This window comes from Lycium barbarum, chromosome 9, assembly GCF_019175385.1.
Source record: "Lycium barbarum isolate Lr01 chromosome 9, ASM1917538v2, whole genome shotgun sequence".
NCBI classification, from domain to species: Eukaryota; Viridiplantae; Streptophyta; class Magnoliopsida; order Solanales; family Solanaceae; genus Lycium; species Lycium barbarum.
This window is the reverse complement of record NC_083345.1, coordinates 6921516-6993604: the sequence shown is the minus strand read 5'-3', so window position 1 is coordinate 6993604 and position 72089 is coordinate 6921516. Positions and strand designations below refer to the sequence as shown.

Sequence of the window (72089 nt, the reverse complement as noted above, 5' to 3'; positions counted from 1 at the left end):
ATTCTCTTCAAACCTCAATCCATAAGCCAACAACACCAACACAACAAACTATAACTTTTATTCTTGCAATTATTCCTTAATCAATGTTGATAAAGAAAAAGATTCAAGGATTCATACCTTATATTTACTAAAGTAGCAAGATCTTCAATATTTACTTGTTCCCAAGCTAACTCTAACACAAAACGAAATTATAATCGTGACTACACGTTGTCCGGGCCTCGATTAATATTCCGTAGCTTGAAATTTGCTCAAAATCCTCACTTCTATGTGATATAAGAGCCCCTTTTGTGTGCTGAATTTTCTGGAAGGTTTTGGAGAATTTTGATGATGAAAAATGGGGTTTTAACCCCTTTTATAGTGGCTGAGGCGGCAGTATGTAGCAGCACTGTAGCAGCACTGTTTCTGCTTTGTCAGCTCAGTTTGTAACGTCCATAATTCTCTACTCCGAAGTCCTATCGACGAGCGGTTTGTTACATTGGAAACTAGACTCGACGAACTTCATTTTAGGATTTTGAAACACCTTAAAACTCCTAATATACATGGAGATATACCCCTCCAAAGTTGACTCAAAATTCAAATTTCAAATTTTCGACAAACTTATTTTCCTTGATTTGCTTGGTCCCAGAGTCTTCCATAGCTTATTATATGAACTTAAACCCTCGTAACCATGAGATAGATGCATACAATCTCCCATATCCTAGGAAATGCCCCTCGTCCAGACTCAACGACTAACGCCTAATAGATTTCACGTACAAGACTACGAGGTGTAATAACTTTTGAGCACCAATTAATGTTTGACCAAGCTTATCAAAAGTGTTTCTAAGTGTATTTTTCTCAAAAGTACTTTTCAAAATAGTGCTTTTGGGCAAAAGATATTTTTTTTAGCTTCTGAAAAACTGCTTCTACTGCTCGTCAAAAACACTTATTTTCTCCCAAAAGCTTGGCCAAACACCTCACTTTTTTAAAATAAGTACTTTTGGGGGAAAAATAAGCTTGGCTACCAAAAAAAGTGTTTGACAACTGCGTGATTTTTTTTGGTTACAAAAAATTAATAGAATCCAATGACAGAATATTTATTCGGATATCTCCCGAGGGTGAGTTATACTTCCTCATTTCAAGGATAAAATAAGATTTCAAAAAGTTATTTAGTGACGTTCTGATATTAAGTCAAATTTAAGAGATTTTTGTCAATATGAAAAATAGCTTAGTAGTAATTGAAAAGTTTGAGGGTATGAAATTAAAATTCATTAATGATCTTATTTTGGGCTTAAGCAGTTCATTAGCCAATATTGCGGCCACTGAAAATCAAGAACATGCAGAGCCTAAAGTTACGTACTCTTGGAATAGCAAGCATAACTGCCCAGTAGTAAGTAATAACTTTTTCAAGTGAACTAACCAAACAAACTTGGCAAATTATTACAAGACCTTTGGGAATGAACATGATTGGAAACACTGTCCAAGCAATCATATGGCAATGGTGGAGACAACAACCAAGAAATATAGTGCACAAATTCCTTCTACTAATCACACCAGTGATAGTATGTTGGGAGATTTGGAAAGCAAGATGTACAATAAAATTTGAAAAGAAAAAGATCACTGCCTCTAATATATGCTTTCAATCTCTGTTTCAGATCAAGGTGGCCATTGGAAAGAAGTTCAAATTCATTGATTACACATGGAATTGGAGCAAAGTCTGTCTTATGACAGAAAATTTCAAGGCAGTCATTACAAGCAAGATGATCAGATGGGTCAAACCAACCGGCAACACTTGGAAACTCAACACTCATGGAAGCTATATGAAGAATCAAAACAAAGCTGGTGCAGGTGGTATTGTTAGGAACAGAATTGGGAACATGATAATGGCTTTCTCATATCCTTCTCAATTCTACACTAACAATTACAGTGAAGTCTATGCAGCTCTAATTGAAATATCTTGGTGTGTTAATCATCAATTCGAGGCTCTTGAAGTAGAATTGGATTCCATGCTAGTGGTTCAAATGTTAAATGGTACTCTTAAACCTCCATGGAGGATACAAAGCATCATTGATGAAATAAAGACAAAGATGAATCATAGAAACATCTCTATCAAGCATTGCTACAGGAAAGGAAATGAGGTGGCGGATGCTCTAGCCAAACATGCTACACAAATTCAAGTCCCAATGATATTTTTGAACGAAAGAGGCCTACCCACTGAGGTTAGAGGTGCCTTAAGGATGTATAAACTCGACTTCCCATCCTTCAGAAGAAGAGTAAAGAAGAATACCAATTGGTACTTTGAACCTCCTTAAGGCATTCACCTGTAGGATGCATTAGCTTATGATAAGTTTCAATGCATTAGCATAGGATCTATTTGTAAGATCTTCGGATGGCAAAATGGATGCTTAGGCTGTCCTAAAATTCAAAGGAGGTAAGGTATTACGTCCCCCTCCAACATGGTGTAACTGTTTTTTAAATTTATGGACGAGGTTTTTGTTAAAAAAAAAAAACACTTTTTCAAGTGATTACTTTAATTGTAAGCTTCTTACGTTTGGCAAGGTTCTCTAAAAGGAAGCCAAAAATGAAACGAATCCGTGCTGATTTCACAGCTAAAAATCCTACTCTTAAAGATCGAGACTCTGCAAATTGGGAGTTGGGATAATCAACATGTATTTCTTGATTTCACTAATGAAGAGGATTTTGACACTGTTTTGTCCAAGGAAAGTATCATTAATGTTGCTGGTGCATTCATGCAAGTTTCAGGATGGACCTATGAATGGCACGATCAGTTTGTGAGTGCCTTTTAATTTATGGTCTTTGATTACACAGTCATGATATCAGGAAGTAGCTTTTATAATTTGATTGATCAGTCTGTTTAAGTGGGCGTTTGGACATTAGAATTGTGAACTTTGGAAAAAAGTAGTACCTCCTCTATTTCAATTTGTTTGTTTGTTTTGACTTGACACAGAGTTTAAGAAAGTAAAGAAAACGTTTGAACCTCGTGGTCTTAAATTAATGATATGTGAATTGTACCAAAATGTCCTTCAATCTTGTGATCTAAAACACGCCATGCGGAAAAATGGAAAAGAATTGCCCCAAAAGAAAGATGCATTTTTTTTTAAACGGACTAAAAGTGAAAGTAAGAAAAACAAATTGAAACAGAGAGAGTATTTGTTTTTACATTGGAAATGATATTTGAAAATTGGAGTTGCGTTTGGACATGAATAAAAATTGGAGTTGTTTTTGTATTTTTGTTAGTGAAAATTGTGAAAACGGGTTTTTGGAGTTTTTCGAATTCCAAAAAATTGTAACAATTCTATATCCAAACAGTTTCCCGAAACTGATATTCCGGAAAAAGGTGCAAGCTATCCATGGCCAAACGGGTGCTAAGTGACTAAGCAAAAATAATTCCTATATCCTTACTTTGCCTTTGTTACTTGTTACACATTGATGATTTTTCATATGGAATTTCAATTGCTTTGTCACACTGAGAATTACTCGGGCATTTCATAATCATAAAGGAGACCCTCTTTTTCAAAATTAATTTTTGGTGGTCTAAAATTCAAACCAGACCTAATCCTGTTCACTTTAATTTCCACGTAAGCAGTACGGTAATCAAGCAAGCTCCTATATCTGCCAAAGTCAGCAAATAATTTTTTTTTTATTACACTAGTATTCGTACCCGCGCGATGCGCGCATTATATTGGAGGAAACTAATCACATTAAGTTGCAATGGTTGCTTGTTTAAGCATTTTAGATAGAACTTTATAATAAAATTTCTACTGTTATTTTGCTTGTGAGCAGTATATCCCAAAAATGAAAACTATGAAATTAAAAAATACGAATCATATAATCATCGAATAACTATTGACATAATTAGCGATATAAATAGCTTGAAATATAACATGATTCAACAACAAACGGTAAATCATAATAGTCTTCTTCTACTTTTGGGAGAAGTAAAACAACACTCGCATAGTTACGATCATATGCAGAAATCTAAAATTTAGATTGACGTATTTTTCAAGTGACCTACTATATTATATTATATTAAGTGTGAAAATCTTTTTGTCCCTTTAACTATATAAAAGCAAATTAACTACCCCCTACCCCAACTTTTTACAATTGCATTTTCCCCCTTTTTACCATTAAGGTCTATTTCACCCATGTATTATTTTTGTCTTTCCTCTTTATGTAATTTGTTTAGTACTCCGTATGATATTTTAAGCAATTTCTTATCGTTAATTGTTGTACGGTTAATCCAAATGATATCATTTTTTATTCTAAATTGTGATGTTAATTATTATGATATTTAATTATTATAAATAGTAATATTTTAATTATAATGCTAAAATAATTAAATATTTTTTAAAAAAATTGATATGTTTTTATTAACAGAAGAAAGCTCAAATTTTACCAGATTATCTCAAAATTAATTTATACTTATATATTTCATTTTATTTTATATATCTATATCCTTAGATTTAATTTATTAAATTGAGTATCTCTAAAAACCAAGTAATATAGAAGGTAAGTAACCTAACTATACTTACATTCATTTTAGATACATATAGATCTAAAATCAAATATGGATCTACAGTATGGGGTTCTTATTTATTCTCTCTATGGTTCAAGTTGAAAAACATAATCAGATCGGTGAATATAAAAACATTTTTTTTGTGATGAATAGAACTAATCTACACAAAAATTCTTGATTTGCCATCGTTATCCCTTTATTTAAGATCAATAACGGTAATTAATGGTCCTAAAACACGTCATAACCTCATGAAACATAAGAACAACCATCACTTATCAATTAACTCAACGAGCATGTCAAGCAAACTTAGTTTAGAATTCTCCTCACTTTTTTTTATCACGATAATTTTTCTTGGATATTATTCGCCTTGTTAATCGATTCTTTCCCTCGTTATTTTTGTCCTGGACACAACCACATTTTTAAGCTTCAAATTCATTTTTAAATCATATTTTATTACCAAGAAAAATTAAAAGATGTCTCCTCAAAGGATGGGAAAAAAATAACAGATAACTAATTAGTGCATAAATCAAATTAGAAAATACTTGTTTAGTACAAATTTTAAGACTTTGATTTGAAGTAGAATTCAAAGAGATAAAATAAGAAATCTAAACACGAGGGAGAAAAGAAAAATTTACCATCTGATTTTATTAAAGAAAATTCACCATTTGATTTTATTTTTCGTGAAGCATTTATCATTTTTTCAGATTTATTTCTAGAAGTATTTTATTGGGAATTGCTTTCTCATTGTCCTTAGCTTTACTCTCTTTTGACTTGGTAGAAATGAGTTGTACAATTTCTTTAATTTCTTTCGAAAGTGATGGAACTACCAGGATATGGTGTAGCAGATGGGTCTACTCCTCCCTTAATCAGAGATCTCAGTTTTGAGCCCTGGATATGAAAAAATCCTTAGTAGGGAGTGCTTCCCCAAATGAGTCGTGGCACAAATTCGAATTAGTCAAACTCCAATACGGGTACCAGATATCAGATGAGAACAAAAAATAAAAAAAAAGTGATGGAACTAAAAGAAGAAAGCTAATATGTATTTTTGAGAGGGTTCAAATGAAATAATCCATAATTGATTTTTTTATCCTTACTATAAATGAGAATAAGTAATTTACTATCATCTGTATGTAAAAATAATGAAGTAATTAGATACAATGGCAAAAAAAGAGCACTTAATCCATGTGAATAATGTAGCAATTATGTTTGCTTATGAAAGAAAACACCCTTATTACCTGATTATTTTTGGTAGATCCACTTTGTTGTAAGCTTGTATTTCATTTCAGTTTCCTCATATATACAAACTTGATACCTTTTACAATGAAATTAAAAAAATAAAAATAAACAATCAATTAGTTAAAAAAAATAACAAAGAAGAGAAGACAAATAATATGAAGAAATTTAAATACCGAAGTGATGACATGCAATAACAAACGGAGATCCAGTAATGAAATAAAAAAATTATCTCAATCTAAGCCTACCATCCTTCTTTCTCTATATATAGAAGAAAAGATTCGAATAATTTTATCTTTCAAATTCAAATTCAAAAATTTAAATTTTATCTTTTTAATTAGTTCAGATAGGGTAGTAATTTTTGTTTTGGAAAATGTATTTATCCGTAAAACCTAATTCGGATAACTGATAAGTATGAATAACAGAGTAGATTTTAATTTAAAATCTAAAACTATCAATATTTACTTAAAAGCTTTATCTTTTAGTTAAAATTAAATCACATTTCAAAATGTGTAACGATATTCAAACTTTTCCAGATCTTTTTATTAATTGACTTTCATTAGTTAAAAGCTTTATCTTTTAGTTAATAAATCATATTACAACATATGTCATGATCTTCAAACTAATTGTCCATATCCTTTTTTTTTTAATTGATTTTCATCATTATCTTTTTAACGGTTAAGAAGAGAAAAATAACATTTATCTTTCATAATATTTAATTGATGAATGGTCATACCAAAATTGATTACATGTGCTCCACGTTTAATATTTTTGAAAATCTAATTGCTTACTGATAAGTTGGTATTTTACCAACTTATTTCTTCTTTAAGCTTAGACTTTTGCAATGTTTGATTGAGAAAATAGTGTATTTAATATCGTTTACATCTATTTTACAGGTTTTATGTGATTTAGAAGTGATCGGAAGAAACCAAGTGAAAATTAAATCAAAAAGAGGCCAAATGGGACAGTTTTGCAAAACTGTCAAAACTGGACAGTTTTGCAAAAACGGGACAGATTTGCAAATCTGAAAATATGGGCAGTTTTGGTCATATTTTAATGTGGGAATATTGGGAGCTATAAGAGGATGACTTGGGAGAAAATATCATTATCTTTGGCCATTCAACACAAGCTTTGGAGCTAGGGTTTACACCACACCTTTGGAGGAGAAGATTGGAGCTCTTTAATGATAAATTTCTCAACCCTTTCTTTAATTCCTTGCTTTGTATTGCTTATTTAAGGGTGTTGTATTTTATTCCATAACTTTAATCTTGTTTATGAAAATATTCATTTGCAAAGTTGGATGAAACCTCTTGTTATGCTTATGTATTGAATGATTGTTATTTCTAATGAAGTGAGTTTATTGTTTCTCTACTAACTCTTCAAGCTTTAATGTCATTTAATGGTGTACAACATTATTTGTGCCTAAATACTCATACTTTGCTTGGAAAAGAAAGTAGAGGTTAGGAAAAGAGTTAATAGCAAGAATTTGGGTCATTAAACCCATTTAATAACTTGAGCTCGGAAGAGGATAGTTACTTGAGGTTAAATTGATTGTGCCTAATATCACACTCTAAGGCTTGGAAAAGCTTAGAGTGAAATTCATTGATTTGGTTGGAAGACTTTCAATGAGATTTTAGAAATCATTATCTATTAACATAAACCCGTTCTTAGTTGTAAAATCGTGAAATACATTGGATCGTTACTTGAGTGTAATTTCCTTTGTATCCAAACTTGTGGCCATTGATCATTTTACTCGCTTTCTAGGTTAGTTTATATTTTTGCATTAGTTATAATTGTAATAAAAAACCAAATATTATTATCAAGTGTTTGGCTCAGCGTAGAAAGTGATAATTCCTTACTTGTTTAAATCGCCTAGCATATTGTTCCCTGTGGGATCGACCCCTACTCATAGTTGGGTAAATTATATTGCATACGACCGTGTACACTTTCTCTTTGAGAAGTGGATTTGGACGTTATCACTTACCGGCTTAATTTATGAAGGATAATGTTTGATTAGTTTTGAAAAGATAAGTATCTTTCAATTATTGTGCAGATGCTGGGAGATATTTTCAATTCAAATTAAAAAAATACACTTTTAAAAAAAAAAGATATATTTTCAATTCAAATTGGAAAATTTATCTATAAATCCAAAAATCCTATCTTTAATTCAGATTCATTTTTATTATGTTAAAAAAATACACTTTGTTCGGGAATGTTAGTTCACAATACCTTAAAATGTTAGTTCACAATACCTTAAAAAAGTTTAACTGCCATATTGTTTCTCAATGAAATGTATCTCCCACCCCCAAATAATCAAATCTATATGAAAATAAAGACAACGAATTAATAACTAACTATCAAATAACATTTATGTTCTGTATTTTTTATTACATTGTTTACTATTTTAAATTATTAAATTAATAATATAAATTGTCTACTCATGAACCTTTTTATTTTTGAATATTTATTCTATTGTTCACATCTCTTCAATTATGAATAATTATATCTACTATATTTCTACATTTTTTTTTATTGGAATTCTTTTCCCCATTTAGGATTTTTAATTGTAGTGAAAATAAATATTTAAACTAAACTATGACTTTGAGTTCAATCAAGATATGAATGTAGAAGTTATTTTAATGTTTTATCGTAAATCTATTGATATTTTTACTAATAATTGTTTTTCGTTTTACACGCCATGAACAATTGAGTTTTCTTCTCTTTTATTTCAGTTTAAATTTAAGTTATTTAGATTTCTATATTTTGATGTTTTACTGTGTTCAGTGATAGCGTTTCATTATTGAATATTTTTGGCTTTTAACTTTGTTTATTGAGATTTTATTTATGTTGTATTATACCATATTAAGACTTTTCTCATCAAAATTAAATGACATATGAATAATTATTTATGTATTATTTAATTACTTCATTATATTCTCAAAATTAGTTCAAAATATCATATGTAACCCCCACCCTCTTTCTCGTCTATTATTACTACTATTAATAAGTGACAATGTAAATATTTTGTCGTCCATAGTTCCCTTAGAACTGTTTGGTTGTGAGTTTGCCAACCAAAAAGGTTGTATTTACTATTTATCTCTTTACATACCAAAGCATGGTCAAGAAACTTCCTAAGTCATTTTGGGTAATACATGGCATGCCTTTACTATAAGAGCAAATATGGGGACTTTTGTAGTCCTCACAATAATTTTTAAAATTTTTTAAAATTTTTTAATTAATTATTTTTAGGTCCTAATCTTATTTATTTAAGTCAATTTTTTTGTTTTTTATTTTTAAGGTCTACTTTTCAAATGTGGGGACTTTTGTAGTCCTCACAATAATTTCCAAATTTTTTAAAAAACATTTAATTAATTACTTTTAGATCCTAATCTTATTTATTTAGGTCAATTTTTTTGCTTTTTGTTTTTAAGGTCTACTTTTCAAAAGTTATCGAACCTCCTACCTCATTTTTCATGTTCTTTGGTTTTCTGGTTGGTGCTTGATATCCGTATTTGAGCCCAATTAATCCAGATAATTCGCACTGTATCGCGCCTATTCGGTGGGAGCGCTTCCTCCAAAGATTTTTCCGTAAAGACAATCCACCTGGGCCATTGTATAATTGGTGTGATTTGTTGTGAATTTTTTCTCATCTATTTAGATAACACCCATTTTTTTAGTGTGTCTCAAAAAGAATGTTATATTTTTATAATTTAAAACAATTTAACTTTAAAATTTTCATTTTGCCCTTAATGAAGTGACTTATAGCTACACAAATTTTTAAGGTTTATTTTAAACCACAAAATTCAAAAGTATTTCTTTATTACTTAAACTTTATGCCAAGTCAAACAGTGCCATACAAATTAGGACGGAGAGAATAATAGAGAAACATTTATTACAATTATCGTTTTGAAGAAGTTAAAACTTTCTTGAATTTTGGTGATCGAATGATGACCTATTTTAATTGTGTTGAATAAGTGTGATTCTCATGTAATTATTTTTTTTCCTAACTAATTTTCTTAATCTGCATAAAAAGATTTTGTGAACAATTTTATCCATCGCCTTTGAAGAATCTAAGATGTTTTACAAATACTAAAAGTAAAATTTACTAATTGATATCATATAATGTGGAAAATTAATTATTTTTAGGTCCTTTTTTATTTTATACGATAATTTTTTCAAGTACGTAATTTTAGCAGAATAAAAAAGTGATGGACAATTTTATACGTCGGCTTTGAAATATCTATGATTTATTATAAATACATAAACTATTTTTTTTTAAATGATGTCATATAGTGTTGAAAATGAAGACAATGTCATCCATTGAGATCGGGTTATCTTTAAAAATCTCTTATTTGGTTAACTAATTTTTTTTTAGTGTAGAGAATACATGAAGAACTAAATTTTATTGAATCTTGAGGTTCAATTTAATAAATATAAGTTATTTCTTGAATTTCGTCTGAGACTAAGGTGAAAAATCACATTTAACTATCATAAACCCTTGAGGCAAGATAATAAATGAAAATTTAATAAATGTCAAAACAAATCGATTTTTATCTATGAATAAAATTACATGCTCACAAATTCACAAAAAGACGAAAATATTTTTTGATTTATGAGCTTTGCAAGTTGTAATTATCAGACGAAGAAACTTTAATAATTATAAAACTTATCAATAAGATATCATTAACCTGCAAATACATTAAATTAATTGTGAGGTAGAAAATGTGTCACGTTATATGTATTTAATAAGAATTTCTACTTTTATATTTTAAATCTATGCACTTATTTGTGTATTATTTATTACTTAATTATATTATGAAATTAGTTTAAAATATTATCTCAACGCCCCCCCACCCCCACGCCCACCCCCCACCCCAACACGCCCACCCCCTATTTATAGTCAATAAACTCGATTTATAAGTCGTATAATGATTAACATAATTGTGCCATTGCATGTAGTATGTTTTAAAGTTATCCGTATACTCATATTTATAACGAAAATCATGTCTTATTTAGTAGAGACTAATACATCATATGTTCACTTTATTAGTTACTGAAAATGGCTAATATTTATCTAAATTTTAGTTTCTCCTTTTTTGGACCCTTCAGTATTTTGTTTTTTCTAAAGAATAAAATAACAGTTCCTATCTTTATAAGTGCATAGATCTAGAACTTAGACTTAATAAATTTTCTATTATTATTATTATTATTATTATTATTATACTAATTAATATTGGTGAAGCCTTTCATGAATTTATTTTAGCATTAATTTTGATAATTGTTATTTTAGTAGTACGCACAATTAGCAATTTGATATTTCTCTCTATTCTATTTTCAACATAGTATGTTGTGTTTTAATTTTATTATTAAAGTGACATATGTTAGAAATTTATTTTATTTCTAAAATTTAATGACTTGCTTGGAATTCTTTCATTTAAACTTTTCTTATCATAATTCAAAAAAACCTTCTCATCTCAAATTTAAATAAGCTTTATAATTTATCTTTAAGCTGGTTTTTTTTAAAAGACCCCCCCTCATTTTGTCCTTATTTGTCGTTGTTGCCCTGTTCTTTACTTAATATTGTTACATCGTCTTGCGACTTTAAGTAAGAATTCTTCTTACTCATTCAATTTATTTTTAACACTTTTATTCTATTGCTAAAATTCTTTTGGTATTATTTATTTTCAAATTAAGTCAAAGTATAATTAGTCTCATGTCTAACATTATCTCTATTTTCCTCCCTTTATACATTATTGTGTGCCTACTATGACATATCAGGTAGATTTTTCCATTTAGTATTTTACCTATAATTCAAAAAAATGGCATATTTTATCCTAAATCATAAGGATTAATAATTCAGTTTAGTTGAATAAAACATAAGAACTCATCAAAATTAGTTCAGGATTCTTCCTAACCATCTTATCAAGCAAGATCCAAGTACCTCCTTAATGTTCTTCAATATCTGCATGATTAATAGAACTCATTCAACGGCTCCTTTAATTTCCTATCAAGCTCTAATCTTTTTCTATTCCATTCACACAACCTCCTCCTAAGATTTTCTACCATTTTCTTTGCTACTCAATGTATTGTTTGAACCCTTAATTTATTCTTTTTTTTTTTTTTACCTCAACATGAGTGTAAAACAAAAATCCTATCTATAAATACTGTGAAACTATCCTACTCACCCGTCACAATTAATCCATCCAAAAACCCGGCAAGCAATATTGTCAACTCCATCATGAAGTTTATTCGACGGATTTATTATATTGAGTAGATTAATGCTTTAAACCACCGAGGCTAATTTGTTTTGCAACACAAAGTGTACTTGGAGTCTGCAACTTTAATTTCAGAGACAAATTAAAAGTCAAAAAACAAAAAACAAAAACAAATACTACTAAGATCGAGAAACAAAGCTAAAATGAATAAGGCACGGAATAAATTTTATAGGTGAGATTTAATTCCTACAAAAGATGTGTTGTAAATGATAATGAATTTTGAATTCTAAAAACATTCATATATTTGAGGCACATTTGATGATGAAATGGCTTACGTGCATTCTAGTATGCATGGATAGGTTTCAATTGCATCCAAGCCACCTTCTTCTGCGTTCTTTATTAAAGAAGCTCACGCCTAGCAAAACAAATAATTCCATTAATAATGTTTAGAAAATTGCTCACTTATTACAATAATAAAATAGCAAAAAATAATTTTAAAAAAATGCATGCAAGTTAAAAGCCAAGACAATGAAACAACAAGAAAATAGACTAATACTACTTTCCCAAAATAGCGAAAGAAGGCACGGTGGCAGTGGAAGGAGTATCACTTTTAGAGAAGAAAGAAATTGTCATAGCCGGGACTCGGGAGTAACTCACAGAGAAAAAAAATATAATGTTAATTTATGTGTCATTGGAGGGCTATATATATAAGAGGTTAAGACGTTAGAACTTCATTCCAACTCAAATTTCTTTTACATTCAAATTCGAAAATTTTATCAGTTACTAATAAATTGTTAAATTGTTAAGAATAGATATTTTTTGAAAGAAAATGCACATTTGAAAGATAGGAGATCCCATTTATCCTTATCCTACAATGATATCTCTATCTAGATAATCCTACAAAATAAATTATTATAAAAAGGAGCAATTGAAAATTGGAGATCAAACTTATCCGTTTACAAACAACTCATTTTCGTTCATTATAATAACAGATCTGATTCATATGCTATTTTTTATTTTACATTTCGAAATATTTTACACTAATCTAAAAGGTATTACTCATTTGACGAAATCTTATTGCTTTCAATTGGATGTCTGGAAAATATATTGATATTATATTTTCACTTAACTAATTTTGAGAGTCTTAATTATATAGCTACATCTATTACTTTTGTACAAATCAGATCAATATAATCAATTATATTTCATCATTAAGAGGTAAAAATCATATATAAAACTTTATTTAGATGTTTCCAAAAAGTAAAAAGTTACAGCAACTAATTAAATTGCAAAAACAAATATGTAAAGTTACACTATTAGTGCACTAAAAAAAAATCTTCTTTTCATTCAAATAAGTTTTTATAACATAATGTAATGAATATTGTTTTAAAATTGTCAAGTGGCTTGTTATTAGCTTGTCACTTGGCTTGATCATATTGCTAACACCTCTCAATATATATATATATATATATATATATATATATATATATATATATATATATATATATATATATATATATATATAGAGAGAGAGAGAGAGAGAGAGAGAGAGAGAGAGAGAGAGAGAGAGAGAGAGAGAGAGAGAGACACACACAAATTTTACAATTAATTAAAACATAATTAAAAGATAAAATATTACGGTATTGTTAAGGACAAGTCTAACACATTTTTATTTTTTAATTATATTTTAATTAAATGTGAAATTTGGTTCATAAAGAAATCTTTCTTAACAAAGCTTTAAAAATGCGGATAAATATGGTTTTTTAACTTTTTTTTTATAGCAAATTTGGATGATACCAACGAAAGGAAAATGATTGTACGTTTAAGATTTGAATTCTTCATTTTTGACTATAAAATGACAAAGCAATCCATGATCATGCAGAATTCAAATTCAAATTTAACCAAATCTAATTCAATGAATTTATCTTCTCATTCAAATTTGAAACTTTATCTCACCATTATCAATTGAACACTCGTATTACAATTATTATTAACTTTGTCCTAAAATTGCCAAGTGGCTTGTTATTAGCTTGCCACTTGGCTTAACCACATTGTTTATACCTCTCATTTTTTATATACTAGTATCCGTACCCGCGCGATGCGCGGTTGATGTCAAAAGAACTAACCATAGCAAAGTTTATATATGTAAAGCTATAATTGTTAAGTCTTCATCTGAATTATTTACCTATAACATGTCTTTAATTGATATTTCTAATTGTTATGCGTGATTGCAACAAACTATAGTAATAGTCATATCTTATTTATAATATCACATTAAATCTAATTGCTTCAATATTTAATTGACATTTTTGCTTAATTCGTTTATTTTTTCTTTATAAATTCAATTTTTAATACTCCTATACGTGAAATCTAAATCAAATGTTATATAAGATAACTCGTTAATAAGATTTTAAGTTAGAGAAGAAAAACTTTGATTCTATTTTTTAATTATTTACCCTTCATATCAATATTAATAATTTTTTTAAAAAGTTTATATTAGTACTTTAGTCATTCCAAATTATTACTCGTATCTTAGTTTCTCTATGTACTAAAAATATTCTTTTTTATCTTTCAATTAAATAAAAATCTAACAATACTCAATTTTAAAAAGTTTATAGTTCAAATCAAATTCAAAATATAGACTCACTCAATTTAAAATTAACTATACTCCATGTTATTCCATTGCCCGTCAAGATTATGCAAAACTTGCCATGTGATTTTCTAATAAGTCATTTGGTTAAATATCATTACCCATACACATATATATAAATATATTTTATTGAAACTTATTAGATGTCTTGTCATATATTCCTCCACATAGTAAAGGAGAAAAATATTTCAATTCTATTGAATAAGAAAAAAAAAAAAGGTTCTTAAGCAATTGATAAAAATTTGTAATTAGAAAACCTAGAATTTACACATTTTAAATTGTATACATAATAAAAAATAAGCATGGTATATTTAAATAAGATATACTGATTAATTTTAGTAATAATTCTTTAAGCATTTGTACATGTAAATTATGTTGAAGTTCGTTGTCATATACATTAAAAAAAAGTATAATTTCCTATTATTATTTTGTTTTTTTCTTTACCTTGGAAATTTCAAATAATGTTAAGTCCATTCCCGTAAAAAAAATTATAGAAAGAAGGAATGTAAATGTGAAAACCAAATCAATGAACCTACGGTTAAAAGAATACAATAGTTTTATTATATGTTCATCATCAAATTATTGCAATTTCTAATCCCAATGTCTTAATTTATTTCCTTATCTATTTCACATGCAATGTTTCTTTTACTTTTATAGTACTTCCTACTCACACTGCCCAAATTTTTTTGAGAGGAAATATTCTTTAATTCTTATTGGCTATTGGCAAAGACTTAAGATTTGTTTTTTGAAGTTACATTCTTTATTGTTTTCTTTTCCTTAAATTGGTGATTTTATTATTGAGTTTATGAAGAACATTAAAGATGATAAAAGGCTAATGCTTGGACTCCAAGGATCAACCTTAGTAATGAATTAGCATATTGAAAATGTTTTATGAATTATATTTATCCAACAATTTCTTGAGAATCTGGAGAGAGAAAAAGAATAAACAAAAGTTCAAAAATAAAAAGAGTTGGTTAGAAATTAAATATGCAATGAATACATGAGTGTAGAGCAAGCTTTAAGAAATAATAATAAATGAATAGAAATTAAGGCGAGAGAGAGCATCTAACCTTATAAACAATATGATATTCACTTTTGAAAAACAAAAATAAGAGATGCAATTATCATCTTCTATGGAATCGGAAAAAAAAAGTATTCGTTGTACATCTTCGTCCATCACAAAGATCTTTGGATCCGTATATATTTCTTCTTGAAGAGCAAAATTTAAAGTAAAAAACTACACAAATAGATTTGAATAATGTTTGTCCATAAAGAAAATTAAACATCAGACAAACATTTGGAACAAACATTATTATTTTAGTGTTAATAAAAATAATAATTTCAAAACAGTAACAAAATTTAGCCTTAAAAAGTGCCAACTCGGCTAATTAATTATTTTAATAAAAAATTGATTTTCTGTTTTATGTAATCGAATGTATTCATTTTTATCAAAAATCCAACGAACAAAACCATAATTACATTGAAGAATATTACGTACTTGAGTTCAGGCCTGGATATAGCAGATAGAAAGAATGGTTTTGTAACATCCTTTTCTACTATACGTACATCACACATCTGCATATAAAAAAAAATGAAAACATTAAAATTGATTAGGTTTCTGAGAAATGAAGAATATGAATAGTGCAGTAAATATAAAATTAATTCACGAATAGAGTTGGAGGAGGAAAAAGTCTGGTATATATAGAAGAGGTTAAGAAATTGAAACATCATTCCAACTCAAATTTCATTTAAATTCAAATTCAAATATCATATCAATTTGTTAGATAGGATTCCAAAAATCCTTATCTTATAATTTATATATTTGAATTGAGAAAAATATTAGGAACCGATGAGATAAATCCAATTTTTTTAATACTAAATGGAGACGTCATTACCCTTATCCTTGTTTTTTTTTAACTTCCCCTAATAGTCTTTGCTTTATTCATTCATTTGTTAGTTCCAAAAATCAGTTTTATAATAGTCAATAAATTTATAGGTATATAAACGAATAAATGTAGATATATAGATTTGATTTGGATAACTTTTAGTTTCATTTTAAAACTTTACAATAATTGCAAATTCAGTAAATAAAAGTACAAAATGAAAAATTATTGATAAATTATAGAACCTTATCACTTATAATGAAATTTGATTTGGATAGCTTAAATTTAAATGTTAAACCTTAATTTATTTGTTAAAACATATATTAAAGTTTTTGCACATACACCTGCATTATAACCCATAATATTTTTTTTAATTTTATTCAAATAAGTTCTGATAAGCCGCAGTTATTAACTCTTTTTTTGTTTTTTGCATATATGGTTTAAGTGAAGCGGATGTTATCGTGATCATAAATGTAGGAGGATTTAAAATGTTATATTTAAAAAGTTATCTTTTAATTCAAATCAAAGAATAATGGAGAATGCAATGCAGTAAAAAAAAAATCTTCAAAAAATTGTATACATATATATTTTATAATATTTGATAGGATAAGTTATGGCAATAATAGTAGTTCATTTAGCTCATTTAGAAGTCTTCAGCCGTGCGTTTTAGTTTAAACTAATAGAATTCTAATTTTACTCCAAATGTCTAATATTTTCAAATTCAAATACATCTGCATATATTTTCAATTCAAATTAAACAATTCAAAAAAATTATTACAATTTTCATTAACTTTGTCCTAAAATTGCCAAGTGGCTTGTTATTAGCTTGTCACTTGGCTTAACCACATTGCTTATACCTTTCCTATTTTATATATATAGATATAGATATAGATTTATAAAATATCATTAATTGGCTTACTGAAAGAGATAGTTTGAATTTGAAAAGTCCTAAAATTACTATGCTAATGATAAAGATGAGTAGTTGTTTTAGGTCATTATGCTAGCTTTATATTAAAAAATTAAAACTTTATTTTCAGTTATAAAATTAATTCATCAATTAAGGAATTTGATAATAATTATAAAAACCTTTGTCCTAATTCTCATTAACTTTGTCTTAAAATTGCCAAGTGGCTTGTTATTAGCTTGTCACTTGGCTTAATCACATTGCTTGTACCTCTCCTTTTTTATATATATAGATACTAGTATTCGTACCCGCGCGATGCGCAGTCGAGACTAAAAGAAATTAATTATACAAATTATTATCTTGCTCAGTTGAGCACACCAAATTTTATTGTTTTAATAAAATTATAATTGTATTGATTCCTATGCGCAATATATCCCAGAACAAAAGGATGATGAATTAAAAATGGTAAAAATTTATTTGCACTAATGCTTACGTCAAACTGAGCACATTCTCTCTTTAAGTTATAACTTAACCATAGTAAATTAGTATGATTTAGTGTAAACACTGAGTGCGAATGTTTTTTTAAATAAAAACTAACTTAATGAGTACACTACCTTCAATCACCATATCTGACAATTTATATCTTTAAAAAAAAAAAAAGCTTCTAGTTTTAATGATTTATACGGAAATACCATATATAAAGTAGGACTTATCTTGAATTATCAACCTAACGTGTTATTAAATTTGAATGTAAAAGAAAATTCAAACGTTGCCCGTATTCTTCTGCATTTTGGGATGGTGATTTACTTTTATTATTTATTCATCCAAAGAAAAGTATTGACATGCTTTGAATTTAATATTTTGCCATTACAATTTTTATTCGTATTACTTAAGCATGTTATGATTCGATTACTGAATAAAGCAAAATTAAATGAATATATATGTAGGATTCATATAGAATTACTAACTTTAATAGAGCTGAATATTCCTCCAAAAAATACACGCTCTTCAAATTTTATTCATAATTTCAAATCAAGATATTATACACCTTAAGTGCTTTGAAAGTAAAAATTCTCTAAAAATTTGTTGACAACCTATTTTATCTTTACAGCGTACCCTCTAATATTTTACCCACCATCTTTAATCTAAAATCCTCACTTCAATACTTCTGAACATCTCTATCTAATATATTTATATGCATATAAAACTTACATAAGAATTTAATTTTTGCCCAATTGATGCTCACACGTATCTAATTCAAGCATGTTAGAGATAAAGAGAATCTAATAGATCGTGTTAAAAAGAATCTAATATAAATTTTAATACTTAAGTCTTATCCTTCGGTACTTTTATACAGAAATCTTAGCCTACTTTTATTTTTTATTTGTACCTTCTTTATAAAAAACGAATTAATCCATATAATTGTTATAGTGACATTGTCATATGATTGTTATTATCTTGTCACTTAATTGTGAAAATGATTACTTCTCAATTACTTACAAACTCCTACTATTTTTAATTTACATGCCTAAAAATGGCTAGTCCACACCATTTTTCCTATATATAATAACACTAAATTATTCCACCTGCTATAACATTTTGGATTAGACAATGTTGGAGACAGTCATTTCGGCTTGGATTAGACACTGACAGTAAATAAGCTTCAGTCACTCAAAACTATATGGTTTTAGTCTTGTATAGAGCCAAGTACTTACTGTAATAAACGGATAATACACTCGTTGTTTATATATTCCCAAATTTATTATTCACAAGTTTTTTCCTTAAATGTAAGTTAGAAAGTTATGTATATATAAACTAAATATAATAAAATCCAAAAAACAAAAAGGGGAATTAAATAGGTTCAGGAAAATGTCATTTTCTAATAAACCCATACCCTAGGTTTCTTTGGATTGATGAAAAACATTTAGCATTTGTTTCAGGAGAAAAAAAATTAAACTTTCATTTTAAATTTTAAAACTTTATTTTTTAATTCAATATTTCATATCACGAATGCAATTACGTTAGACGTTTTGATATAATAAAACTAACACTTCCATCATATCCCATGAACATATATAAAAATATTTAATTTATAAAATACTAATATAACTACATTTGATTTAGTATAACTAATTTATCATATCCTATCTGACATATTTATAACTAATATAAAATAACTATTAAACATAAAAAAAGGTTTTAACATTCAACAACAATTTGACCTTTTTTGAAATATTAATTTGAATAAAATAACTCTATCAAAAGATACCTTTTTTTTTTGCTTGTCTCATATCCTTTTGTTTATATATTCACTGTTTTTTTTTCCATTAAAAGTAAGTAAGAAAGTTATGTATATATATATAAACTAAATTTAATAAAATCCAAAAAACAAAATGTGAATTAAATAGGTTTGGGAAAATGCCATCTTCTAATAAACTCATACCCTAGGTTTCTTAGAATTGATGAAAACCATTTAGCATTTTTGTTTCAGAAAAAAAAAATTAAACTTTCATTTTAAATTTTAAAACTTTATTTTCTAATTCAAGAATACAATATTTAATATCACGGATGCAATAACATTAGACGTTTGGATATAATAAAACTAACACTTCCATCATATCCCATGAACATATATAAAAGTATTTAATTTATAAAATATTAATATAAACTACATCTGATTTAGTAAAACTAATTTATCATATCCAATCTGAAATATTTATAACTAATATAAAATAACGATAAAAAGTTTTTAACATTCAACAACAATAGTATTGACCTCTTTATTGAAATATTAATTTGAATAAAATAACTTTATCAAAAGATACCATTTTCTTTCGTTGCTTGTTTCATCTCCTTTGTTAGAACTCCCATGCCAAAAGAGAAAAGTACTCTTTGCTGCCTTTTGTTGTGTCCTTGGACCTCTATATCAATTTTTTAAAATTCAGTATAGAAAATAGAGCAATATTAAAGTTAAAAAAAAACATTCAAAAGATGAGGAAATCATTTAGAGAGGAAGAAAGAGAGAGAGGGAGAGAAAGGTAGCAGATTTATTATCAGTCATATAAATAATTGATAATAAACTTGAAGTTGCTGCATGGCTGCATATAGCTAGGAAGAGCGAGAAAAGGTTAACACAAAAAGGTTAAATTGCACCATTAAAAACAACAATAATTTAAGTAACACAAATTTTGTAAACTAAAAACATGAATAATAAAGAAAGAAACTGTAACTTCATAGGCCAAAAAGAAATCACAATCAAGCTCTATGATTAAGAGAATATCATAAAACAAAAAAAGAATGATCAGAAGCATAACCAAACAACTTCATAAAATAATGAAAACAATAAGTCAATAAAAAATAAAATTCTCATATTCTTTCTAATGAATAACTTACTGGATTTTGTAAATGTTGGCTTTTACTTTAGATTTTATAGGGGATTAAATAGGTGAAGGAGAGAGAGATAATGATAACATAGAGATATATATTAAAATTCAAAAAAGAGTTTTCAAGTTAAAATGAAAACTTTATCTTCAGATTCAAAAAATATATCTTCAAATTAAATTTAAAATAAAAGATTATCTCAATACTATGATGCAAGCAAAATAGTTGTAGTCAAGAAATAAATAGTACGTAAAATGCAACTTTATCTTCTTTTTTTTCCCTCCTTATTATTCTCTTTTCTTTCTCTTCAAACGAAAGAAAGAAGCAAGCTTATCCATATTCAATAATTTATCTTTCAAGCCCAATTGAAATTTTATCTTTTTATCTTTTTTTTTATTTGTAAATTCATATACTAATATATTTCTAATTAGATTCAAATTCAGTTTCAAATATTTACATTAACCTCAAAATAAATATTATTTAAAATATTAAATAATATCTATCATTTATATGACGATATCTAATTTCTTATTGTTATTATTTGATTTAAAATATTTATCCTCACATTCAATATTTTAAACTTGCTCTATATCTTTAATTATCAATTTTGAACCACAGTAAGTATTGATATTACTGAAATATTTATGATCACTTTAGATGTGTAATTCTTATCTTATTCGAAATTTGTTGTATTTTGAAAAGTGGTGATATCTTGATTACCCTTAATGATAAAACTCTAAACTGCAATCATTTCAAATTCAAAAATTTCAACTGTGTTGATTTGGATAAGCATAATGTTAAAAAACAAAGTAAAAAAGGAGACAAAAACGTGTGCTATAAAAAAGAGTCAAAAACGTAGGTTTTATTGGCTATAGTTGAAATATTCACTTATATTTTCTAATTAAATTTGAAGTCTAAAGTATAGAATTTTGTAAAGTTAGAGAAGATTTTAGGTGATTTATCTCTAGTAAATTTAGTAAAGCCATATCATTCGAGATAACTACACTTGATTTTGAGAGATTTATCTCAATCAAATATAATAACTAATCAAATTTAGATGATATTTTTATAGTTTAAAATATTTATCTTTAGATTTAATTTAATGTTATTACATAACTTCATTAACTTTGTCTTAAAATTGCCAAGTGACTTGTTATTAGCTTGCCACTTGGCTTAACCACATTGCTTGTACCTCTCCTTTTTTATATATATAGATATAGATATAGATTTTCATCCTAATCTTCTTTAACAAATGCTGTTTTGTGCTCAAGTATCCGTGTTATTGGATTTTTAACAAATTTAAGGAGCAACTATCCAATCTTCCTAGTTCTTATTTCTTACTACGTGGCATTGCCAAGTCAACACTTTATAACAAATTTTGCCGAAGTTAAATAGTGAATAACAAAAATAATAGTATTACCACTCCTAAAAAACAAATTCTGTTTTGTAGCCAAGAATCCATGTCTTTGGACATATATATAGGATAGGAAACTAAAGGAAAATCAATGCAACCTTCTTACTTCTTGCTAGTTGCTACCGTTGCCATTTGCCAAGTCAACACTTTCAAACACATTTTGCCAAAGCAAAAACAAAAAAACCAGGCTTGACAATCGGAAGAAGCAAAACAAAATTACAATTTGGTTGAAAAAGAAGCAAATCTATAGATACCATAGCCGATTACCATCGATAACAAAGAAAGGATCTTTCTAAATCACTTCGTGCCAAGAGGCTGCTACATACTCATATTGTTGATGGCCACTTACTAGACCAATATATAATCTATGTGTATACACTTAGAGCTCACCTCCCAAAGACAGATCCAGGATGATTTGAAGTTTATGGATTCCTACAATAACTTGAAGTTAATATATAATAATCACGTTCCCAATACAATATTTATTAATGAATATATTAATACGTATACAGAGTATAAACAAAACTATTGGGTTCCTATAAATCTGTAGCTAGCTAGCACACCGGATCCGCCCTGTCACCTGATAACGTCCAAATACACTCCTCAAAGAGAAAGTGTACACGGTCGTATGCAATATATTTACCCAACTATGAGTCGGGGTCGGTCCCACAGGGAACAATATGCTAGGCGATTAAGAAAGTAAGGAACTTTCACCAACTAAACTAAAGCCAAACGATAAATGATATTTTGGGTTTTTGATTAAGATTATAGCTAATGCGGAAATGTAAACTAACCTAGAAAGCAAGTAAAATGATCAATGGCCACAAGCATGGATAATAGGAGATTACACTCAAGTAACGATCCAACGTATTTTACGATTTTACAACTAAGAGCGGATTTGTGTTGATAGATAATGATATCTAAAATCTCATTGAAAGTCTTCCAACCAAATCAATGAATTTCACTCTAAGCTTTTCCAAGCCTTAGAGTGTGATATTAGGTACAATCAATTTAACCTCAAGTAACTATCCTCTTCCGAGCTCAAGTTATTAGATGAGTTTAATGACCCAAATTCTTGTTAATTAATCTTTCCCAACCTAGATTTCCTCTTCCAAGCTCAATCTAAGTAAATGGGTGAGTCCTAGGGTTAGCTACTCCCTTTGGAAACATTCAAGAATGAGATTAATTAAATCAACAAAGACCCACTTCAATAGCAATAAAAATCATTCAATACATAAGCAAAACAAGAGTTTCAATCCAAACTTTAATCAAGAATAGTTTCACAATCAAGATTCAAGTAGTGGAATAAATACTACACACTTAGATATGCAATACAAAACAAGGAATTGAAGAAAGGATTAAGAAATATCTCATTGAAGTGCTTCCAATCTTCTCCTCCAATATTGTAGAAAAACCCTAGCCTCCAAAACTTGCAAAATGACCAAAGATGATAATGTTTTGCCCTAGCCTATCTTTTATAGCTCCCCCCAATTTTTCCAAGTCCAAAAAATGTCAAAATCTGCCCCCATATTTCTGTTTTTGCAATTCTGCCCGTTTTTTGCAAAACTGTCCACTTTTGACAGTTTTGCAAATCTGTCCCGTTTTTGCAAAACTGTCCAGTTTTGACAGTTTTGCAAAATGGTCCAGTTTGGCCTCTTTTTGACTTTCTTTTCACTTGGTTTCTTCCGATCACTCATTTAAGCTACTTGGCTTGTTTTGCTCTATTTTGGTCCGTTTTGCTCCGTTATGCTCTCCGGGTATCTTTTCCTACAAAACAACATAAAAACACAAAAAGTAACAACAAAAGTGCTTAAGGAGTCACAAAAGCTTAAGGAATTAGCGTCGAATATCGCGTAATTTGACGACTCATCAATACCCCCAACTTAAAGTCTTTGCTTGTCCTCAAGCAAACTAAAACAAAAATCCCAATGAGGATCCATTTTAACCACAAAAACATGACTTTGGTTGGTACCAATAATTAGGCTACAAGCATGTGAAGCTTCAACGAAATAACTCCCTCGTTTCAAAATACAATTTCAAGAATGCAATAGAGATATAAAATTATCAAGCAACAACACTCAAGTCTCAATAAGTGACTCAAAACTACTAGCTTACTAGATATGCTCAGTTGACTCAACTTTGAATTTTTCAACATCACCAATCTATCGTAATCCATATGCCCTCACAAGAAAGAAAGTCCCAAAATCACTGTATTCACAACAACAACACAAGGGACAATTACACAAAGTCACTCACACTCAACAAAAAAAATTCTAGTGCTAACAAATATCACACCATAAGCTTGCCCTTATTTTCAATCATCACTAACTCAAGAACATTTAGTTGGAGATCACATAGGGACTTTTTAAGCTTGTAATGTAGGCTTAGGGAAGGGTAGGATAAGTATTTGGGATACAAGTGACTACGCCCTCCTTGAACACTACACAAAACCTTTCGTCCACTTTCCTCTTCATTTCAAAACAACACTCCTTCCTTTGCATACTAGTTTCCCCAATTATTCACACTTCCTTTATAAAGTTTCAAAATATAATGTGCTAGCACATTCCACCCCCAACTATAAATATTGCAGTGTCCTCACTGCACATAATCAAAACAAAACAGAGATTTTTTTTATTTTTTTATTTTTTTTTACACACTGGCACGACCTGCGACCCCACATGCGAATCGCATGTCTGAAATGCGAGTCGCAGGTGATGCCACCTGCATTTTTTTATTTTTTTTTAAAGATACATTTTTTTGCACAAAAAGTTTGCAACCTTTTTGTACTTTCAAATTTTCTTCTTTTCTTTTGATTTTTTCACAACACCAACCTTCACCACTCTCAAGCAACACTAACACCCCCAACTTAGGCTTTTGGCCTCAAATTCACAATTTCATGTTCAAGGAGGGAAAGGTTCAAAAGAGAGACTTTTCATCGAACAGGGTAAAGGCTTGTAATGGGGCAATCAAAGAAAAGGTCATAAGCTCAAATGAGGTTACTAGTGATATTATTTATGCAATGGTAGGCTAGAAAGGCTAAAGAGGCTTTTTCAAAAATCACAAAGATATCCCAAGGTCATCTCTCCAACCAACATAATCAAAATTAGCAATGAACGACTAACCGGGCAAGTTCTAGATGATAAAAGTAAACACAAGAATTATTCAACAAACACTCACACACATGGCATATGAACTAGTCAAGATGGATCAATTTCACTTCCCAAGCAAGAACAACTAGCGCAATATCTCATAATCCAAAGTTAACACAACCAGCAGGTAAAGAGTCACAAAATGAGCCAAAATGAGCCAAAAAGTTGTTACAAAGATCATTCTTTCCTATGCACCTTGCTTTTTAACTTTCACAACAATTTGGAGAGGTATTCATATTTCAATTTCACATGCAAGAGACTAACTCTATTAGTACCAAACAAGCCAAGAGTTTTCACATTTTTCCTCAAAGGAGAACCTACACCTAAACTTACAATACTAATGAAAGAAGCTAAGAAAGAAAATAAAATAATAAGAGTGACTAATCCACAACATGTCAAAAGAACAAAATTTTCAAAAATTTTGAGCAAGTTTCAAAATATAATGCGCTACCACGTGCCACCCCCAACTATAAACATTGCAGTGTCCTCGCTGCACATAATCAAAACAAAACATTTAAATATTGGAAGAAAATTTTTTTTTTTTTTTTTTTTTTTTTTTTGCTTACTGTCACCACCTGCGACCCCACCTGCGATTCGCAGGTATGACCTGCGAGTCGCAGGTGATGTCACCAATTTTTTTTTTTTTTTTTTTTTTTTGTGTGTCTCTGTCACCATGTGCGACGTGACCTGCGATTCGCAGGTATGACCTGCGAATCGCAGGTTATGACACCAGAAAAAAAAAATTCGCAGCTTTTACTGGTTTTGGGGGCTGTCCGGATATCCGACATGCTCAAAACAACTCCAAAAATTCTGTAACTTTGCAGATTAGTCAAAAACCATAAACTAAACTATTCTAAAAAATAAAATTTCAAAAACGATTTAAAACTTTTAAAACGATGGGTTACCTCCCACCAAGCGCTTGATTTAACGTCGCGGCACGACGGTTACCTTTACCACTTTTCCTTCCATTTGGAAGATATGAATTTGCGCCCCAGCTTTGAATCAAGATCATGATGACGCTCATGGGGCGGTGGTAGAAAATCAAGGAGGCCAACTCTCGGGTGTCGCATTTTGCACTTCTTGGCCCTTAAGTGAGGCATGCCATTTTGTCTTCTTGGCATATCAAACTTCAAAATGAAAACGCTTTCTTCTTCATCTTCAAAATTCTCCATAGGCTTGGTTAGTTCAACTTCCATTTCACTAACCAAGCATAATGTTGAAAAATGGTTGGAATGTGGTCTAAGGCGCTCCATTTTCAAATTCGCTTCATTTTTGACATCCTCACCCAAAAATGAACTAGAGTCTTCAAAAACCATTTCATGAACTTTTTTATGCAACTCTAGTATCATTTCTTCAATCTCGGCATCTTGCATTATTTTTGGATTGGTCGGTTGGCAATTCATCATTAGCTCTTGAAAATCAATTTTGACCACTTTTTCATTGGGAACCAACTTAAAACTACTATCCATGAATATTTGATGTTGTGTATTGCATACCTCAACTTTTGCATTCAATTTGACTTTCAAGTCACGGATAGCAATTTCAAGGTTCTTCAACTCTTGACTTTGCTCAACATGGATTTTTAAAAATTCTTCCATCACCCTCGAAATGCCTTCACGATGATCCCCATAGGCTTCAAGTTGTTGAGCTTGAGTCGTAAGCCAATCTTGGCTCACAATTTCCACTTTGCCAAGGCCTTCTTCAAGTTGAGAGTCATTCAAAGCTTGCAAAAATCCACCCTTGGAGAAATTCATGTTTTGGCCACTTTCTTGTCTACTTTCAACACCCTCAAGTTGTTGAGCATTATGAGTATGAACCAATGATTTCATTTGATCCTCCAAGATGTGAATAGCTTTGTCATTGCAATTAATTGCTTGCCTCAAGTCATCAAGTGGTTGCCTCAAGTCCTTAACCGCTAAGTCCTGTTTTTCAACTTTTTCAAGGATGGTCTCTAACATGAGCATTATCCTCTTATTTTGAGCATTTGAGGCTTCTTCCATTTCCATATCCCTACTATCATCAAAATCAAAACTAGAATAGTCATAGTGGGGGTTCGGGGAAGGGAAGGACAAATAAGCACAATTATCCCAATGACCATTTTGACCACCACACCTATCACAAATACTCCACTCATAGGTTTGGGATTGTGCGCACAATCCGCCCCCGGGAGAATTCAAACAATTTTGCCATGAGTGTGGTCCTCCACAATAAAGACAAGGGTCATCAAAGTATGCATAACTACCATCCGACCAATTTTCATTATATGATGCCATTGTTTTTTTTTTTTTTTTTTTTTACAAAAGCAAAACCTGGACAGTTTTGCAAAAACTGGACAGTTTTGCAGAGGCAAAACTGGACAGTTCTGCAAAAACTGGTCAGTTTTGCAGAGGCAAAAACTGGACAGTTCTGCAAAAACTGGTCAGTTTTTTTTTTATTATTTATTTTTTATTTTTTATTTTATTTCATAAAATAAAGCAAAGAAAGTTTGAACCAAAGCAAGTTAGCTTAAATCCCAAACTAACTCAAATACGCCAAATTGCTCCCCGGCAACGGCGCCATTTTTGATAACGTCCAAATACACTCCTCAAAGAGAAAGTGTACACGGTCGTATGCAATATATTTACCCAACTATGAGTCGGGGTCGGTCCCACAGGGAACAATATGCTAGGCGATTAAGAAAGTAAGGAACTTTCACCAACTAAACTAAAGCCAAACGATAAATGATATTTTGGGTTTTTGATTAAGATTATAACTAATGCGGAAATGTAAACTAACCTAGAAAGCAAGTAAAATGATCAATGGCCACAAGCATGGATAATAGGAGATTACACTCAAGTAACGATCCAACGTATTTTACGATTTTACAACTAAGAGCGGATTTGTGTTGATAGATAATGATATCTAAAATCTCATTGAAAGTCTTCCAACCAAATCAATGAATTTCACTCTAAGCTTTTCCAAGCCTTAGAGTGTGATATTAGGTACAATCAATTTAACCTCAAGTAACTATCCTCTTCCGAGCTCAAGTTATTAGATGAGTTTAATGACCCAAATTCTTGTTAATTAATCTTTCCCAACCTAGATTTCCTCTTCCAAGCTCAATCTAAGTAAATGGGTGAGTCCTAGGGTTAGCTACTCCCTTTGGAAACATTCAAGAATGAGATTAATTAAATCAACAAAGACCCACTTCAATAGCAATAAAAATCATTCAATACATAAGCAAAACAAGAGTTTCAATCCAAACTTTAATCAAGAATAGTTTCACAATCAAGATTCAAGTAATGGAATAAATACTACACACTTAGATATGCAATACAAAACAAGGAATTGAAGAAAGGATTAAGAAATATCTCATTGAAGTGCTTCCAATCTTCTCCTCCAATATTGTAGAAAAACCCTAGCCTCCAAAACTTGCAAAATGACCAAAGATGATAATGTTTTGCCCTAGCCTATCTTTTATAGCTCCCCCCAATTTTTCCAAGTCCAAAAAATGTCAAAATCTGCCCCCATATTTCTGTTTTTGCAATTCTGCCCGTTTTTTGCAAAACTGTCCACTTTTGACAGTTTTGCAAATCTGTCCCGTTTTTGCAAAACTGTCCAGTTTTGACAGTTTTGCAAAATGGTCCAGTTTGGCCTCTTTTTGACTTTCTTTTCACTTGGTTTCTTCCGATCACTCATTTAAGCTACTTGGCTTGTTTTGCTCTATTTTGGTCCGTTTTGCTCCGTTATGCTCTCCGGGTATCTTTTCCTACAAAACAACATAAAAACACAAAAAGTAACAACAAAAGTGCTTAAGGAGTCACAAAAGCTTAAGGAATTAGCGTCGAATATCGCGTAATTTCACGACTCATCAATACCCCCAACTTAAAGTCTTTGCTTGTCCTCAAGCAAACTAAAACAAAAATCCCAATGAGGATCCATTTTAACCACAAAAACATGACTTTGGTTGGTACCAATAATTAGGCTACAAGCATGTGAAGCTTCAACGAAATAACTCCCTCGTTTCAAAATACAATTTCAAGAATGCAATAGAGATATAAAATTATCAAGCAACAACACTCAAGTCTCAATAAGTGACTCAAAACTACTAGCTTACTAGATATGCTCAGTTGACTCAACTTTGAATTTTTCAACATCACCAATCTATCGTAATCCATATGCCCTCACAAGAAAGAAAGTCCCAAAATCACTGTATTCACAACAACAACACAAGGGACAATTACACAAAGTCACTCACACTCAACAAAAAAAATTCTAGTGCTAACAAATATCACACCATAAGCTTGCCCTTATTTTCAATCATCACTAACTCAAGAACATTTAGTTGGAGATCACATAGGGACTTTTTAAGCTTGTAATGTAGGCTTAGGGAAGGGTAGGATAAGTATTTGGGATACAAGTGACTACGCCCTCCTTGAACACTACACAAAACCTTTCGTCCACTTTCCTCTTCATTTCAAAACAACACTCCTTCCTTTGCATACTAGTTTCCCCAATTATTCACACTTCCTTTATAAAGTTTCAAAATATAATGTGCTAGCACATTCCACCCCCAACTATAAATATTGCAGTGTCCTCACTGCACATAATCAAAACAAAACAGAGATTTTTTTTATTTTTTTATTTTTTTTTACACACTGGCACGACCTGCGACCCCACATGCGAATCGCATGTCTGAAATGCGAGTCGCAGGTGATGCCACCTGCATTTTTTTATTTTTTTTTAAAGATACATTTTTTTGCACAAAAAGTTTGCAACCTTTTTGTACTTTCAAATTTTCTTCTTTTCTTTTGATTTTTTCACAACACCAACCTTCACCACTCTCAAGCAACACTAACACCCCCAACTTAGGCTTTTGGCCTCAAATTCACAATTTCATGTTCAAGGAGGGAAAGGTTCAAAAGAGAGACTTTTCATCGAACAGGGTAAAGGCTTGTAATGGGGCAATCAAAGAAAAGGTCATAAGCTCAAATGAGGTTACTAGTGATATTATTTATGCAATGGTAGGCTAGAAAGGCTAAAGAGGCTTTTTCAAAAATCACAAAGATATCCCAAGGTCATCTCTCCAACCAACATAATCAAAATTAGCAATGAACGACTAACCGGGCAAGTTCTAGATGATAAAAGTAAACACAAGAATTATTCAACAAACACTCACACACATGGCATATGAACTAGTCAAGATGGATCAATTTCACTTCCCAAGCAAGAACAACTAGCGCAATATCTCATAATCCAAAGTTAACACAACCAGCAGGTAAAGAGTCACAAAATGAGCCAAAATGAGCCAAAAAGTTGTTACAAAGATCATTCTTTCCTATGCACCTTGCTTTTTAACTTTCACAACAATTTGGAGAGGTATTCATATTTCAATTTCACATGCAAGAGACTAACTCTATTAGTACCAAACAAGCCAAGAGTTTTCACATTTTTCCTCAAAGGAGAACCTACACCTAAACTTACAATACTAATGAAAGAAGCTAAGAAAGAAAATAAAATAATAAGAGTGACTAATCCACAACATGTCAAAAGAACAAAATTTTCAAAAATTTTGAGCAAGTTTCAAAATATAATGCGCTACCACGTGCCACCCCAAACTATAAACATTGCAGTGTCCTCGCTGCACATAATCAAAACAAAACATTTAAATATTGGAAGAAAAAAATTTTTTTTTTTTTTTTTTTTTTTGCTTACTGTCACCACCTGCGACCCCACCTGCGATTCGCAGGTATGACCTGCGAGTCGCAGGTGATGTCACCAATTTTTTTTTTTTTTTTTTTTGTGTGTCTCTGTCACCATGTGCGACGTGACCTGCGATTCGCAGGTATGACCTGCGAATCGCAGGTTATGACACCAGAAAAAAAAAATTCGCAGCTTTTACTGGTTTTGGGGGCTGTCCGGATATCCGACATGCTCAAAACAACTCCAAAAATTCTGAAACTTTGCAGATTAGTCAAAAACCATAAACTAAACTATTCTAAAAAATAAAATTTCAAAAACGATTTAAAACTTTTAAAACGATGGGTTACCTCCCACCAAGCGCTTGATTTAACGTCGCGGCACGACGGTTACCTTTACCACTTTTCCTTCCATTTGGAAGATATGAATTTGCGCCCCAGCTTTGAATCAAGATCATGATGACGCTCATGGGGCGGTGGTAGAAAAACAAGGAGGCCAACTCTCGGGTGTCGCATTTTGCACTTCTTGGCCCTTAAGTGAGGCATGCCATTTTGTCTTCTTGGCATAGCAAACTTCAAAATGAAAACGCTTTCTTCTTCATCTTCAAAATTCTCCATAGGCTTGGTTAGTTCAACTTCCATTTCACTAACCAAGCATAATGTTGAAAAATGGTTGGAATGTGGTCTAAGGCGCTCCATTTTCAAATTCGCTTCATTTTTGACATCCTCACCCAAAAATGAACTAGAGTCTTCAAAAACCATTTCATGAACTTTTTTATGCAACTCTAGTATCATTTCTTCAATCTCGGCATCTTGCATTATTTTTGGATTGGTCGGTTGGAAATTCATCATTAGCTCTTGAAAATCAATTTTGACCACTTTTTCATTGGGAACCAACTTAAAACTACTATCCATGAATATTTGATGTTGTGTATTGCATACCTCAACTTTTGCATTCAATTTGACTTTCAAGTCACGGATAGCAATTTCAAGGTTCTTCAACTCTTGACTTTGCTCAACATGGATTTTTAAAAATTCTTCCATCACCCTCGAAATGCCTTCACGATGATCCCCATAGGCTTCAAGTTGTTGAGCTTGAGTCGTAAGCCAATCTTGGCTCACAATTTCCACTTTGCCAAGGCCTTCTTCAAGTTGAGAGTCATTCAAAGCTTGCAAAAATCCACCCTTGGAGAAATTCATGTTTTGGCCACTTTCTTGTCTACTTTCAACACCCTCAAGTTGTTGAGCATTATGAGTATGAACCAATGATTTCATTTGATCCTCCAAGATGTGAATAGCTTTGTCATTGCAATTAATTGCTTGCCTCAAGTCATCAAGTGGTTGCCTCAAGTCCTTAACCGCTAAGTCCTGTTTTTCAACTTTTTCAAGGATGGTCTCTAACATGAGCATTATCCTCTTATTTTGAGCATTTGAGGCTTCTTCCATTTCCATATCCCTACTATCATCAAAATCAAAACTAGAATAGTCATAGTGGGGGTTCGGGGAAGGGAAGGACAAATAAGCACAATTATCCCAATGACCATTTTGACCACCACACCTATCACAAATACTCCACTCATAGGTTTGGGATTGTGCGCACAATCCGCCCCCGGGAGAATTCAAACAATTTTGCCATGAGTGTGGTCCTCCACAATAAAGACAAGGGTCATCAAAGTATGCATAACTACCATCCGACCAATTTTCATTATATGATGCCATTGTTTTTTTTTTTTTTTTTTTTTACAAAAGCAAAACCTGGACAGTTTTGCAAAAACTGGACAGTTTTGCAGAGGCAAAACTGGACAGTTCTGCAAAAACTGGTCAGTTTTGCAGAGGCAAAAACTGGACAGTTCTGCAAAAACTGGTCAGTTTTTTTTTTATTATTTATTTTTTATTTTTTATTTTATTTCATAAAATAAAGCAAAGAAAGTTTGAACCAAAGCAAGTTAGCTTAAATCCCAAACTAACTCAAATACGCCAAATTGCTCCCCGGCAACGGCGCCATTTTTGATAACGTCCAAATACACTCCTCAAAGAGAAAGTGTACACGGTCGTATGCAATATATTTACCCAACTATGAGTCGGGGTCGGTCCCACAGGGAACAATATGCTAGGCGATTAAGAAAGTAAGGAACTTTCACCAACTAAACTAAAGCCAAACGATAAATGATATTTTGGGTTTTTGATTAAGATTATAGCTAATGCGGAAATGTAAACTAACCTAGAAAGCAAGTAAAATGATCAATGGCCACAAGCATGGATAATAGGAGATTACACTCAAGTAACGATCCAACGTATTTTACGATTTTACAACTAAGAGCGGATTTGTGTTGATAGATAATGATATCTAAAATCTCATTGAAAGTCTTCCAACCAAATCAATGAATTTCACTCTAAGCTTTTCCAAGCCTTAGAGTGTGATATTAGGTACAATCAATTTAACCTCAAGTAACTATCCTCTTCCGAGCTCAAGTTATTAGATGAGTTTAATGACCCAAATTCTTGTTAATTAATCTTTCCCAACCTAGATTTCCTCTTCCAAGCTCAATCTAAGTAAATGGGTGAGTCCTAGGGTTAGCTACTCCCTTTGGAAACATTCAAGAATGAGATTAATTAAATCAACAAAGACCCACTTCAATAGCAATAAAAATCATTCAATACATAAGCAAAACAAGAGTTTCAATCCAAACTTTAATCAAGAATAGTTTCACAATCAAGATTCAAGTAATGGAATAAATACTACACACTTAGATATGCAATACAAAACAAGGAATTGAAGAAAGGATTAAGAAATATCTCATTGAAGTGCTTCCAATCTTCTCCTCCAATATTGTAGAAAAACCCTAGCCTCCAAAACTTGCAAAATGACCAAAGATGATAATGTTTTGCCCTAGCCTATCTTTTGTAGCTCCCCCCAATTTTTCCAAGTCCAAAAAATGTCAAAATCTGCCCCCATATTTCTGTTTTTGCAATTCTGCCCGTTTTTTGCAAAACTGTCCACTTTTGACAGTTTTGCAAATCTGTCCCGTTTTTGCAAAACTGTCCAGTTTTGACAGTTTTGCAAAATGGTCCAGTTTGGCCTCTTTTTGACTTTCTTTTCACTTGGTTTCTTCCGATCACTCATTTAAGCTACTTGGCTTGTTTTGCTCTATTTTGGTCCGTTTTGCTCCGTTATGCTCTCCGGGTATCTTTTCCTACAAAACAACATAAAAACACAAAAAGTAACAACAAAAGTGCTTAAGGAGTCACAAAATCTTAAGGAATTAGCGTCGAATATCGCGTAATTTCACGACTCATCATCACCCAAAAAAAAAAAAAAGATCTGCCCTGTTACCAACTTTTCACCCATAATATCTTAGAAATGAAAGTATGCGAAGGAAGTCAACTGATATTATATAGTCAAAGGAAAATGAAAAGGTAAAGAACTAGCTAATTATATTGACAATGATTAATTGAAAAGTTTAGAAATTATATCAAGAACCATATGCTATTTTACCTAACTCAAAAACTGTTTGTTGTTCTTTGAAAATTTTAGACCGACGTGAAATGAATAAGGTGTACTGGCGAAACTCTCTTTTAGTGGAAGATGACTGTACGTGCATGCAACATAAAGTTACAATGTTTCATATATAGTGCATGAGAAAAGAAAAAGAAACAAATATATTGCGTAATGCATTTGATGAAGGTTTTAAAATTGGATACGAGGAAGAACTCGAAGCTGCGCTTTGAGTTGACAATACGAAATTGGTGGCTGTTCAAATCTTTATATTTTTAGTGAAATGCCAAGGAGGAGGATATCTCAGACACTGGTTGTATGCTAAAAATTCTTCTGTTCAAATCCTCTATTTCATTTTATTGTGATACACTGTACTTTCCTTTTAAGTATTTTCCTAAAAGAATTAATGGCATATTTTTATATTTTAGAATAATTAAACTTTAAATTTCTCATTTGATTCGTACATACAAACGATATGATTTTATAGCCACAGAAATATCATAGCCTCATGTTTAAGATCACAAGTGTGGCACCTGTGATTGGGGCGCGCCAACGAGGACGGATCACAAAGAAAGACTGACACTGATGACAAACTTCTGAAGAAAGGGTACACATGTCAGCTTAGGTGAATTCCACATCAAAATACGAGAAGAAAGTGAAGAGCTTTATAAAGCATAACACAAGTTCACATGGTATATATGCTTTTGGGCTCGATGATGCATAGTCCAAGCGACAAAATCCCCGAGGTCCGTTGGGCCAAAGCAGATGTAAACACTACAAAAAATGGGTAATTTAAGGAGGTTGAAAGTTGCAATTCGCGGAGGTTTTAGACTCCACTAGTTGCTAGAAGAGGCTAAAACCTCCACGAATTGCAACTTTCAACCTCCGCACATTACCCCTTTTTTTGTAGTGAAAATACCTGCATTGGACTTGTGTCGTGGCAACCATATATAGTATTAGAACCTTATGCTCCCTCATTGTGGTGAGATATACCTCAGCTAGGATACTAGGTCCCCAGATGGATGCCCATGACGAAGGGCAGACAAACGAGGGTGGGTTAAAGAGAAGGACTAACAGTCTTCTATGCTAGCAAGCTTCTGAAGAATATGGATGCACAAGACACCTTACACAAACCCCACATATCACCATAGGAGAAGACAATGAAGGGTTTTATAAGGCATAACACAAGTGATCACATGATACACGCCTTTTTGGGCTTGATATAGTATAGCTCAAGAGACAAATCCATACGACCAACTGGACCAAAAGGAACAATAAGCCTCACGAGTCATGAGTCGAGTCATAACAACATATTTCGCATGTTTTTTTCTTTTTGCTTAAATTTTGTGCCCACTCAACGCCTTTATATAAAAAGGGACTGAGGGAATATTTCTTAAGAGTACATGTAACAGTTTTTAACAAAAACAAAATTACAATTTAGAATAACGAAATAGACGTTTGATGACAATTTGATTTTACCTTGTGGAAAAAGAATGATATCTAACTTACTGGTACATACAATTTACCAATTTCACAAGGTTTTCGTCCACTTCTCTCAATTGAAAGATAACTTTGTTTAATGTCCCTATAGACAAAGGTATTATTCTATTTTCTTATTTTCCGTAGAATAATTTAACTCTATCGAATGTTTTATTGCACAATTTAACCTTTTCTGTAGAACGCGTGTATATATTAGCTAATTTAAGGAGCAATTTGAAATAAATTACTGATATTAATTAGTATTTGAAGCAAGTATATTCATATTAATCTATTTTCCGGTGTTAATGGTGTGCAAATTGATTTTATTCTATTGTTTTAAGGCATCTCATTAAATATTTTGCCAAGTTTATGACTTTTGCAGCTGGTTGCCCAAATTGACTAAAGATGTATAAAAAGAGTTGATGGTAAACTGAAATTTTGATTAACACTAAGCAACTAAATTTGATTAAATATAAAGAATGGTAATAAGTTATGGACTGAAGGAATATTATAACGTGATACTTATTCATATTTCATTTTCTTAATGGTACTGTTGATAAAATAAAAGTATTTCAGGAGATAGAAATCATGGATTAATCAAGGTTCACAACTTCACACGAGGAAAGAAAACGTAAAATATTAGTAATATATATGCCTTGGCCCTTTAGTATCAATAAATTTCTAGTATCGGTATTTACATGAAAGATCACTTGAACTTACAATAGTTCTTTTAATGGTTTATCCTAGTAAAAAAATAAAATTAAAAACAGTAACGGTAACAAAATTACAAATGAAAGAATAAAAAGACTCAAAACTATATATTTGACAAGAAATGGAAGTCTAATTCAACCTCAAAAGATAATTCAGGAGGTAATCACGATTGTTCGGCCAAGACCACAGAAGGAGATCAAACCCCCATCTCGCAGCCGCCGTGGGACAAATTTAGCATGCCCTGCATGCGCCACATGGCCTTCAACTAGAGCGGAAGCAACATAATATGGGGCCCATTAGTAACATGTAAATCAAGTATTGAGATGAGTCTGATTCTGAAGCCATGGTACCTTTTCTCCAAAACTTTTTTGGACATCAGCGACTAAATTAAATAAGAATTTTCACTAAGGGCATGAGCCGCCGCCACCTTGGCCAGGAATATTGGTGCAAGAAGAAGAGCCAGATGATGGATCTGAACCTCTTGGCAATGATGTCATCAAAAGGGTAACTTCTTTATTCTTCGTCCATTCGGACATACCCATTGGCCTTGCTGCTGCTTTTGCTAATAATAAGGTATTTGCATTGATAATAATGTATACAATAACAAATAATGAAATGAATCTGCTCAAGAAATCCATAATTCCTTTTTTTGTGAGTTAGAGAGGTTTTTGAAGGGAGGCTAAGTTAATTTGAGGTTGTTGGGATTATGAGAATCATAATTAATGAGAAGCAACTAGGTGTATTTATAGGTGCAAAAATTCTGAGTTACTTTTATTTATTAAATTGTTTGAGTAATCTATTTTTGACTTTTGCAAAATGTGTTTCTAAGTGTTGACTTGTCAATGGTAGCAAGAACTAAGAAGGTTGAGTTGATATTCCTTTAGTAACCTATCCAAAGACATGGTTTCTTGGGCACAAAAGAACATTTGTTCAAGAGAGTTAGGTTGAAAAATGAATTAAAGATAATATTATCTACAAATTAAACTTTTTGACAAATATAGGAGATTGCTTGATTACCGTACCACATACGTAGAAAGTGAACGGTATTAATTAGTATTAGGTTGAATTCCAGACCACCAAAAACAATTTAAAATAGAAAAGAAAGGGGAAGGAGTTTTCATTATGATGGGCTATGAAATGCCCAATTTGTCAATAGTAAGAGAAACCGCCACCACTTGTGCTGTTGTGCATGAGGATTTTACACATCAGCTACTTAATCACAATGTTTTTCTACCTTTTTTGTTTTGTTTATGATTTCCATATTAATCCACTTTCCTCAGATCCATTTGAATAATATTTTATGATATTATATCTGCGGATATGACTCAATGGTCAATAAAATATGTTGAGAGAATCATATTATTTCAGGTTTAAATGGAGGTAAACTTGGTGATTTATTTTCATTTGTCCAAATTTTGATGCACATAGTTAAATCGAATACATAATTATAATTTTTCGTAACGATATTTAAGTTAAAACTTTTCAAATATATAGAGTGAATAACAAGTAAAAGATGGATTTATGGCGCAAGGAACCTATATCCTTTTATAAAACTGGCGAGTGCAAAAACGTAAAACGGTCTGGTCAATATACACATAGTTTTCTTTTGAAGGTGCCATGATATTTCAGCTCTACTAAACTAGAGGAGATAGTTTAACATTTGTCCTTTAAAAATAAAGAAAATGATTCTGCAAATAACTTTTGTGTGCTAGTATTGTGGTAGATAATTGACCTGTACTTATTGAGTTATTGTGCATAGTATCTATTGGAGAAAAGGATTTTGAGTTATTTTACGAACAGTCACTCAACTTTTAATTTGTTTGTTAAAGTCATTGAATTGTTTTTTAATATAAAAATTACTCAACTTTGCTTCACTATAGAAAAAGTCATTAAATTATTTTTTCTATACTTTTTTGAACACTTTTTTGTAACCAAAGGATCAATCAACTTTGACTAGTAGCCTGTTTGATCAAGTTTCTAAAATCAGTTTATTCTGAAAAATATTTTTTTCAAAAGTGCTTTTGGCAAAAACGAGGTCAATTAATTTAAAAAGTACTTTTGAGCAGCAATTAGTATTTGGACAAGCTTATAAAAAGTGCTTCTAACTGTATTTTTCTCACAAAATACTTTTCAAAAAAGTGCTTTTGGGCAAAAGATATTTTTTTAACTTATGAAAAATTGCTTCTGCTACTCTCCAAAAACACTTATTTTCTCCTAAAAGCTTGGTCTAACACCTCACTTTTTTTAAATAAGCACTTATTAAAAAATAAGTACTTTTGGAGGAAAAATAAGTTTGTCTACAAAAAAGTGTTCAACAACTGCGTGGTTTTTTTTGTTACAAACAATTAATAGAATCCAATGACAGAATATATATTCGGATATCTCCCAAGGGTGAGTTATACTTCCTCCTTATTTTTAAGGATAAAATAAGATTTTAGTGACTTTGTGATATTAAGTCAAATTTAAGAGATTTTTGTCATTATGAAAAATAGTTCAATAGTAATTGAAAAGTTTGAGGGTATGAAATTAAACCCGAATTCATTAATCATCTTATTTTGGGCTTATGCAGCTAGCTATAATATAATTAACCTAAATTTGATATAAACCCGCGCATTTTAAAAGCAGTACGTTAACTCAGTTCATTAGCCAACATGGCGGCCACTAAAAATGAAGAACATGCAGAACCTAAAGTTACGTAATCTTGGAATAGCAAGCATAACTGCCCAGTAGTAACCTTTTCAAGTGATTACTCTAATAGCTTACTTGACAATTGTAAGCTTCTTATGTTTGGCAAGTTCTCTAAAAGGAAACCAAAACTGAAACGAATCCGTGCTGACTTCATAGCTAAAAATCCTACTCTTAAAGATCGAGACTCTGCAAATTGGGAGTTGGGATGATCAACATGTATTTCTTGATTTCACTAATGAAGAGGATTTTGATACTGCTTTGTCCAAGGAAAGCATTATTGTTGCTGGTGCACTCATGCAAGTTTCATGATGGACCTATGAATGGAACGATCAATTTGTGACTGCTTTTTAATTTATGGTGTTTGACTATACAGTCATGATATCAGGAAGTAGCTTTTATTTACAAATTGATTGATTTTTCTGTTTGAGCGGGCGTTTGGACATTAGAATTGTGAACTTTGGAAAAAATTAGTACTTCCTCCGTTTCAATTTGTTTGCCTGGTTTTGACTTAACACGAAATTTAAGAAAGTAAAAAGACTTTTGAATCTTGTTGTCTTAAATTAAATATATGTATAATGTACAAAAATGTCTTTTAACCTTGTGGTCTTAAACATGACACATGAAAAGTTGGAATTAAGAGTTACCAAAAAAGGAAAGTGGGATATTTTCTTTAAACGAACTAAAAAGGAATGTAAGACAAACAAATTGAAACAAAAGGAGTATGTGTTTTCGAGTTGAAAATGGTATTTGGAAATTGGAGTTGTGTTTGGAGAATACAAATTGGAATAGTTTTTGGATTTTTGTGAGTGATTTGGAGTGAAAATTGTGAAAACAGCTTTTTCGAGTTTTCCGAATTCCGGAAAATTATAACAATTCTGTGTCCAAACAGTTTTCCTAATAAAGTGAAAGCTATCTATGGCCAAACAGCTCCTAAGTGACTAAGCAAAAATCATTCCTATATTCTTACTTTGCCTTTGTTACCTGTTACACATTGATGAATTTTCCTATGAAATTTCATTAGTACTTTGTAAACCTGAGAATTGCTTGGGTTGTTACTTGTTAGCATCCTTTTGCAACAACAATCCAGTGAAATCCCGCGCATGGGGTCTGGGGAGGATAGAGTGTACGTAGACCTTACTCCTATCAAAGTAGGACGGTTGTTTCTTGTTAGCATCCTTTTAACCAACTTTTTTTGGTGGTTAGGAGCTCTTTATGTCCGAGCTTTAGTTTTTACCAGTGTACTCCCAAGATTTTATTTCTTTACAGATTTCATCATTGATCTTGACTGATACAAGTATTTATACTAAAAAAAAAATGAAATTCATTGGGAATATAGCAGTAATACAACATAGATATATATCCAAAAGAAAGAAGGTAAGACAACATAGAAGCATAAGCGAATTTTTTGAATTGTTTGATTCGTTCTTGGTTACCACCCTACAACAAAAGATCTAAAAAGGTAAGAAATAATGAGAGAGGGTAAAGAGAATATTCGCCATGATGGAATAGATTTGAAGTTGTAGCCTTTGTCAATCAATTTTTGTGGAAGCTCCTAGTTGACAGTTTTCATTTGATTTCCTTGAGGGTTAAGAAAATTCTTTTCCTTTTTACCTCCTGAACAAAATGCTTGGTTGTGAATGGCGAATCGATTTATTTTGTCATGGTTACCTTGTAAACAGAGTGAAGATTGGGATGAACGACTTGATACTGTGGAGTTAGATAATACCAAAGAGATGGGCACATTGGTGGTGCAAATGGAAAAAAATTATCATGGCAGAGGCTCAACCAATAAAAGTTGTGTGAGGCTCCACCCTTTATTTGACAAGTAGAATTCTGGGTCCCACACCTTTCTCTCTCTTTTATTGTAATCATTCACTCTATTATTTTGCCCACTATCCCCACACAACTTAGCACAAATTTTAATTTTATAATTTTCTCTTCTAAATTAAGCCATACAATTTCATAGTTCAACCAACAAATATTTAGTTTTCAATAGAAGATTAATTGTTATTTTGTCTTCCAGTTCTCACCCGCTCCTACAAAAAAAAAAGGAAGAATTTTTTTTCAAAGTTTTTAAGAATATTCAAAACGTATACGTGTATGGCGTTAACTTAAATCGTATTCTAAAAATCAAATTTATTAATTGCATTTCTGAAATGCAATTTATAATCGTATATCTAAAAATCACTTTGTAAAGCACCAACAAAAATCAATAAAATACTAAAAGTCTTTATGTCAGAATATTCTCCGCTTCAAAATAAGTGTCCACTTAGCTTTTTTATTTTGGTTCAAAATAAGTGTTTACTTACATAATCAAGAAAGAATTAACTTATTTTCCAGTTTTGCCCCTATTTACTCAAGGCAATAAATAGGTAAGAGTCTTATTAATAGAGGGTAGTTTAGTCAAAATACCTATTTTAGGAATTAATATTTTCTTAAGGGTGTGAAAAAGGCTAAGTGGATATTTTTTTTTGAATCGGAGGTATTACATTATTTTAATGCTAAGAATAAACCAACATAAATCGGCAAAATAAACTGATAAAGATAGAAATAGATCTTTTTTTTTCTCTTGATCTACTAAAATGTACGAAACTGACAATTAACCAATTATCAATACATAATTGTGTGAATTTTGTAAATAGCATACAACATATAATGAATAGTTAATGCATTTCTGAAATATTGATTGACCATTTATTACATTATTTTGGAATAATCACTTTGTTAACTACATAAATTATTCAATAATTGCTTTTAATAAATTATATTTTATGGGAGCTTAGTGCTCTAGGCGCCTTTTTTTTATTTTAGAAATGTGATTTATAAATATATTTTATAAATCTGAGTGAAGCTAAATATCGTCTTTCAACGTTTTATTACCTCAATTAACTTAAACATATATATAGTATATCGTATGCATTTTAATATACATTTTGCATATTTAGAATTCTGATAACAGTTGTGCATTATTGAAGTCAAAAGTTTCATACTTTGGTGAAAAAATAGAAACGAAATATTTTTACATTAACTAGTATTTTCCAGAGACAGAGAAAAAAAAGCTTTACATTCTATGAGAAAGAGATAGATGAGAGAGCAAAAAAAATAATTGGAAAGAATAAAAGAGAGAGAGAAAGGTATGGGTAAGCAAAAGTACTGGTGAGACCCAGAAATTCCACTTGTCAAGCAAAGGGTGGAGCCTCACACAACTTTTGTTGGTTGACCCTCTACCATGGTAAAAATTTTCGGTGTAAATGAGTTCGAGACACAGGAGTCAAAAGCAGTACCTGGACAACCACACATACTGGAAGATGTTTTAGATATTTCGAAGTCAGTAGATTGTGTCCCAGATAGTTCATCGATGTGCTCCGCAGATTCAAAAAATCACACATATTTTTTTAGCCATGTTGCAAAGAGGGGCGGATCCAATGTAATGGATGTGGGTTTCCGAACCCACACTCGATAGCCCGAACCCTGTATTTATATTAGGAGTCTGTTAAATATATAACAAATTGCTAGTTGGGAACCCATTACTAAAAGAAGTTGTTGGCTCAACGACAACGAAGGAACCTTGATTCAGCGCTCATGTTCTTGACTCACGATCAATTCCCCTTGGAGTCTTTTTGTCCGAATTTGCATATTAGTTCATTTTACTTGGAACCCACAAGCTTAAAATCCTGGATCCGCCTCTGGTTGCAAATCGTTACTACACTACCTATGATCTATATTAAAATTGATGACATATATAATTACATGCGATCAATGTGAAATGTTCTTGTCTTTATTGTAATAGGTGAAATAATTTTGTGACCAACTTGTCATGTTTAGATTAATAGCGAACGACTTGTATTATTGCATTGATATTAGTATTTATATCAATGATGACGTAATCATTTTGTTAAATATTCATTTAAATGCCAACAACGATAAGTTTCAAGAATTAATTCATCAATTTTCAAGATAATTTTGTCTAAACCATAGGTTGCTTACGGTAGTCACTTCTAATTATTTGATAAAGTATTCTGGTCTAGTGGCTATGTGTGACTCTTTTCAGTTCTTAGTAACTAACATGTTGAGATTAATAGCAAACGACTTGTATTATTTCATTGATACTTGGGTTTATATCAATAACGATGTTATCATTTCGTTAAATATTCATTCAAATGCCAACAACGATAAGTTTCAAAAATTAATTCATCAATTTTCAAGATAATTTCGTCTATACCGTAAGTTACTTACAGGAATTGTAGTAACTTCTTATAACCTGATAAAAAATTCTGGTCTAGTGGCTATGTGTGACTCTTCAGTTTTTAGTGGCTAAAATGTGACCTGAATAAGATTCTAATAATTGTTTCTGGCAATGTCGTCTTCTTCCTTTGGGTGAACAACTGCTGTAATTTGATCTGAAACAATCTTTGACCAAATTTCTTTAAATTTCATATATGAACTCCCCTCGATGTTTCGGTTCTTTTGAGATATCACCCACTCGAAATAAAACTCGTTTACGGTAATCCAAACTTTGAACACATTGATAGTTGCTACATTCCATATAATAATTAATTCTTGCAAGTTATTAGAATATATATATATATATATATATATATATATATATATATAGCCAATGCAGAGGTTTAGTAGAAACTATAGAATGCTAAAAAATCTAGCATAGACCTGAATAAGATTCTACTAAACTGTTTCTGGCAATGTTGTCTTCTTCCTTTAGACGAACAATTGCTGTAATTTGATCTGAAACCATGTCAAATCTTAACCAAATTGCTTCAAATTTCAGATATGAACTCCCCTCTGTAATACCCCAATTTTTTAAAAAAAAATAATTAATACTTGAATTTTCGATTGATCATATCTTTATAGTAAGGATATATTTACTTCGCACTCCCTGTGTGAATTTGGCGATATATGAAAATTGCTTACTCTAGATTGTGTTAATATTTACAAGGAAGTTTCGAGATGTTATGTTTACCACTTGTCATCCTCTTGATAAATTAATTATGAAATACAATAGATATAGATAAGTTTGGGCAGTCTTTTTTTTATTTATTTTTCCTTATCCAAAGTAGCATATATACCTTTTTGGCTCATATCCTCTCCATCGCCCCTAATTTCATTTTCTCCAAGAAAATAAAACCCCAAAACCCCTCTCCACTCATCAAATTCTCCCACTAAATCAATCATCAAGACTTGTTGTGGTTGAGCCACAAACAACTCCACACGATTGAGGTAAGTTTAGAACCCGTTTTTGAACTGGATAGTTGTTAGCGTTTTCAGCATATTTACTTGTATAAAATTTAGCCCTAAAACTTTCGTTCAGGCTCCAAAACCTAATTTTGCTTGTGTTTACTCGAATAGGGGTGATGAAGTACAGGGCAGGTGCTGCCCAGATTTCTGTTTTGCAAACCCTACACATACTACTGTTAGTATTTTGAGCATATCTTGTAGTACAAAATTACTATAGGAGTAATTTAAATTTCTCTGAAACCCCAAGACATATATCTACAACTTTCATTAAGGCCACAAAGTCTATTTTTGCCGTTTACCCCTTTGAAACTGAGCCACAATACAAGACAGTAGTACTGTCCAGAATTTCTGTTTTGATAGTTTAATGTGATTTTTACTGATATCATGTTTAGTTTCGAAGTGTTGAAACCATTGAACTTAAATAGATATGTGATTGTGTATTTAAGGTATATATACTCTTGTACAAGCTAAGAGGAATTGTTTGACGAAGTGGAATTTGGTTGGTCTATGGCGTAGGCGATTTGAACTCCTCGAGTTGTGGTAGAACTTGTTGTATGGTAAAATACCAAGGTTTGTGTATAAACTTGAACTTGGAATATCTTTACTTGCTGGAATTTTGAAGTATCTTGATAAGTTGTCTCCTTTCTCTTCGTCTTACATCATTGTATGGTTATTAGCTCAAGTATTGCAAAATATTCGCTAAATCACCCACTTGTACGAATTGCTTGATCATTTTGCATTCTTGTTAGGAATTTGTCCTTCTTGTTCTTGTTGTGGTGATTTTGTCACTGATATCGGCATGCCTCTTGATTCGGATCTTGCTCATCTTGACTTTGGATTTACATTTCGTCTTGATGATGGACTTTTGTCCATTTTCGAGTATGGGTGGAAAGCCACTTTCAACATGGCTCTAGATTCTCTTGATTATTGGGTGACGACCCTTCTTGATTTGGGGCTTCGGTCCATCTTGATATTGATAGTTCTTGGTGTGATGGCTTGACGTACATATTGGGCGAAATTGGTTATTTGACAAACTCTCTTGAATTGATTTATAAGCTTTCTTGACACTTGAGCCTTCGAATATTGATTTCGACATTTGGAAACTCTTCAAGGTTTTGATATTTGATACTTTGATATACTTGTTTATTTGATTTATTATTATCTAATTGAGCTACCTACGACGGATAAGGGAATTGGAGAATCTAATGGCTCCGAGCCCAAAGTTTATACGCCACTAAACTTTATGCTTAGCGATAGTTGTTTTCTATCGTAGGTAATGTGCGGGACGAGATTTGAAGATGGCCATTTGGAGTAGACTTTTTTGGGAGGTTTAGTGAAGATCACATTTGCATATGCATGTAGGTCTTGAAAATTTTTTGGGGACTTGTACATGATCCATATGTCACACTTATGCATGTAATTTTGGAGGCTTGTTAGACCACAAGGCCATAAGCTTGTAACTTGAACTCGGTAACTTGTTTTGCTGTTTTTAGGTGTCCTTTTAACCCAAGTCATGCCATGTACTGGTTTTACATTTTGTCTTGTAATTATGTACCAAGGAGGAGACTATTTTCGTTTGATGTTCACACGTTTGAAATTCGTGTATATTATGAACCTGCAGTGGTGTTGATTGGAAAATATAATTTCAAAATGAAGTTTCTTAAATGTGTTGACTGTTTGAGGAAGGCGTTACCATTTTAAATTGACACTCTGATATTGTATTTCATCTAAGAAATTTTTCGGAGTGTATAATGGAAAAAAAAATGCTGCACTTTCAACCCTTTTTCGCATGGGCCTATTTACGCTATTAAATATTTTTGTGAATATCTTTTGGCATAAATTTCTTCTAAACGTTGTAAGTGTGAAATTAGTTTTTGTTTTGTAAGTGGTATCCTCTCAAAGGGGATGCTACACCCTCGACGTTTCAGTTGTTTTGAGATATCCCTTATTCGAAATAAAACTCGTTTACGGTAATCCAAACTTTGAATACATTCATAGCTGCTACATTCCATATAATAACTAATTCTTCCAAGTTATTAGAATATATATATATATATATATATAGCCAATGTAGAAATTTAGTAGAAACTATAGAATGCTCAAAAATCTGACATAGACCTGAATAAGATTCTACTAAACTGTTTCTGGCAGTGTCATCTTCTTCCTTTGGACGAACTACTGCTGTAATTTGATCTGAAGTCATGTCAAATCTTAACCAAATTGCCTCAAATTTTAGATATGAACTCCCCTATATGTTCCTGTTCTTTTGATAAATCACCCACTCGAAATAAAGCTCGTTTGCGGGAATCCGAACTTTGAACAATAGTATTTTTCAACCTTGAGAGCTGCAATAAATCAATCAAAAATCATATCAAATCTCAACGAAATTATTTCAAATTTCAGATATGAAATATCCTTGATGTTGCGATTTTTTTGATGTATCACCCACTCAAAACGGAGCTCGTTTGCGGTAACCAACATTTTTTAATTAGAGCTTTGAATCTTTGTTAATGGCCTTCAATGGCTTCCAGCTCCTTCTTCACGTTTTTCAGCAACCAAAATGTATATATACTTCAAGTTTAGCTTTCAATGACACTCACACACATAGAAGATGAAGGAATGAGAGAATTTGAGAGACGAAGAATTAATTCAGAGAAGAAGAACATGAAAGAAGAAAGAGAAATAGAAAGGGACTTTTTGAAAAGTTTAAAAATTTAACCCGAATTTTTTAAAAGTACAAAGAAGCCCCATGTGTTTGCTAATCAAGTGGTTAGTAATTTCTGGACCAAAAATAAATGAAAAAGAAAATGAAAGCCCTTCCACTTCGATTTTTTATTCAGGTCCTGCTAACTAAATCTTCCAAGCTTCTAACCATACAAAAACAACTATTCTCTCAAAATATTTATAAAACTATATAGAAGTCGTTTCAAAATAAACGAAAGTTAAACGAATCGAGTCCTTAATAGTAAACATATTATTATAACCAAGTAAATAAAAAGATCTCTTGAAAAGAAAAACAAAGGAGATTTGAGTCGACTAAAGTGGTTTATGATTTTTTTTTCCTGAAGCTTTTTAAGGCCCTATTTGGATATAAGTTTTCTTCTTATAAAAAATAAAATATTATTTCGTTATGCATTTAGATGATTTTTTTGGTTAATTTTTGAAGATTTACTTTTTAAAATAGGTTTTTCAAGTGATTTTTTTTCACGTACAAAACTCCAAGTTTTAAATTCTCTTTTTCAACTTCAAATTTAAATGTACTTTTTTCCAAATATAATGTCCAAATACCTACTCCCTCTATTTACTTTTACTTATCACGTTTCGCTTTTCGACAATCAATTTGACTAGTCTTCGGAGCTAAATCGAATTGGATTCATTCAATATTATGTTCAAAAACTTTACGAAATATACTCTAAGTTGTAATTCTTTTTATATTAATCTGCTAAATACATACATCTTAAAATATTGATCAAAATTTATGTAATTTAGCTCTCGGGGAGGGAAAAGTGAAAAGTAAAACTGAACGAAGGGAGTACATAATTAACTTAACCCACCGTCAAAAGATGTGACACAGTGGATGAGGCTGTTCTTCCTTTAATAAAAGATTTCAAGTTCGAGCTCTGGTAGGAAAAAAATCTTGATAGGGAGCGCCTCCCAATGGCCCTGCACCAGGAGCAGATTTAGAGGGTGCTAAGAGTGTTCACCCTCGACAAAAAATTACAGTATATATATAAGATATATTTTCTATGTTTATCTAATAAATATATTAATATTTGAATATCCTAAACAAATATAAAAGCTTATACAAAAGTTAGCTCAATGGTACAAATAGTTTAAAATTGTCCTTTTATAAGTGTTATTGGTTCATTCCCATCCTTAACTCCCAAGAAACTACTCATAAAGCAGTGCCCCTCACTCTTCCACTCCTAATATGGCTGCACCCAAAAACAACGTTAGTTATTCAACCTTTTCGAATGACTATCGATATAGTGTGGTGGCCGAATGTAAGCTTAGAATGGTTGGAAAGTTCTTTAAACCAAAACCAAAAATGACTAAAATCCGTGTTAGTTTCAGGGCAAAAGTCCCTCTTAAAGGGGTAGTCAAGATGAAGTCTTATGATGATCTACATGTGTTTCTTGATTTTACTAATGAAGAGGATTATGATTCTGTTTTGTTGAAAGAAAAGGTTGTTGTTGCTGGGGCCCTCATGGAGGTTTCTAGGTGGACCCCACAATTTCCTGATCAAGTTGTGAGTGCTTGCTTTTTTGTTAATTATGTTTGTTTGATTATTCAGTTATGATATTAGAAATAGGTTTTATCTACAACTTATTGTGTGTTTCCCTGTTTGGTACGAGGAAAACCACTTATTTTTTTGGTATTTGGTAAGTAAACGGAAAATTTAATCTAAAAATATTTATATATAATCTAGACAAACACTATAGGGTCTGTAGGGTTGTGGGAGGAAGGGGGGAGGTGGGTCGTGGGAGGGGGGGGGGGGGGGTTGAGGTGGGGACTAGAAGGGCAAGTAGTGGCAATTACCTTCTATCACAAATCAAAATTTTATATTATAAATGCATTGTATAATGACTGGACCTTGGAATAGATTGGAGAGCCCGATAGGAAATGTAAACAGTTGTGGAAGGGGGCAAAACATCTTTATTATATATGAGGAACACATGAAAATCTCGGTGAGGGTGGTGGGGATGGTGGGGGTGAGAGGTGGGGCATGGGTAGGGGATGGGTGGGAGGTTGGGTGTGTGGGGCGGTAGTTGGGTTTTGCCGAGGTAGGGATAATGGGGGTGAGGATGGAGAGTAGAGAATCAGCATGTAGTGTCACTTATTCTCCTACTTCCAACTGGGATGCCATTATCTTGAATTTAGAGAAACTACTAGTTTTCCTAAAAATAATATTTTTCAAAATACTTCGACCAACCAATTATGGGAAAGTTGGAACCGTTTTCTGAAAAAATTGTTCCTTCATACCAAATACACCTTCCATTGAACCTATTTGATTGGACAAGATGTTAAACATGTCACTATATTTGTCTGCTTATGTTACAAGACTTCTGAAACTTGTGGTTTTACATATGACATAACATTTGTTTTGCTATGAGAAATTATCATTAAAGGTAAAATGAGAAGTTTAAGTTAAATTGTTTCCATATTTAAAAAGTGTTATTCTTTGTTGAACAAACTAGAAAGGAAATATGATTACAACAACTTGAAAGGAGGGAATAAAACATTTGTTTTAAGCAATGAAGGATAAAGTATTGTTGGTCCCAAGTAAAGTAAAGGAGGAGGAATGTGTAATTCAGGACTGCTTGAAAATAATTGCATTTTGATGAATCCTGATATGTGTAGTTCACCCCATCTAATTTCCATGAAGCCTGGTTGGTTGCCTGAGTGATTTTTATTTTAAGTAAGGAACTCTACCATGGGTTTGAAGTTTCACTAAGTACGTCTCTCCTCTTCGAAAACCCCTGCCTACGACAACAGGGGATTTGCCTTCTGGGTCGAGCTCGTTGCACGGGGCTTGCCTAGTGCGGGTTATCTCTCCTGTGTGGTTTGCGAGCTATTGCACAGGATCTAGGTTTACCCTGTGTGCACCTGAAGGGTAGCGACTGCGGGTTTCTCATGTCATAAAAAAAGTATAGTCCGTCTCTGGCAGAGACGTTATACAAGGAGATTTAAAAAAAAAAAAAAAAAAAAAGGCACACATGAGATAGAAACCTATGACCTAAAGCAATTTTTTAACCATCTTTGCCACTTTACTTTTTCCTTATATGAGGAGTAATTATAGTCTTTGCTTGGAAATATTAAATTGCAATTATAGGAGATGCTAGACCAAGAACTGTTTATGTCTGAGCTTTAGTATTTATCATTGTTGCACTATCTTTGGGGTGAAAATTCGGATCTTGGATTTTAGTTATTGGCACCATTAGTGTAGTTTATATGCTGTATTAGACAATTGCATATACTGCTATTGTACTGCCTAGCTTTTGCTTTCTTTGGAGATTTCAGCATTGAGCTTGACTGCAAAAGGTTTCCTTATGCAGAAAGACAGTAATTATTGGGAAAATATGAAATATTTTGTAGTAATGCAATATAGAAATCTATCAACAAAAAGGTTAATGTAATATAGAAGAAGTAAATGTTGTTAAATTAGATGTCAGTCTTGTGGTACTTGCCTAAAATGAAAAGATCTAAAAAGTTAAAAAATCAAGTGAAAGAGAAAATTGACTGTGCTGGGATAAATTTTATGGCTGTAGTCTTTGTCAACCAGTTTGAGCGGAAGCTCTTGGTTGACAGCTTTATTTTGAGTTCCAAGAAGGTTGGCGAAAATTCTTGTCCTTGTTGCCTCCTGAAAAAAGTGAATTGTGTATCGATGTAATTTTTCATGGTTACCTTGTAATGCAGAGAGAAACGTTTGGTATTATGGAGCTAGATAATACCAAAAGAGATGAGCATATTGGTAGCAGAAATGAGTACGGGACAAAGAAGTCAGAAGCAGTACCTGAAAATCCACACATACAGAAAGATGTTTTGTATATTTCTGATTCAGTAGATTGTGTTCCTGAAGTAACTCATTCTTATTCCGAGGACAGAATTGCAAGTCATGTCAATTGTGAAACCTCTGAAATAAATTCTTCCATGGAAATTAGTTGCACTGGGTTTAGTGGCCTTTCACCTGCTCCAAATGGGATTGCTGGAAGAATTTCTTCTGTTACGTATGATAGTTCATCAAGGTGTTCAACAGACTTAGTTCCTTCAGTGATTATGAATAGGGGGCCTTTAAGAGGGACTTGTTTGAACCACAACAACAAAAAGTCATATAGCAGGTAACCTTTTTCTGCCATTCATTTTGGCATCCAGATTTGAATGTCTCTTGATGATGTCTGTGGTGGTTCTAATTCCTGGTGCTTTAACTTTTTAGAGGGTGGAATTATGGAAGCAAGTTAAATAGTGAAGCAGCTGAATGGCAGCCTTGTAAAGCACTTAGTCAGCCATTATATGCTCTTCCAATTGTCGAACACCATGAGAATCAGAAATCAAGACCTCCGATGGAAGTGCAATATTCGACCTATACGGGATACCCAACAGTAACCTTTTCAGAGAACCACCGTAAAAGCTTAGTCCCCAAGTATAAGCTCACTTTGATTGGGAATTTCTTCCATAGGAGGCCAAAAATGAAAGAAATCCGAGTTGATTTCAGTGCAAAGAATCCTCTGAACGGCCAGGTGAAGATTAGGGCTTGCACTTGTCGACAAATATTACTTTGTTTCACCAATGAAGAGGATTACTACACTATTTTGTACAAGAAATCACTCTTCGTTGCTGGTGCCGTCATGCTGATTTCCTGGTCCCCAGATTTCCACCATGAAGTAGTGAGTACTTTAAACCCAGTTTGGTTACATCTACCGTTTTTATAATGGCACTTCTTCGAATGGGAAGCTCTGTCATAACTGGTGGCTCCCATGGGAAAGCTTTGTCTATTGCATGTCTATGGTTTTTGATTTTGCATAGATATGATATCTGATTTGTTTTTATTTACAGTTTATCACACATGTTTGTGTGAGGATACCAAGGCAGTGTTTAGCAAGAGGTTTTGTCTAGTAGAAGACTTACTACATCTTTACGCCGCCTCTGTTACGTCTGACAGATTGCTGAATTTTCACATGGAGTGTGCTACATTTTCCACTGAGAAGTGCAGCAGTAGTTAAATTTGTGTATCCCTCATGCACAGTGAACTGTTAGATATTAAGCTTCTGTTTTATCAGCTATTTTGGGTACAGGGGGCAAAATTTTCTTGTTTGGAATTCCTTTTTGTCCGAATTAGGGTTGTGGGAAATACCAAACTAAGGAGCTCTCAGTGTCTGCGCTCGCTTTGGTATAATATCTTTGGTTTGGATATATTGTTTCAATTTCTTCTTTAAAAGCTAATATACCACCAGGCATTGGTACCTTGGTGGCTTTTTTAATTAATACTAACAAAAAACTCAAATAAGAAAGCACAAGGGGGGCCGGCCTTATCTTGCTGTCCCAATGAGCGATCATAGTTAGCTTATTAGCTTTAATTGTTGGCATCATCGTGTAATTTTCTGTGCGGTTTTCGACAATTGTACATGCTGCTGTTGTACTTCCTAGCTATTGCTTTTATATAACTTTTTTATCATTAAGCCTGACTGATAGAAAAAAACTGCTTATGCAGAAACAAAATATTCATCTTGATTTCAGATGCAGCGATGCAAGTCCTGTTAATCGGGATACAGACACCTCTAAACTGCATCCTTCTATAGCAACACAAAATATGATTGCAAGAAGTCCTCATGTTATGGATTATAGTTCATCAACGTGTTCCGCATACTCAATTCCCCCGGTTGTTACGGATGGGCCTTACAGGGTGACTTCTACGAACCATAAAAATAAGGTAAGAAAAGCTTTTACTCTTCGTCATTTCCTTTATGTCGGTGTATAGTAATCTGTGGCAAGCTTAGTATCCTGTTATCTTTATATTCATGCGAGGAATATAATATATCCTGAAATATTGGAGAGCGGCCATGTATTTTACTGTTATGCATGCTTGTTCTTCTTTTGTTTATGTGTAAATTAAGCATTCCCCATTTACAAAGTTAGAGGAAAAAAGTTATTTTCCAATGACTTCCAACTTTTATATGACGTTGCTTTCTTTTTTATGCAGGAAATAGTAGTTTCACATAGAGAAAGACCTTCCTTGGAGCTGCCAAATACAAGTTTTCCTCCTAGAAGCCCTCCAAGAAGTATAGGGTCTGCCATTCAGTCGATGTCCAAGTTATCAATCTCAGATAGCTCCAAGCTGACTCAGAAATCAGTTACCTCGGTCAATTCAGCTGAAACTGATGTTTTATTGAATGCTGATCCTCATAAAGCCATAGTGCCAACAGTAAGTGTAGCTGGTCGGTTGTGCCCTGATCCTTCAACAGCTACAGACATTTATGTTCTTCAGTCTTATCCGAATGGAATTGTGGGGAGTCCTATTTTTGGAAGAAACGAACAAGCTGGCCGTGGAAGCACCTTTCCCAACCCTAGCCGAGCCCTGGATCAGCACATTCTTGCTTAGCCAAATATGACTGCCAGGATAGCACAACTACAACCACCAACAACCTCAGTAAGTGACAGTACCAGCTCAATCCGATATGGGGAATGTCTCAAGAATCATGCTGCAAGCATGGGAGGGCATGCTGTCGACGGATGTGGAGAATTCACGCCAAATGGAGGAGAAGGGACCCCTGGAGCTCTGAAATGTGCTGCTTGTAAGTGCCACCGAAATTTTCACAAGAAAGAGATCGACGACCACCGACAGATGGCCGGCATTGGATCACATTCTACGTTCAATCAACCGAGAAATAATAGCAGTAGCGACGATATGCACAACCAACCCCTGATTTCTCTTCCCACACAGCAGCTGCAGCAGTATAGCTCTTCTCCTAACTCAGTGGTTAACTCTTCACAGTCTTATCCTCAACCACCCTCGCCGATATCTGGTTCGGTATTTTTACAACAGGGCTCGGAAAAAATAGAACCTGGTTTAGTTCGACCAAGCTGCTCAAATGAAATGTTGAATCATGACACCATGCAGAATGGACAGGAATGGGAGTATTCCAGGAGGGACAGCAGCAGGAATATATCACGAGATCATCCTTCAATACGAAATGAAAGTTGGAATGTTGACATGTTCAAGCCTTTAAACAACAGAACCCCTGATCACATTTTATCTGAGTTTCCAGCCTGCATGTCTAGGTGCCAGTCCCAGAGTGTCTTTGCCAATGAATTTCCACATCTTGACATCATTAACAACTTGTTACGTGAAGAGCATGGAACTGGACGGACTTTGATGACCAACTCAGGCTTTCAGAGTTTGAACAATGGAACAAACCATCTGAGTGGGCATTTCACTTACCCGAGCGATATTGGGATGTTTACAGGTTTAGATCCCTCAACAAGTTCTTGTAGGCCTGAGCGTAATCTCTCTGGTCTTTAGATTTGGAGTGATTCTGCTCTTCTTTATTACCTTTTATATACATGAAAAATGCTAAGTATATTGATATTTCATTAGCGCTGAAGTATGTTAATAGCTCCTTTTGGCAATGTTATGATGGCAATACTATTTTGTCATTTTGATTGGTCAGTGGTAAGTGGTAATGGTAATACTGTTTATGGGATAAAGGTATCCTGTTTGCGTTGCTAAGAAAATGAGACTGCAGCAGTACTAGGCGTCTCACATTTTTGCAGATTTCTTTCAGAGTTTGCAAATTCAACAGTTTGGCTAATTGCTTTACTGTGTCGAGTAGTACCAATTTTCGAGTATGGTTTCTCCTAAAGTTGCAGTAATTGAAGCAATAGATAAAAATATATTATGATTGTCAGTATATTATACTATGTTAAATTATGTGCCCGTCTTATTTAAGAATTTAAGCGGCTAGTAGTGTGACAGTTTTATCTACTTAATTACAATGAGAATATACGTATATATAAGTGAGATTGAACTCGGGACATTTTCCTATTAATATCACGTTGAGTTACTCAATATATCTTCAACTCGCTCCTTCAGGTACATCATTTCTTTTTCTTGAATCAAGCATGTTACCATATTTTCGTGGATGAGCTATAATGGCGACGGACTCGAACGAACTTAAGACATTTGTCTGCTATGGTATACTGTGTTGAATTGTATGATCATCTCATTGATGTCTACTGTGATATACCGCGTTGTGACCAGTGGCGGACCCAGGATTTTGAGTTCGGGGGTGCTTGATAATAATAGAGAAGTAAAATTATCACTTCATGGGTGCTCTATTAACTATTTATATTTGTTTCATTTATATTTTCTATACAGCTATACACTCCGTGACTGAGTTCAATGGGTGCTGGAGCACCCAAAATTTACTAGTGGGTCCGCCCCTGGTTGTGACCGCATTGAATTATATGATCATCTCATTTACAAACTTTAATGGTTAAGCAAGAGATGCTGTTTATTTAATAAAATGTCTAACGTTTGACCAGGCGGAGCTTTGACTTAATCATGTCAATCTATACGTAGATGTATTATACAACATAAAAGAGAGAATGACTATTTGTAATATATAAGCCACACTTTTTGTCATTTTATCTTGAAATAGTAGAAGTATATGAAGTTACTATAGAACTCCACTGATCTATTTCATTGTTGTGGCTGCTTATTCTAAATCTGCCACAGAAGTACTAATTAATAATTAACCCATCGTGGGAGTTTTTACAACAATGACGTTCCAGTCAACAACCAGAAAAACTCGACCACATACATAATTAAATGGCCTAACCATACCAGGGAATAAAAGCTGAATTTTGGCTATCGGATTTTCATTCTCAATAATTTTGATAGCAATCTCTGCTGACTGTCCCACAAGTTCTGGCCATGATTGCTTACCTATATTTGATTCAAAAACATTGTATACTAAGGGAGTTTTAAGTTGTAGTAAAAAAGAATTTAACCATTAATCAAAGTCAGTTATAACTTAAAGCAGTTACAAGTAAATTTCTATTTTATACTGTGAATCTCCTTAGTAAAAGTCCTGATTTCGCCAATGCTTATAATGTAACGATCTTTTGCATTATCACTCTAGCTTAACATATGATAGCATGTTAGTTACCAGTTTTAATAGATTATTTCCTTAATGTTTATGCTATATACATACACATAAAAAATAATTTTACCCTTATATATGCGGTGTAACTTTCGGGCAAAGAGGGTCTAGATGAACCCAGGGGCGGAGCTAGGTAGGGCCCAGGAGTTCATCCGAACCCCCTTCGACGGAAAATTACACTCTTTATACATGGTTAAAATTATTTTTTATGTATATATAGTAGATGTTGAACCCCCTTTGACTTCTTCGTGCGTTTATTTCTTCAAATTTTGAACCTCCTTAATGAAAATTCTAGCTCCATCACTGGATGAACACCCTTGCGCCCCTTTAGCTCTGTCTCGGACTATAAGTATATATAAATTAAATTCTTACTGATAATGTAACTTTAATTTGAAAAATACAATAAGCTTTGAAACAAGGAGATGATATTTGTATTTTGAGTCCGGAGCCAAAATGACTTATTTTTGCAGCCATTAGACCAAAATAGGGTGTCTTTTTTTTTTTATACCATAATGGGCATTTCGTTGATTATTCAACGAAATGCCCAGCATTTACTGTTCATAGCTGCAACAATTTTTTTTTTTTTATTTCGTGAATAAAAATGATTTTTTTTTTTTTTTGCATTTCGTGACACAATCAACGAAATAGATGTTTTTTTTTTTAATTTCGTGAATAAAAACGAAAACTGATTTGTTTTGTTTTTTTTTCGCATTTCGTGACACAATCAACGAAATAGGTGTTTTTTTTTTTTTTTTTTTTTTTTTTGTATTTCGTGAATAAAAAAGAAATAGGAAATTATAAAAAAAAATTGGGGTGGTGAAGTTATATATATATATGAATGAAATAAAAAAATATATAATTTCCTATTTATATATAAAATATATATATATATATATATATATATATATATATATATATATATATATATATATGAAATATATATGTATGAATGAAATATATATGTATGAAATATTTAACTATTTCTTTGGTATATAAACGAAAAAAAACATATATATATTCATCTTATTTCATTGGCATATGAACGAAATAATAAAATATATATATATATATATATTCATCTTATTTCATTGGTATATGAATGAAATAAAAATATATATTTTTATTAATATATATATATATATATATATATATATATATATATATATATATATATTAATAAAAATATATTTTTTTTATTTCATTCATATATATATATATATATATATATTTTCATTCATATATATATATATATATATATGAATGAAATATTTTCCTATTTCATTGGTATATAAACGGAAAAATATATATATATTCATCTTATTTCATTGGTATATGAATGAAATTAAAAAAAAAAAAAAATATATATATATATATATATGAATGAAAAAAAATATATATTTTTATTAATTCATATATATATATATTTTTTCATTCATATATATATATATATTTTTTTTTTATTTCATTCATATACCAATGAAATAAGATGAATATATATATATATATATATATATATTATTTTATTTTATTATTATTTCATTCATATGCCAATGAAATAAGATGAATATATATATATATATATATTTTCGTTTATATACCAACGAAATAGGAAAATATTTCATACATATATATTTCATTCATATATATATATATTTCATATATATATATATATATATATATATATATATATATATATATATATATATATATATATATATATATATATATATATATATATATATATATTATTTCATTCATATATATATATATATTGTTTTTATATATAAATAGGAAATTATATATTTTTTTTTTATTTCATTCATATATATATATAACTTTACCACCCCAAAAAAAAATTATAATTTCCTATTTCTTTTTTTATTCACGAAATACAAAAAAAAAAAAAAAAAACACCTATTTCGTTGATTGTGTCACGAAATGCGAAAAAAAACAAAACAAAACAAATCAGTTTTCGTTTTTATTCACGAAATTAAAAAAAAAAAAAAAAACTGATATTTGGTTAAGCAGTTCACGAACTGCAAACAAAAAGAAAAAAAAATTGTTGCGGCTATGAACAGTAAATGCTGGGCATTTCGTTGATTATAACAGTAAATGTTGGGCATTTCGTTGAATAATCAACGAAATGCCCATTAAGGTATAAAAAAAAAAAAGACACCCTATTTTGGTCTAATGGCTGCAAAAATAAGTCATTTTGGCTCCGGACTCTTTGTATTTTTGCCTAACATAATATTGGAATGAAATGAGTTTAAATTGAGTAACACGATGAGTGCGAATTCATATATTCGACCTCAATTTATTTGACACTGACGTATAATATTGTTGTTACTCGAAACTATAATATTATACGAAGAAGAAAGAGTAGAAGAGCAAACCTGGGCACACTATTGGAAAGTCATCAAGTGCTTCTACTTGGTTTTCTTTTGCCAGTGGAAGTCGCAAAACTTCTATCTCGTCGCTCATATTAAATACCAGATCTCGTGCCATAAGAGGTTGAAAAACTGTAATTAAAAGAAATAATTCACAAAATAATTAATTACTTAGTTGAGAGACCTTCGTCCCGTATTAGTTGTCACGTTTCTCTTTGCATACCTTTAAGAAATTATAAATAAGAAGTTTTTTTTTATTAACTAATTTACCCTTATATCTCTCTCTTAATAAACAAGGATAAGCTAATCTTATTAGTATTTGAACACAATTATAACATCAACCAATAATCACCTATCTGAACTCTTGAAGTTTCAAATTTATGTGCTGTGTAATCAATATTATTTACTTTCTAGAACGATGAACATTGAGGATAAAATGAGAAAAAATTAATTAAAGCAATCTTGATTTTATAAAATGACAAGTACTTTATTGACAACTAATATGAATAGAGGGAGTAGTTAAAAACTAAAAATATGCAAGACGGGAGAATTACATAATTTACAGAATAATGTAACGTACGTGATGCAAGAAGCAAGAAAGCAACAACGTGAGATAATTTGACCATAGTCTTTCCCTCCATTGTCTTAATTAATTGCTTTCAAGAATATACTAAGATATAAAACCAATTTGTGGCGCGTTAAAGCTCATGGTTCCACAAGGATATTTATAGAGAGTACCTCACATTCCCAAAAAAAAAAAAAAAGAATTTGTTGTACTGTAGTGTCCAATTATTGATTGGATATTAATTCTCAAGGATTTATAATTTGAAAAATCAAGGGTTTTTATCATGTAAAAGGCTGGAAAATTTTAGAAAATGACATAAGACACGTTTTGTTTTATTGCTGTGCTTCTCAATGCATAATTGACAAGGAACAAGGCATTGAAAACGGAAAGATACGTTGCATTAGCAAAGAAACAAAAGAACACGACAAGGAAAAACAATATAAAAGAAAATTAAAAAAAAAGAGATACTAGCAAAAGTAAAGATACTATGGTCCCCTGGCTATGAAATGTTTTTATTCGTGAATCATTTGTCAATTATTATAGAGACGGATAGAATTTGAACTGCTATAATTTTAAATTTTACAATGCTAACGTAAGTACTAATAATGTCTAAATTTAAAATTTGAACACATTTAATGAATTTTAAACACAAATACAAAATTACTTAGAATAAATTTACTGGAATTAGCGGAAGCCGTAAGTTGCCTTTTATCTCCGCCCCCTGTTAGTAGAAGACTTAAAAATGTGGTTTAGCACTTGATGTTTGTAGCTCTTTTTGCCTTTTAATTTAATCGCTTGCATTAAGTTCCAACGTAGTTTTCGACAACCATGTACTCTTCAGACTAATTTATTAATTGGTGAATGCAAAATACTCGATATAAATCATTTGATTTTTTTCTTAGATTTAGTTTCACAACTTTTTTTTTTTTTTGTGTCATCAACCATGGGCAATCTAAACTTTCTATCCTTTGTACACATAGAATAATAAATTGCTTTTTTGTCCCATTTGCAACCTTTAGTACGTAAAATGGACCGCCCTAATGAGTTAAAAAAAAAAGGTGGTGATGATAAATATTAGGAGTAAGTAAATCCAGCACTAGTGCATACGGAGCCACACTTTAGGGTGTGTTTGGTGCGAAGGAAAATGTACTGCATGGAATTTAAAAAAAAAAAAAATTATTTTTCTTAAAAAAAAAGTGATTTTTATTAGTTTGAAGTTTGCTTTAAGTAATTAAGCAAAAGAAATAGTACTGCCCCAGAAGTATATATATAGTCATTTGGTTGACTATCCACAACCTTCCCGCTGCCACCTTGTACACAACTTCTATCGCCAAGAAGCACCCCATAGAAGTTTCTAGATGTCATATTCTTGCCAGTGTAGTCCTTAGGCACGCCAGCATATGTTACAGCTTGGAAAATTTTTACGTCGTTCATATCGTAAGTTGGTCAATGTAAGCTCGAGAATGAGACCATCCGTGAAAAATGATGGAAAAAAATTGAGTCCCTAAAATAATTTCCGCGGATGACAGTAACGAGGAATGAACAGTGACGCGGGTGAACAATAACGCGGAATGGACAGTAACGCGGTTGAACAGTACGCGGAATGAACATTGACGATCAGAAAATTAAAATCGGGAAAACCCTCATTTTTTCACTATTCCTACCTCTCTCTCACCCCTGAACTCTCTCTAAACTCTCCCAAACCCTCCTAAAAGTTCTCTAAACCTTCCAAGTTGAATTCCTCCAAATCAAATCAAGATTTCATCTTAGGAATTGGAAACTAGTTACGAAAGGATTATGGTATTGGGTGCTTGATGTGTGGCTAATTATTGAAGCTTGGAGCTAGGATTTTTAGTTGAGTTTTCTGGGCAATAAGGTATGTAATATACTCTGCTCTTGTTAATTAAGTTGCTCATGGGAGAATTCCCTAGTTTAAAGTGAAGGGAATTATGTTATGAAGGCATAGATTAGTTGGTTGATATGGTTGCCTTGAGGGTTGTTTTTGATTGGAACTTTGGAGAGATTTCTATTTTCTTATATTACTATATGAGGTTGTTGGTTTGGTTGATGATGTTGTGTATATTGTGGACTGTTTTGGGGTTATGTTCTTGTGGTAATTTATGGCTGGAAATTGATGGAATAACTTGGACATTCTATTATTGATGTTGTTCTTATTGTTTCGGTGTTGGTTTAAATTGGAGGGGAAGCGAAATATATAGGAAAAGTGCTGCCCAATTTTTCTGAAAATTGTAGTTTTGTTGTTGTTGTTTGTTGGACTGTTTTGAAGATGTAAATATGGTTTCTAATTGCTGGAAATTATGGAATATAACCTGACTATATTGTGGCTATTGTTGTTAAGATTATTCATGTTTTAATTGAAGGAAGTGAAAAAGAAAACATGTAAAAACTAGGACACAAAAGTGAAGGTTGAAGAGTTATAATATATGGACTGTTTAGAGATTATCTTTATGATGTTTTGGGTGGAAAAGGATATGGAAAACATAAGTATAATGTTATGAAGGGTATGGACTGAATTATGAAAGAAGAATTGGGTTCGAATTGCGCTTTGTTATTCGTTAAACGAGCTTGCCGCTCAATATGATTCTTAAAGTAATAGAAGAGGTTTATATTGGATTATATTGTAGTTGTTGCTATTGTTGGTTGTTGTTTTTGTTGTTGGGATATTGATGACCTTTGGTTTCTTTTGGGATGTAGTATAAACAGAGGAAATGCTGCCCGTTTTTCCGTAGGTTATAAGATTAGTGAAATACGATAGTCATGACCTTATATGTTGACGATGATTTCATTTCACTTAGTGTAGACGCAAGAGGATTATGTTAAGTTTGGTTGTGGATTGAGAAGGAGATTATCCAGGTATGTTAAGGCTATCCTTTCTTTCATTTTAGCATGATCCTTATGATATGAACGAACGAACGTATGAACAGACTTCCATATTACTCTACTCTTAGAAGCATTAGGAGTACTCTAATCTTTGATGTTCCTGTACCTCTTTTATGATTATTCCTTCTGTTCACAGGTCTTGAGATTACGTATGTTGATGATGTTAGCTCAAAGATATTTATTGGAGGTAGCACGACTTTATGTCACTCCGAGAGTTCTAGTTATTCATCTTATTTATGCATTGCATTTATTTATACATATGCACATTGACCCATGACCAGAAGGCATTATATACGCATATATTATATGTATATGGGGTATGGGGAAAGGGATAGGCATTATATATGCATTACCACCTGATCAGTTGGTACACAGTGATGATGATGATGATGATGATATATGGATCGGGTCGTACGTTTCTCGGCACTGTTATATGATATACGGATCGGGCCGTACGTTCCTCGGCACTAACATATGGGATATGGATCGGGCTGTACGTTCCATAACACTGACAGTTATATTATGACATATGCAAATCATACGCCCTCAGAGGCACTTTCAGTTATAAAAAGTTATGTAGATATTTACAGATGTTAGTCAAGGATGCATTCAGATATTCAGATTAGCTTTCATGTTTGAGAAGTCTCTCATATTTCTTATGTACTTGATGTTCTTATGCCTTACATACTCAATACATTATTTGTACTGACTCCCCTATTGCCTGGGGGGCTGCGTTTCATGCCCGTAGGTCTGCAGATACAGGTTAGTGATTGATGGATATAAATTATTCATGTAATTTTGTATATAAAAAATAAGATTTATAAATAAAACATGAATAATACTATCATATTCCTGCATATCTTCTAACAAATCTTGCAGGAAAAAGAATACAAGAGAAATAAAGAGAAGGAACAAATTGCCAAAGAAAAGAAGAGAACCACTTATGCATCTACAACTCCGTAGACACATCCGTGAAAATTTACAATCACATCTATGACATCCGCAGACGCGTCCGTCACCACATTCGCATCTATGGCTTCCACAGACGCGTCCGTCACCACAGTCGCATCTATGGCATCCACAGACGCGTCCGTCACCACAATCGCATCTATGACATCCACAGACGCGTCCGTCACCACAGTCGCATCTATGGCATCCACAGATGCGTCTACGGAGAAAAAGTCAGGCATCCATTTCTATAAGTAGCAAGCTACTCTGAAGACAAAGGTCATCCAATTTTTAGCAAGATACAAGAAATAGTCTTTGCTTTATTTCTCTTCTTTTTATTTTATATTTGTAGGAGTGGTATTTTATTTTTGATTTCTTTCTTACATACTCCTTAATGGAGTAGTTTCTTTTTGTTGGAATAGTTGAAAAAGCTTGGTATGATGTTATAATATTGTCTTTACTTTAAATTTTTTTCATGTCTTGATATTCAAATCTTTGATCTTGCTTCTTTTAGTCCTAATTCTCATGGAGGGATTAATTCAAGCTAGTTTATCGATTCAAAAATCTCAATATTATTTCTTTTAGTCCTAATTCTCACGGAGGGATTAACTCAAATAATTTTGTTACTTTAAAATTGTTATCTTATTTCTTTTGGTCCTAATTCTCACGGAGGGATTGACTCAAATAAGTTTAATGATTTGAGGGGTCTCTATCTTATTTCTTTCAGTTCTAATTCTCGCGGAGGGACTGACTCAAATAAGTTTAGTGATTTTAAGGGCTAATCGCAAGAGGTCTTTAATCCTCATAACACAAATCAAGTCAAATAATTTTTTCTATTCTTTTGTGCACTTTTAATAGAATGAGATTTTATTATAATTGTGCCAAGTGGATTCAACGACTCCCAACTCTTTTATTTTTAAATTTTCTAATAAGTTGTTTATTTTATTTTAAGTAATTTATAATTTCAAAACCTCTCCTTTCATCAATTTGATTCTCTCAAATAGTACCCAAGATAATACACATTTGTAGCCTAGGTGGTTCCAATCTCTGTGAGACGATATCTTAAATTATATTAGAATTTTACAGAGTACGAGTGAATTTTTCTATGCACTTTGGCCTCGATAGTGATCCATCTAGTAGGATGTCAGCTCAGCGGTTAAGATTGTTGCACTCCATTTGCTTTGGAGATGCCAGGGGTCAGCATGATTATATATGCATGGGTATGGCGGGGCCTTGTCTCAGCCACGTTATGTTATGTTTTCCAGTAGAGGCTTGTAGACAGTTATGTACAGTCAAATAATGTTCAGTCCTGTTGTTTCATATATTGCCACATAGATGATCATGACAGCCTTGTTAGCTCATATAGTATGTTCAGCATATCCATATAGATGAGTCTTTCAGACTATTTAATACAAACACGTTTTCCTTATGAGTCTATTGAGTATTATATGATGGCCCTACTGGCCCACCTATGTTTATGTTGATGTCACAGATGTATGTCAGATGGTGCTTGACTAGTACGGTCAGGTGTCCGTCATGGCCCTCCAGTTTGGGTCATAACAACATAGACATCAATGCCATCAGGATGATTGTTTATAATACCGGGTCTCGGATTCCATACATGCTGGGATATGTTATCGTGCATAAACACAATAATGTTTTCTTCATTTAGTCCTCCTCTTTTCAATAGTTGGAAAGCATGGCACACATCTGCCTGATGGCGATAATCATCGTACCAAGTACTGCCAGCCACAAGAATTGCCCACTGCACGTAGCCGCTGTCATCCCGCTTATTCTTTCCTGGAGCATCTCTTTGACCTACAGAACATATACTTCTGTGGGATAATGAAGCACCATGTGATGCTGGCGTACCGCTGAACCCCCATCTTTTCATCCCACCCTTTCCTGTAGCATCTCTTTAAACTGTAAAACATATACTTATGTGGGATAATGAAGCAGCATGCGATGCTGGCATACCGCTGAACCCCCATCTTTTCATCCCACCCTTTCCTAGAGCATCTCTTTGACCTGCAGAACATATACTTCTATGGGATAATGAAGCACGATGTGATGCTGGCATACCGCTGAACCCCCATCTTTTTATCCCACCCTTTCCTGGAGCATCTCTTTGACCTGCAGAACATATACTTCTGTGGGATAATGAAGCCCCATGTAATGCTGGCATACCGCTGAACCCCCATCTTTTCATCCCACCCTGAAAACCATTCCATCTTCTAATAACGGTAACATCCACATACTAGGCCGGAACAAAATAGTGGATACTTATGCAAGCACTGAAGGTTCTGTACTGGGTTTCTTTAATTGTGGATGATAAGAGGAGGCGGAGATGAGAAATAATGCTTCTCGCGTTCGCCATTGAGGATGCGCCCGCCATTGAGCTGCTTTCTCCTAGAAGTGGCGAAGCGAGATAAGCCCCAGAAGTGGAGAAGTATATATATGTAATCTAGGAAAGCGCTATATATGAAGTTGAGGGTGAGATGGGGAATGGAGGTTTGGCGACAGACTCTAGAGTTGAAGGGTTTCAAGTTGAGCAGGACTAAGACAGAGTACTTAGAGTGCAAGTTCAGTGATGTGAGTCAGGTAGAGGACAAGGACGTGCAGCTGGATACTCAGGTCATCCCGAAGAAAGAGAGTTTCAAGTACCTGGGGTCGACCATCTAAAGGAATGGCGAAATTGACGACGATGTCACACATCATAATGGAGCGGGATGGATGAAATGAAAGCTCGCATCGGGGGTTTTGTGCGATAAAAAGGTGCCGCCTTTACTAAAGGGAAAGTTCTACAAAGAGGTGGTTAGACCGACTAAGTTGTATGGGACGGTATACTGGCCAGTTAAGAAAGCTCATTTATAGAAAATGAAGGTAGAAGCGATGCGGATGCTGAGATGGATGTGCGGGCATACCATGAGAAATAGGATTCGGAATGACGTGCATAAACACAATAATATTTTCTTCCTTTAGTCCTCCTCTTTTCAATAGCTGGAAAGCATGGCACATATCTGCCTGATGGCGATAATCATCGTACTAAGTACTGCCAGCCACAAGAATTTCCCACTGCACGTAGCCACTGTCGTCCCGCTCATTCTTTCCTGGAGCATCTCTTTGACCTACAGAACATATATTTCTGTGGGATAATAAAGCACCATGTGATGCTGGCATACCGCTGAACCCCCATCTTTTCATCCCACCCTTTCTTGGAGCATCTCTTTGACCTGTAGAACATATACTTCTGTGGGATAATGAAGCACCATGTGATGCTGGCATACCGCTGAACCCCTATCTTTTCATCCCACCCTTTCCTGGAGCATCTCTTTGACCTGCAGAACATATACTTCTGTGGGATAATGAAGCACCATGTGATGCTGGCATACCGCTGAACCCCCATCTTTTCATCCCACCCTTTCCTGGAGCATCTCTTTGACCTGCAGAACATATACTTCTGTGGGATAATGAAGCACCATGTGATGTTGGCATACCGCTGAACCCCCATCTTTTCATCCCACCCTGAAAACCATTCCATCTTCTAATAACGGTAACATCCACATACTAGGCCGGAACAAAATAGTGGATACTTATGCAAGCACTGAAGGTTCTGTACTGGGTTTCTTTAATTGTGGATGATAAGAGGAGGCGGAGATGAGAAATAATGCTTCTCGCGTTCGCCATTGAGGATGCGCCCGCCATTGAGCTGCTTTCTCCTAGAAGTGGCGAAGCGAGATAAGCCCCAGAAGTGGAGAAGTATATATATGTAATCTAGGAAAGCGCTATATATGAAGTTGAGGGTGAGATGGGGAATGGAGGTTTGGCGACAGACTCTAGAGTTGAAGGGTTTCAAGTTGAGCAGGACTAAGACAGAGTACTTAGAGTGCAAGTTCAGTGATGTGAGTCAGGTAGAGGACAAGGACGTGTAGCTGGATACTCAGGTCATCCCGAAGAAAGAAAGTTTCAAGCACCTGGGGTCGATCATCCAAGGGAATTATGAGATTGACGATGATGTCACACATCGTATTGGAGCGGGATGGATGAAATAGAAGCTCGCATCAGAGGTGTTGTGCGATAAAAAGGTGTCGTCTTTACTAAAGGGAAAATTCTACAAAGCTGTGGTTAGACCGACTATGTTGTATGGGATGGTATACTGGCCAGTTAAGAAAGCTCATGTCCAGAAAATGAAGGTAGCAGAGATGTGAATGCTGAGATGGATGTGCGGGCATACCAGGAGAGATAGGATTCGGAATGAAGTGATTCGGGACAATGTGGGTGTGGCCCCTGTGGTCGATAAGATGCGGGAAGGGAGGTTATCTGAACCCCCTCCAGCGAAAAATTACACTGTTTATATATGATTAAAATTATTTTTATGTATATTTAGTAGATGTTCAACTCCCTTCGACTTCTTCGTGTGTTCACTTTTACAAATATTGAACCCTTTTAGTGAAAATCTTGGTTCTGCAACTGAGATGGGTGATATATTATAGGAACTTAGGTTAACTGAATTCCTTTTCGATTTGGACGAAGAAAGGAATAAATCAATGGCATTAATTATCTTTAATATATATTTCATATAAATTAGACTTTTGAATTTTTTAATGTAGATTTGAAACTCAACTACTTTAGAAGACAGTTATAGTAAGTCATCTTAAGAAATTACGTAAATTAAAGATATATGTGACGAAAGAAAAATAAGAATATATTAAAGAAAAATAAGAATATATTATAGCTATGAGAGCAAATTTACCCCAGTACTTTGAGAAGAGGGCCAAATTTACACCTATACTTTGCATGTACCTTGGGCTCTGTTAGGACAAGGAATATATTTGAACAAAAGGCTAACGACGAGGACAAATTTGCACGAAAGTATAATGAAGATTAGATGTAAACTATATTTGAAAGTGAAGGTAGGGATCTAGTAGCTCAGTTGGTTGGCTATCTGAACTTTCACCTTGTTGGTGAGGGTTCGAATCCCCACGTTGTAATCACCTCCTCCATTTCCCCCTTCCCCTACCCCTTATGTAATAAAAAAAACAATTTAAAAAAAAAATTATATATTTGAAAGTGAAGGGATCAAATTAAGATATTTTAGGGGGAAAGATCACAGATGCCCCTCAAATAAAAAAAAATTACCCGCCCATACCCCCATTATTTTCATGCCCCCAGAAAAAATTAAAAATATTTACCCGAGATGCCCCCCAGTTATGATACTAACATGGTATATAAATATACTGAGACGGTATCATGGCAGATGCTTCAGTCCTTCTCTTAATCGGCCATGATACCATCATGGTATATAAATATACTGAGATGGTATCATGAAAGATGTTTTAGTCCTTCTCTTAGTCCTCCATGATACCATCATGGTATATAAATATACCGATATGATATCATGACTGATCATGTTCATTTGTTAAAAAAGAACATTTTTTTTTCGAAAAAAAAAACTTTTATGATACCATCGTCTTATATACATATACTGTGATGGTATCATAAAGGACTACTTCAATCCTTCAATGAGATACTCCTGAGGATCATGGTACCATCATGGTATATAAATATACTGAGATGGTATCATGGAGGACTGTTTCAGTCCTTCTCTTAGTCCTCCATGATATTATCGTGATATATAAATATACTCTGATGGTATCACGGAAAGAAAAGGGTTTGGCAGAGGGATATGCCAGGTAAATACTTTCAGCCAGTGAGGGTAGAAGCGAAAATAATTTGGAAGGAGACATGAGCGGGTAAATATTTTGTATTTTGGGGGCAATTAGTGATGTTTCCGTTTTCTATCATATCTATCGCTACTGTTTGATGGTCGTCCGTCTTTACCCCCTTCAAATTAAACTAGTTTGCATTGCTAAGAAAATGAGATTGTTTAGTACATGAGCATGGACTGCATGGTAGCAGTAGTAGGAGTCTCACATTTTGCATATTTCTTTCAAATTTTTCAAATTCAACAGTCCGTAATTGTGTTACTCTGTTAATTAGTACTACCATTTTTTGAGTACATGTTTATTGACTTAATTATGTCTTTTCACACACGCTAACTCACGCGCATCATGACTGATCTTTTCCTTGAGCCACGTATGTTTCTATATTTTCGTGCATGGGGGCAATAGTGAGAGACTCAAACTCAAGATATCTACATTAATTTTATTATCATACCACGCTAAATTATATAATCGTCTTATAAAAACTTGAGTTGTTAAGTGATGCCTTTTTATTTATTTAATAATGTCTTTTACATTCTACCGGGAGGAGCTATATATAAAAGAGATCACGTCAATCTATACCAAAAAAAAAAAGGGAAAATTGGAAAATATATATTGATGTACAAATATAAGAGAGATAAATATAAGGAGGCTAGATAATTATGATAATATGAATAAGCACCACTTTATTTATTTATTTTGAAATAGTAAAGTACATGATCAAGACACTATAGGACTCTACAATATAGCCTTCTTATTCTTGGTGCTGCTTATTCTAATCTTCCATAATGCTCCCATAGAACTACTAGTAATTTACAATAATTAACCCATCCTGGGAGTTTGAACAACAATGAGCTGGAAGTTAGCAATAATTCTAACTCGACCACATACAAAATCTCCTGTCACAGGCATAACAGGGACTAAAATCTCAACATTTGTGACTATAGGATTTTCCTTATAAATTATTTCCTGAGCCGTGAGGGCTGGTTGTCCAACAAGTTCAGGCCATGATTGCTTTCCTATTATAATGAGAGAATAGAAAAGACACGTGTTATGGCATGTGATAATAAGATTATAAAGAAAAAACATATTACACATAAATTATATGTAAACATCACAAAATTTTAGGATAATGAGTGGAGTAATTCAAGGCTTTTCATAGTATATCTCACTTAATTAACACCACAAATTGGAGCAGTAATGCTACTTATTTACCTAAAATGTCATATAATTTTTTGAAAAAATTCACTTTGCCAAAACAACTAATTTTTGAAACTAGAGAGAGCACATTCTTTCATTTTCCTCCCTAATGTCAAATATTTTTAGAATAATTTAATTTGTCAAAATGAATATTTGGGAATAAAGCGATTGCTTTCTTTCATCCTTGCCCGAACAAAAAAGAATAAACCCTTTCCCACCTTAATTTGATTTTAGATTTACTAGGAACTTCGAAAAATATGTATTAACTTTTGAAACTAAGGGAATATATATGGAGTAACATAGAAGAAAGTAGAGAGCAAACCTGGGCAAATTGGTTCTGAGTCATCAAGATATTTCACTTGGTTTTCTTTTGCCAGTGGAAGTCGCAATATTTCTATGATCTCATCACTCAGATCTCGTGCCATCATAGGTTGAAACACTGTAATTAAAATAAATAATTAACAAATTAATTACTTAAATGAGATACATTATAGGTAATGAATTCTGTTTTTGAATAGTTGTAGTTGTTTTTTTTTTTTTTTAAATCATGTGACACCAGGAACTTATTGGCTACACTAGCTCAGATCCATACCGCGTTGTAACAAAATAAGAAATTTCACTTAGCGTAGAAGTGAAGTAGAATTTAAAGCTTATGGGTTTGAAATTCTACTCAATGGAATTTATAAGATAAATACAAGATTTGAATCAAGTTAGTGGATTCGGTCAATCCGTAACCCATATTCTAGCTCCGCCTCGGGCTAAAGGATGTTCAAGGCTTAATTATATGTTATAAGAAGTTATTTTGAAAATATATCTGCATTATACTCAAAACAATCATCCGATGAAAGGTGTTCAATTAACCACCCTTCATTCTATCTGGCTACTCCACTGGCACCGCGTAGCGGCGTAGGGCTTATTCATGGAAAACACTCCTTAGCAGAGAATTTTTCATTCTTAGGACTCGAACTCGAGATCTCTAATTAATCATGGAGGGGTTTCACATACATCTTATGATATCTTTTGGTGGTAATAATTGTATTTATTATTTAAATATAAGTAAAAATATGCATGAGATGGGGCAACTAAGGGGCTAATTAACGTACGTGATGCAAGAAGCAAGATAGCAACCACGTGAGATAATTTGACCATAGTCTTTCCCTCCATTGCCTTAATTGCTTTGAAGAATATACAAAGAAATAAAACCAAATTGTGATGTGTTAAAGACTCATGGTTTCATAGGTATACTTATAGACAGTCAGCACCTCAGTTACGTGCGATATTTGTACTCTTCTTTGAGCAACCCACTATCAACGTTTTTTTCTTCAAAACACATGTGTCCAATTTATTTGTGTATAGTAGAATATTTCATCAGATACCGGCATTATCCCACCACTACAGTTTTTTTTTTTTTTTTTTTTTTTGATAATTAAGGCATATTTTTGGATAACTCCGATGTATAGGGTGACAAATTAGTTCATCAAAATATGACTCGCTCAACCAGTTTAATTTTGGGCAAGTCTTATTGGCTCAGCCATTTTGATGGAGAAATTGCACGATTTGTCCTTCAAATGGGTTTGTCTTTAATTTTTGCCCTTCAAATGGGCTGGTTGATAATGTCCAAATTCACTCCTCAAAGAGAAAGTGTACACGGTTGTATGCAATATAATTTACCCAATTATGAGTCAGGGTCAATCTCACAGGAAACAATATACTAGGCGATTTAAACAAGTAAAGAATTATTACCAACTATGCTAAGCAAATACTTTTTTAATATTTGGTTTTGCTTTAACAACTAATAAAGATAAAACTATCTAAAAAGCGGGTAAAATGATCAATGACCATAAGTATGGATACAAAGGAAACTACGCTCAAGTAACGATCCAATGTATTTCATGATTTTACAACTAAGAGTGAGTTTATGCTAATTAGATAATGATCTCTAAAATCTCATCAAAAGTCTCTCGACCAAATCAATGAATTTCACTCTAAGCTTTCTCAAACCTTAGAGTGTAATATTAAGCACAATCATTATAATCTCAAGTAACTTTCCTATCCCTA

The 72089-nt window shown here is 32.5% G+C and overlaps 4 protein-coding genes and 1 long non-coding RNA gene across 5 annotated transcripts; 3 read left to right on the top strand and 2 right to left on the bottom strand.

Annotated features, from left to right (window-relative positions):
• Positions 1-48499: 48499 nt before the first annotated feature.
• Positions 48500-53744, top strand: LOC132610296 (uncharacterized). The gene is made up of 5 exons (XM_060324603.1): positions 48500-48896; positions 51065-51486; positions 51582-52032; positions 52857-53075; positions 53346-53744. Exons 1-5 carry the CDS (start codon positions 48579-48581, stop codon positions 53742-53744), a joined length of 1809 nt encoding a protein of 602 aa, XP_060180586.1. The 5' UTR covers positions 48500-48578.
• On the top strand, positions 53741-54665 carry LOC132610297 (uncharacterized). The gene has a single exon (XM_060324605.1). The coding sequence runs from the start codon at positions 53751-53753 to the stop codon at positions 54663-54665; it is 915 nt and encodes a 304-aa protein (XP_060180588.1). The 5' UTR covers positions 53741-53750.
• Positions 54666-55757: 1092 nt separating this feature from the next.
• On the bottom strand, positions 55758-59433 carry LOC132610298 (proteinase inhibitor I-B-like). Its single transcript, XM_060324606.1, has 3 exons — positions 59275-59433; positions 58701-58826; positions 55758-56090 (listed from the first exon to the last, which is right to left on the bottom strand). The coding sequence occupies exons 1-3, from the start codon at positions 59333-59335 to the stop codon at positions 55897-55899; spliced, it is 381 nt and encodes a 126-aa protein (XP_060180589.1). The 5' UTR covers positions 59336-59433; the 3' UTR covers positions 55758-55896.
• Positions 59434-60599: 1166 nt separating this feature from the next.
• LOC132610719 (uncharacterized) lies at positions 60600-63575 on the top strand. The gene is made up of 3 exons (XR_009571275.1): positions 60600-61135; positions 62081-62133; positions 62297-63575. It is a non-coding gene; the product is annotated as an uncharacterized LOC132610719 (long non-coding RNA).
• A 5916-nt stretch (positions 63576-69491) lies between these two features.
• LOC132611183 (proteinase inhibitor I-B-like) lies at positions 69492-71253 on the bottom strand. The gene is made up of 3 exons (XM_060325598.1): positions 71135-71253; positions 70354-70470; positions 69492-69850 (listed from the first exon to the last, which is right to left on the bottom strand). The coding sequence occupies exons 1-3, from the start codon at positions 71193-71195 to the stop codon at positions 69654-69656; spliced, it is 375 nt and encodes a 124-aa protein (XP_060181581.1). The 5' UTR covers positions 71196-71253; the 3' UTR covers positions 69492-69653.
• Positions 71254-72089: the final 836 nt, after the last annotated feature.

What these genes read in the sequence shown, in the direction of transcription:
- LOC132610296 (XM_060324603.1), top strand. Translation starts at nt 48,579, where the DNA reads ATGGCTGCACCCAAAAACAACGTTAGTTATTCAACCTTTTCGAATGAC. An exon ending in CACAATTTCCTGATCAAGTT is followed by an intron (nt 48,897 to 51,064) that starts GTGAGTGCTTGC and finishes CTTGTAATGCAG; the next exon opens with AGAGAAACGTTTGGTATTAT. An exon ending in CAGATTTCCACCATGAAGTA is followed by an intron (nt 52,033 to 52,856) that starts GTGAGTACTTTA and finishes CTGCTTATGCAG; the next exon opens with AAACAAAATATTCATCTTGA.
- LOC132610297 (XM_060324605.1), top strand. Translation starts at nt 53,751, where the DNA reads ATGACTGCCAGGATAGCACAACTACAACCACCAACAACCTCAGTAAGT.
- LOC132610298 (XM_060324606.1), bottom strand. Translation starts at nt 59,335, where the DNA reads ATGGAGGGAAAGACTATGGTCAAATTATCTCACGTTGTTGCTTTCTTG. An exon ending in TTTCTTGCTTCTTGCATCAC is followed by an intron (nt 58,827 to 59,274) that starts GTACGTTACATT and finishes TTTTAATTACAG; the next exon opens with TTTTTCAACCTCTTATGGCA. An exon ending in CTTTCCAATAGTGTGCCCAG is followed by an intron (nt 56,091 to 58,700) that starts GTTTGCTCTTCT and finishes AATCAAATATAG; the next exon opens with GTAAGCAATCATGGCCAGAA.
- LOC132611183 (XM_060325598.1), bottom strand. Translation starts at nt 71,195, where the DNA reads ATGGAGGGAAAGACTATGGTCAAATTATCTCACGTGGTTGCTATCTTG. An exon ending in TATCTTGCTTCTTGCATCAC is followed by an intron (nt 70,471 to 71,134) that starts GTACGTTAATTA and finishes TTTTAATTACAG; the next exon opens with TGTTTCAACCTATGATGGCA. An exon ending in CTCAGAACCAATTTGCCCAG is followed by an intron (nt 69,851 to 70,353) that starts GTTTGCTCTCTA and finishes TCATTATAATAG; the next exon opens with GAAAGCAATCATGGCCTGAA.